The sequence below is a fragment of the Hyperoodon ampullatus genome (genome assembly GCF_949752795.1).
Source record: "Hyperoodon ampullatus genome assembly, chromosome: 11".
NCBI lineage: Eukaryota > Metazoa > Chordata > Mammalia > Artiodactyla > Ziphiidae > Hyperoodon > Hyperoodon ampullatus.
Window position 1 is genome coordinate 15,495,221 of NC_136924.1, and position 72,089 is coordinate 15,567,309.

Consider the following 72,089-nt stretch of genomic DNA (forward strand, 5'->3'; position numbering starts at 1 on the left):
AGTGGATGAATGGATAAACAAAATGTGGTGTATACATACAACAGAATATTATTCATCAGTAAAAGGGACGGAAATCCTGTCACATGCTACAACATGAATGAACCTTGAGGACATTTTGTTAAGTGAAATAAGCCAGTCACAAAAAGAAAAATACTGCATGATTTCACTAATATGTGGTATCTAAAGTAATCAAATTCATAGAAACAGAAAGTAGAATGGTGGTTACCAGGGTCTGGAAGGTTGAGGAAAGGGAAGCTATTTTTCAATGGATATAGAGTTTTGGATTTACAAGATAAAAAAATTCTGGAGCTCTGTTTCATAGCATATTAAGTTATGTTAATTTGTTAACATAATAAAACATTAATTAAATATATTTACTACTATTGAACTGTATACTTAAAATGATTAAGATGGTAAATTTTGTTATATGGTTGTTTATCACAATAAAAAAGGCAAAAATGTGCATAAAGAAAATTTTAAAATAATGATGAAAAGGACTAACAAGTCTATAGAAAAATGGGCTAAAGATATGAAAGGGAAGTTCACAAAAAAGAAATACAAATGTCCTTTAATTCTTAATCTTACTAATAAAAGAAAAATATAAAATACAACTCTAATAATTTAGCACTTCTTACCAATAAGTTTGTCAAAATCTCCTCCAAATTGACAATATACAATGTGGGCAGGACCATGTAAATACAAAACAGTCATTGTCATTCATTTCTGGTGAGCATGTAAAATCCTTTTTAGGGGAATTTGACAATATATAGTAAAATTATATATTCTTTTGCTCCTTCACCAAACAATCTACTTCTAACAATACATTCTAAAGATTACACTGGAAAAAACATGGAAAGATATTTTCTACACATGATTTATTACAGAACTGTAATAGCAAAAGCTTGGTAAAAATTCAAATGTTTATCAATAGAAGGCTAGTTGAATAAGCTATGATACATACATGCACTATAAATGGGAGTAAGGAATATCTCCAAGATACCACTAAGGATATTATTATTATTTTTTTTTCTTTTTTTATTAGTTTCTGCTTTATAACAAAGTGAATCAGTCATACATATACATCTGTTCCCACATCCCCTCCCTCATGCATCTCCCTCCCTCCCACCCTCCCCATCCCACCCCTCCAGGCGGTCACAAAGCACCGAGCTCATCTCCCTGTGCTCTGCGGCTGCTTCCCACTATCTATCTACCTTACGTTTGGTAGTGTATATATGTCCATGCCTCTCTTTCCCTTTGTCACAGCTTACCCTTCCCCTTCCCCATATCCTCAAGTCCATTCTCAAGTAGATCTGTGTCTTTATTCCCGTTTTACCCCTAGGTTCTTCATGACATTTTTTTTTTTAAATTCCATATATATGTGTTAGCATACGGTATTTGTCTTTCTCTTTCTGACTTACTTCACTCTGTATGACAGACTCTAGGTCTATCCACCTCATTACAAATAGCTCAGTTTCGTTTCTTTTTATGGCTGAGTAATATTCCATTGTATATATGTGCCACATCTTCTTTATCCATTCATCCGATGATGGACACTTAGGTTGTTTCCAGCTCCGGGCTATTGTGAATAGAGCTGCAATGAACATTTTGGTACATGTCTCTTTTTGAATTATGGTTTTCTCAGGGTATATGCCTAGTAGTGGGATTGCTGGGTCATATGGTAGTTCTATTTTTAGTTTTTTAAGGAACCTCCATACTGTTCTCCATAGTGGCTGTACCAATTCACATTCCCACCAGCAGTGCAAGAGTGTTCCCTTTTCTCCACACCCTCTCCAGCATTTATTGTTTCTAGATTTCTTGATGATGGCCATTCTGACTGGTGTGAGATGATATCTCATTGTAGTTTTGATTTGCATTTCTCTAATGATTAATGATGTTGAGCATTCTTTCATGTGTTTGTTGGCAGTCTGTATATCTTCTTTGGAGAAATGCCTATTTAAGTCTTCTGCCCATTTTTGGATTGGGTTGTTTGTTTTTTTGCTATTGAGCTGCATGAGCTGTTTATAAATTTTGGAGATTAATCCTTTGTCAGTTGCTTCATTTGCAAATATTTTCTCCCATTCTGAGGGTTGTCTTTTGGTCTTGTTTATGGTTTCCTTTGCTGTGCAAAAGCTTTGAAGTTTCATTAGGTCCCATTTGTTTATCTTTGTTTTTATTTCCATTTCTCTAGGAGGTGGGTCCAAAAGGATCTTGCTGTGATTTATGTCATAGAGTGTTCTACCTATGTTTTCCTCTAAGAGTTTGATAGTTTCTGGCCTTACATTTAGGTCTTTAATCCATTTTGAGCTTATTTTTGTGTATGGTGTTAGGGAATGATCTAATCTCATACTTTTACATGTCCCTGTCCAGTTTTCCCAGCACCACTTATTGAAGAGGCTGTCCTTTCTCCACTGTACATTCCTGCCTCCTTTATCAAAGATAAGTTGGCCATATGTGCGTGGGTTTATCTCTGGGCTTTCTATCCTGATCCACTGATCTATCTTTCTGTTTTTATGCCAGTACCACACTGTCTTAATTACTGTAGCTTTGTAGTATAGTCTGAAGTCAGGCAGCCTGATTCCTCCAGCTCCGTTTTTCGTTCTCAAGATTGCTTTGGCTATTCGGGGTCTTTTGTTTTTCCAAACAAATTTTGAAATTTTTTGTTCTACTTCTGTGAAAAATGCCAGTGGTAGTTTGATAGGGATTGCATTGAATCTGTAGATTGCTTTGGGTAGTAGAGTCATTTTCACAATATTGATTCTTCCAATCCAGGAGCATGGTATATCTCTCCATCTATTTATATCATCTTTAATTTCTTTCATCAGTGTCTTATAATTTTCTGCATACAGGTCTTTTGTCTCCTTAGGTAGGTTTATTCCTAGATATTTTATTCTTTTTGTTGCAATGGTAAATGGGAGTGTTTTCTTGATTTCATTTTCAGATTTTTCATCATTAGTGTACAGGAATGCCAGAGATTTCTGTGCATTAATTTTGTATCCTGCTACTTTACCAAATTCATTGATTAGCTCTAGTAGTTTTTCGGTAGCATCTTTAGGATTCTCTATGTATAGTATCATGTCATCTGCAAACAGTGACAGCTTTACTTCTTCTTTTCCAATTTGGATTCCTTTTATTTCCTTTTCTTCTCTGATTGCTGTGGCTAAAACTTCCAAAACTAGGTTGAATAAGAGTGGTGAGAGTGGGCAGCCTTGTCTTGTTCCTGATCTTAGTGGAAATGGTTTCAGTTTTTCACCATTGAGGACAATATTGGCTGTGGGTTTGTCATATATGGCCTTTATTATGTTGAGGAAAGTTCCCTCTATGCCTACTTTCTGCAGGGTTTTTATCATAAATGGGTGTTGAATTTTGTCGAAAGCTTTCTCTGCATCTATTGAGATGATCATATGGTTTTTCTCCTTCAACTTGTTAATATGGTGTATCACATTGATTGATTTGCATATATTGAAGAATCCTTGCATTCCTGGAATAAACCCCACTTGATCATGGTGTATGATCCTTTTAATGTGCTGTTGGATTCTGTTTGCTAGTATTTTGTTGAGGATTTTTGCATCTATGTTCATCAGTGATATTGGCCTGTAGTTTTCTTTCTTTGTGACATCCTTGCCTGGTTTTGGTATCAAGGTGATGGTGGCCTCGTAGAATGAGTTTGGGAGTGTTCCTTCCTCTGATATTGTTTGGAAGAGTTTGAGAAGGATGGGTGTTAGCTCTTCTCTAAATGTTTGATAGAATTCGCCTGTGAAGCCATCTGGTCCTGGGCTTTTGTTTGATGGAAGATTTTTAATCACAGTTTCAATTTCAGTGCTTGTGATTGGTCTATTCATATTTTCTATTTCTTCCTGAGTCAGTCTTGGTAGGTTGTGCATTTCTAAGAATTTGTCCATTTCTTCCAGGTTGTCCATTTTATTGGCATAGAGTTGCTTATAGTAATCTCTCATGATCTTTTGTATTTCTGCAGTGTCAGTTGTTACTTCTCCTTTTTCATTTCTAATTCTACTGATTTGAGTCTTCTCCCTTCTTTTCTTGATGAGTCTGGCTAATGGTTTGTCAATTTTGTTTATCTTCTCAAAGAACCAGCTTTTAGTTTTATTGATCTTTGCTATCGTTTCCTTCATTTCTTTTTCATTTATTTCTGATCTGATCTTTATGATTTCTTTCCTTCTGCTAACTTTGGGGGTTTTTTGTTCTTCTTTCTCTAATTGCTTTAGGTGCAGGGTCAGGTTGTTTACTCGAAATGTTTCCTGTTTCTTAAGGTGGGATTGTATTGCTATAAACTTCCCCCTTAGAACTGCTTTTGCTGCGTCCCATAGGTTTTGGGTCGTCGTGTCTCCATTGTCATTTGTTTCTAAGTATTTCTTAATTTCCTCTTTGATTTCTTCAGTGATCACTTCATTATTAAGTAGTGTATTGTTTAGCCTCCATGTGTTTGTATTTTTTACAGATCTTTTCCTGTAATTGATGTCTAGTCTCATAGCATTGTGGTCGGAAAAGATACTTGATACAATTTCAATTTTCTTAAATTTACCAAGGCTTGATTTGTGACCCAAGATATGATCTATCCTGGAGAATGTTCCATGAGCACTTGAGAAAAATGTGTATTCTGTTGTTTTTGGATGGAATGTCCTATAAATATCAATTAAGTCCATCTTGTTTAATGTATCATTTAAAGCTTGTGTTTCCTTATTTATTTTCATTTTGGATGATCTGTCCATTGGTGAAAGTGGGGTGTTAAAGTCCCCTACTATGATTGTGTTACTGTCGATTTCCCCTTTTATGGCTGTTAGTATTTGCCTTATGTATTGAGGTGCTCCTATGTTGGGTGCATAAATATTTACAATTGTTATATCTTCTTCTTGGATTGATCCCTTTATCGTTATGTAGTGTCCTTCTTTGTCTCTTCTAATAGTCTTTATTTTAAAGTCTATTTTGTCTGATATAAGAATTGCTACTCCAGCTTTCTTTTGATTTCCATTTGCATGGAATATCTTTTTCCATCCCCTTACTTTCAATCTGTATGTGTCTCTAGGTCTGAAGTGGGTCTCTTGTAGACAGCATATATATGGGTCTTGTTTTTGTATCCATTCAGCCACTCTGTGTCTTTTGGTGGGAGCATTTAGTCCATTTACATTTAAGGTAATTATTGATATGTATGTTCCTATTCCCATTTCCTTAATGGCTTTGGGTTCGTTATTGTAGGTATAGTCCTTCTGTTGTGTTTCTTGCCTAGAGAAGTTCCTTTAGCATTTGTTGTAAAGCTGGTTTGGTGGTGCTGAACTCTCTCAGCTTTTGCTTGTCTGTAAAGGTTTTAATTTCTCCATCAAATCTGAATGAGATCCTTGCTGGGTAGAGTAATCTTGGTTGCAGGTTTCTCTCCTTCATCACTTTAATTATGTCCTGCCACTCCCTTCTGGCTTGTAGAGTTTCTGCTGAGAGATCAGCTGTTAACCTGATGGGGATTCCCTTGTGTGTTATTTGTTGTTTTTCCCTTGCTGCTTTTAATATGATTTCTTTGTGTTTAATTTTTGACAGTTTGATTAATATGTGTCTTGGCGTATTTCTTCTTGGATTTATTCTGTATGGGACTCTCTGTGCCTCCTGGACTTGATTAACTATTTCCTTTCCCATATTTGGGAAGTTTTCAACTACAATCTCTTCAAATATTTTCTCAGTCCCTTTCTTTTTCTCTTCTTCTTCTGGAACCCCTATAATTCGAATGTTGGTGCGTTTAATGTTGTCCCAGAGGTCTCTGAGACTGTCCTCTGTTCTTTTCATTCTTTTTTCTTTATTTTTCTCTGCATCAGTTATTTCCACTATTTTATCTTCCACCTCACTTATCCGTTCTTCTGCCTCAGTTATTCTGCTATTGATCCCATCTAGAGTATTTTTCATTTCATTTATTGTGTTTTTAATCGATGCTTGATTCATCTTTAGTTCTTCTAGGTCCTTGTTAACTGTTTCTTGCATATTGTCTATTCTATTTCCAAGATTTTGGATCTGGGAAATAGAATCTTGGATCAGCTTTACTATCATTATTCTGAATTCTTTTTCAGGTAGACTGCCTATTACCTCTTCATTTGTTAGGTCTGGTAGGTTTTTATCTTGCTCCTTCACCTGCTGTGTGTTTTTCTGCTTTCTCATTTTGCTTATGTTACTGTGTTTGGGGTCTCCTTTTTGCAGGCTGCAGATTCGTAGTTCCCGTTGTTTTTGGTGTCTGTCCCCCGTGGCTAAGGTTGTTTCAGTAGGTTGTGTAGGCTTCCTGGTGGGGGGGACTAATGCCTGTGTTCTGGTGGTTGAAGCTCGATCTTGTCTTTCTGGTGGACAGGTCCACGTCTGGTGGTGTGTTTTGGGGTGCCTGTGGCCTTATTATGTTTTTAGGTATCCTCTCTGCTAATGGGTGGGGTTGTGTTCCTGCCTTGCTAGTTGCTTGGCATAGGGTGACCAGCACTGTAGCTTGCTGGTCGTTGACTGAAGCTGGGTGCTGGTGTTGAGATGGAGATCCCTGGGAGATTTTCGCTGCTTGATATTATGTGGAGCTGGGAGGTCTCTTGTGGACCCGTGTCCTGAAGTTGGCTCTCCCACTTCAGAGGCACAGCACTAACTCCTGGCTGCAGCACCAAGAGCCTTTCATCCACCCGGCTCAGAATAACAGTGAGAAAAAGTAGAAAGAAATAATTAGTAGAAGAAAGAAAGAGAGATTGAAAGAAAGGAAGAAGGGAAGTAAGGAAGGAAGGAAGAAAGAAAGAAAGGAGGGAGGGAGGAAGGATGGAAAGAAAGGAAAGAAAGGAGGGAGGGAGGGAGGAATGAAAGCAAAAGGAAGAGTGAATGGAAGAAGAGAGGGAGGGAGGGAGGAAGGAAAGAAAGAAAGAAAGACAGGAGGGAGGGAGGGAGGGAGGAAGGAAAGAAAAAGAAAGTGGAAAGAAGAAGGGTGGGAGGGAGGGAGGGATGGAGGAAAGAAAAAGAAAGAAGGAAAGGAGGAGCGGAGGGAGGGAGGGAGGAAGGGAAGGGAGGAAAAAAAGAAAGAGCAGGTAAAGTAAAATAGAATAAAGTATGAAATATAGTAGCGTTATTAAATTAAAAAGTAATTATTGAAAAAAAACACGGACCGAAAGAACCCTGGGACATATGGTGGAAGCAAAGCTATACAGAGAGAATCTTACACAGAAGATTACACATACACATTCACAAAAAGAGAGCAGGGGGAAAAATCAAAAATCTTGCTCTCCAAGTCCACCTCCTCGATTTGGGATAATTCGTTGTAAAAAGAGGAAAAGGGCGAAAAGTCTGAAATCTTGCTAAGTCCACCTCCTTAATTTGAGATAATTCGTTGTAAAAAGAGGAAAAAAAAGGGGGGGAAAGTCTTAAATCTTGTCCTCAAGGTCCACTTCCTCAATTTGGGATGATTCGCTGTCCATTCATGCACTCCACAGACGCAGGGCACATCAAATGGACCGTGGAGCTTTAATCCGCTGCCTCCGAGGCTGCACAGAGAGATTTCCCTGTCTCTGCTCTCACAGCTCCCGGGTCTCAGCCTTGGACCTGGCCCCGCCGCTGCGCGTAGGTCGCCGGAGGGCGTCCGTTCTTCGCTCAGACAGGACGGGTTTAAAGGAGCCGCTGATTCGGGGGCTCTGGCTCACTCAGGCAGAGGGGAGGGAGGGGAATGCCCTCTCCTCGCGCACCAGGCAACAAAAGGGAAAAAAGTCTCTTGCCTCTCCGGTAGCTCCAGACCCTTTCCCCGGACTCCCTCCGGGCTAGCACTAACCCCTTCAGGCTCTCTTCCTGCCGCCAGCCCCAGACCTCTCCCTGCGCTCCGACTGAAAGCCGATACCCGAGCCTCAGCTCCCAGCCCCGCCCGCCCTGGCGGCCGAGCAGACAAGTCTCTCGGGCTGGTGTGTGCCTGAGGGCACCGATCCTCTGTGCCAAAATCTCTCTGCTTTGCCCTCCACACCCCTGTTGCTGTGCTCTCCTCCGCTACTCCGAAGCTTTCCCCCTCCGCCACCTGCAGTCTCCGCCCTCGAAGGGGCTTGTAGTGTGTAGAAACCTTCCCTCCTTCATGGCTCCCTCCCACTGGTGCAGGTCCCGTCCATATCCTATTGTCTCTGTTTATTCTTTTTTTCTTTTGACCTACCCAGGTATGTGGGGAGTTTCTTGCCTTTTGGGGGGTCTGAGGTCTTCTGTCAGCGTTCAGTAGGTGTTCTGTTGGAGTTGTTCCACGTGTAGATGAATTTCTGATGTATCCGCCCGCAGCAACTGTGGGCCCGCCGTCCCTCGTCCTCCGCCTCCAGCCTTGTCGCCTCTGCGACCGCCGCCACCACCGCGGCAGAGCCACCTGCGCGTGACCCTCGATCCAGGATATTATTATTAAGTGAATTAAACAAGTTGGAGAAGTGTGTATATACTATGCTATTGCTTATCTAAGACACACAAACAGTATCTACACCTATCTATGTATCATCTATCATCTTACATTATATACTTATAATTTAAAAATGTAATCAACTATAAACTTTTTTAAATGCTTAGTTAATAATATATTAGTTAAACTTCACTAAATATACCTTGTTTTGTAGATTTGACGTTGGAACCATAAGTATTTTAAGTAATCATAAGGCGAAAGTAAATAACGAAAAGCAATTGCTAAAATCCAAAACCAAAATGAATGTATAAACCTAAATGGTTACTGGGTTGGTGGCACAGCCGCACAGAAATGATTATTCCAATTGATTTTAAAACATTGTAATCTTTTTTTTTTTTTTCGGTACGTGGGCCTCTCACTGTTGTGGCCTCTCCCACTGCGGAGCACAGGCTCCTGACGCACAGGCTCAGCGGCCATGGCTCACGGGCCCAGCCGCTCCAGGGCATGTGGGGATCCTCCCGGACCGGGGCACGAACCTGTGTCCCCTGCATCAGCAGGCGGACTCTCAACCACTGCGCCACCAGGGAAGCCCCATTGTAATCTTTATATATATCCTTCTGGTCTATATCCAGGAGAAAAAGTTAAAAAAAAAAACCATTTTAACACGTTTTCAGTAATTACATTGTGCTGGTATTATTATTCTGAAACTTTCTGTGTGTATTAAGTGACTCAACAAATGAGTAAATTATGATGATATTATTAAGCACGTGGATTTTCAGCATTGGAAAAAAGATAGAAGATGGAAAAGATTAAGTAAATTCTTGTAGTGCTGAATTTAATTTAAAATATCAGTATAAACTTATGATATTTTATCTCAAAAACAAATGCTAACAACAACAAAACAAACATGCAAAAAACCATATTTCCTAGCTATCTCTATTATAAAGACATAGAAGCAAGGTCTAATCCAATAGCTGTGTGATGGTCAATTTTATGTCAACTTGACTGGGCCAGGGGGTTCCTAGATTAAACATTATTTCTGGGTATGTCTGTGAGAATGTTTATGTCTGAGATTAGTATTTGAAGCAGTGGATTCAGTAAAGTAGATTTCCCTTTCTAGTGTGAGTGGGCATTATCCAATCTAAAAGGGCCTGAATAAAACAAAAGACAGGAAGGAGGACTTTGCCTCTTTTTTCTGTCTCACTTCTTGAGCTGAGATATTTCATCTCATCTCATCTTTTGCCCTCACACCTGGATTTATACCATCAGCGCCCCTGGTTCTCAGGCCTGTGGACTTGGACTGTATTACACCATCAGCTTTCCTGTACCTCCAACTTACAGACAGCAGATCATAGGACTTTTCAGGCTCCATAATTATGTGAGCCAATTCCTCATCATAAGTCTCTCTCTCTAGATCGATAGATAGATGCTGTAGATAAAGATATAGACATTCCTATTGGACTAATACAAGCAGTGAACAACTATAGTGCCCATTTGGGTTACCTTTAGCATCAGCAGTAAGGATAATAACTGCAATTAATTAAGGCACCTAAATAAAATTTAAATCCTTTCCTATAAAAAAAAGAAAAGGGAAGAAAATATCTCTTTATTCACCTTTGGAAGATTCAAAGGAATCAACTTATTATTCTGAAAATTAGTAAACAAAGAAAAAGGGTTTCTAAAATTTCTCTAATAAGATTAACATATAAAATTATAGAATTAAAAGGGAAACAATGAGTCACTTGATCTAATTTTAAATGTGCTTTCTAAATGTGTATCTCATAGGGATGTGATTAAACAATTTTTTTAAAGGGAGATACACCTGTAACCAGCATGGAATAGTGCCTACTGCAACAAATATTAGCCCATCATTTTCTCCAATTATTGTTTTGCCAGAAAATGCAATTTAGAAATTAAGATTAAATGTTATATAAGGGAAATATTCCTGAAGCAGTAGCCAAAGGCTATGTGTTCTGATTTTATTTTCATTCACTTGTGGGTTATATGACTTTGGAAAAGTCAAGTCACCACTTTTCTGAGCTTAGGTGATCCAGTGATAACAAAGATAATGATCTTTTCATTTGCCTCATAGTTTAGTTGTGAGAAATAATATGTTTGTGAAAGCTCATTGTGAACTGTATAGATGGCTTTCAAATGGCCATCACTTTTTGCTTTTTAGCATTTATTAAAGTATTTATTTAGGCTGGTCATAATTCTTATTATACCTTGTCTTTGCAAGAGAATAACACCACAGAATGAGGCATTGAAAGCCCACCATAAGACACTAATCTGTACCTTTCAAGGAATAACTCATTAAAAGTTATTATTGATGAATTAGGGTTGTGGAATTCACCAAAAGAGGGAGAATTGTGATGAAACAATATGAACCATGCATTTTAATTGACTTTATCATCATGGGATACTAAAATTTAAGTAGAATAGATCAGGGCTAATCTCCATTTATCTGTCCACTTGAGTAGAAAACAATATTTTACAGATTATTTTCTACCATTTATTTTCAATTGATTGTCTCCTCCCAATGTATCATTTGCAGGAGGTAAACAACTTATAAAATCAGATAAAAAGGGAAAGATTATTAAATGCTATAAATGAGAACATTCATATGGAAATGTAAAAATTAATTGAATCCTGCTTGGCAATTGCAGTGCTAAAGTGAGCAAAAGCATTATGACCCATCTGTCATCACCCAAAATGACTAATACCGTGTTTCAGGTACTGTATATAAAGCAATTATCATGCAGTTAGCTGTGTTCTCTCATTTAGTACATACCCTCCTGTGTTAAAGCAACTTTATTCCTAACATTATTGTCAAAGATCCGTTAGAGTTTCTGATTAAAATGTACCTCCAGGTTGAAACATAGTAGTTAAGCTTTCAGCTCAAGATAATTTTCTTTCTTTGATTCTTTTAAACCTCAGCAGTACAAATTGTGTGGCTTTAAAACCATGTATACAAGTTCAAAAACCTTTCAGAAGTCATTAATAAATTCCAAAATGAAAATAGCTTGTTTCTTAGCATAAAATTGGCAAACATACTGGACAATTTTGTACAGAGTCTTAACTCTTAGCACAGCAAGAGCAGGTTTTATCCTAATGCAAGGAGGGCACATCTTTAAAATCTTGAGTTTAAAGATAAATAAAAGTGTTAAGTTTCCTCTTTTCCTCTGAAATACCTTCTCTTTGCCTTTCTACCCAACAACACTGGCAAGCTTATCCCTGGCCTTGGATCAAAATACTTGGTATCAGACAGAGATGGATGATGCCAGAAAGCAAGTTTAAGGATAAAGAGCTTCTCAGCTTGTGCTGGGAGTATTGTGAGTGGGGTTGCATTGTGAGTAGAATCGCCCCTTTTCTCTCTCATCTTTTGGATCCTCCCTCTTCTCAGGTCCTCAGGGTTTTGTTTTGTTTTTTGTTTCTGTATTTGGTTTTTTTTTTTTTGATGAAGAGGTTTTTTTTTTGTGTGTGTGTGTATGTGTGTTTAACTGCTTCCTGTAGAAGCAGGAAAAATAGCTTGTTATGTAAGACTCTTGTCATACCTGAAATTTTTTTGAAGATATAAAGATAGCCTCACCCAAACCAGTGCCCAAATAGTGGCATCATGCAAAAGGCAATTTGTTATTAAATTTTACCTATTTGAATCATAATAGTAAGTAAGATTTAAAAGCATTATTTTAAATTTTAAGTAGAAAGTTTCTTACATTGTTTTTCCTCCAATGATCCTCTGTTACTTGAATCATAGGTAAACTTATGTTTACAATGGTGATGATACCTTCTTCCAAATGTGTTCACTCAAATTTTTAATATTTTCAAAGTATCTACATCATGAAGAGCTTATAGGATCCCCAAATTTAAAGTTTGTAGGCTTTTTGGTTGGGCGATTCAGAGAAAAATATATAAGAAATATAGTTCTAGTGGCAGGTCTATATTTTAAAATATACTTTCTCTAGCTATAAAAGATCTAAAATTTTAATTTGAAGTGAGCCACTACATTAGTAAAAATCCTAAAATTATATACATATATTTATATTAAAATGTTATTTTCAGTATGTTTCTAAATCACTCTACATATCTTATAGCTTTTACTTAATTTATACTATCATTGCCATCGGTTTATAAGCTCAGTTCTAAATATTTTTTGAGGACTTTGTATATGTCAGATATTCTTCTGGAGATGTTATGATCAATAAGATAGGAGCTCACAGTCAAGTGGGGAGATCAAAGTTTAGTGTTCTTAAACATTTCTTTAAAAAGATAGAAATCAATACATCAAAATGTTAAGTGACCAAGATAACAAAATGAGTCATGGTTGAAATTTAAAAATAAATCTTTATTCATTTGAAAATTTTAAAAGAATATTTATGATTAAAAAAATTACAGGACTTCCCTGGTGGCACAGTGGTTAAGAATCTGCCTGCTAATGCAGGGGACACGGGTTCGAGCCCTGGTCTGGGAGGATCCCGCATGCCGCGGAGCAACTAAGCCTGCGTGCTGCAACTACTGAAGCCTGCACGCCTAGAGCCTGTGCTCCGCAACAAGAGAATCCACCACAATGAGAAACCCACGCACCACAACGAAGAGTTGCCCCCGCTCGCCTCAAGCAGAGAAAAGCCTGCATGCAGCAATGAAGACCAACACAGCCAAAAATAAATAAATTAATTAATTTAAATAAATTTATTAAAAAATTTTTTTTAATTACAAATAACTCAGGATGGCTCTAACCTCATCACTTGCTTATGGAGTCATATCCAAAAACTCATTGCCATGATCAGTGTCAGGGAGATTTTCCCTGTTTTCTTCTAGGAGTTTTATGGTTTCATGTCTTACCATTTAAGTCTTTAATCCATTTTGAGTTTGTTTTTGTGAGTGGTGTTAGAGAGGAGGCCAGATTCATTCTTCGGCCTGTGAATATTGAATTTTCTCAGTGCCACTTAATGAAGAGACTGTCCTTTCCCCATTGTGTATTCTTGGTGCTTGTGTCAAAGATTAATAAATCATATATGTGTGGGTTTATTTCTGGGCTCTGTATTCTGTTCTACTGATCTATGTGGTTGTTTCTATGCCAGTACCATACTGTTCAGATTACTATAGCTTTACAATATAGTTTAAAATCTAGACGTGTGATGCCTCCAGCTTTGTTCTTCTTTGTCAAGATTGCTCTGACTATTCAAGATCTTTTGTGGTACCATACAAATTTTAGGATTGTGTTTTCTATTTCTGTGAAAAGTGCCATTGGAATTTTTGATAGGGAATTCTGTGAATCTGTAGGTTTACTTGGGTAGTATGGACATTTTAATAATATTAATTTGTCTAATCCATGAACATGAATATCTTTTATTTGTCTTCAGTTTCTTTCGTCAATGTCTTATAGTGTAGAGATTTTTTTACTTCCTTGGTTGAATCTATTTCTATATTTTTTTATGCTATTGTAAATGGAATTATTAATTTCATTTTAGATATTTAACTGTTAGTGTATAGAAATGCAGCTGATTTTTGTATGTTGACTTTGTATCCTGCAACTGTACTGAATTTACTTATTAGTTCTAATGGTATTTTGATGGTGCTTTTAGGTTTTTCTGCAAATAAATTGACATCATTGGCAAACAGAGACAATTTAACTTCTTTGTATAACTTTATTTCTTCATCTTCCTAATTGCTTTTGGTAGAATGTCCAGTACTGTGTTGAATCGGAGTAGTGAGAGTGGGCACCTTTGTCTTGTTGCTGATATTAGAGGAAGAGCTTTCAGCTCTTCACTGTTGAGTATGATGTTAGCTGTGGGCTTTTCATATGCCCTTTATTACGTGGTGGTACATTTCTTCAATACTTAATTTGTTGGAAGTTCTTATCACAAAAGAATGTTGTATTTTGTCAAATGCTTTTTCTGCATCTACTGAGCTTATCATATGTTTTTTATTCTTTTTTTAACATGGTGTACCACTTTTATTGATTTGTGTAAGTTACTAAATCCCATTTGATCATGGTGTATGATATGATACTTTCAATGTGCTGTTGAATTGAATTTGCTAGTATTTTGTTGAAAATTTTTGCATCTGTAGTCATCAGAGATATTAGCTTATAATTTTATTTTCTTGTAGTGTCTTTATCTGGCTTCATTAGAGGATAATGCTGATCTCATAAAATGAGTGTGGAAGTGTTTCTCTCTTTGATTTTTGGAAGAGTTTGTAAAGGATTGTCATTAATTCTTCTTTAAATGTTTGGTCACATTCACCTAGGAAGCCATCTGGTCCTGGGCTTTTCTTTTTTGAGAGATTTTGACTACTTCTTCAGTCTCCTTGTTATTAGTCTGTTCAGATTGTCTATTTATTCATGATTCAGTTTTGGTGGGTTGTAGGTTTCTAGGAATTTATCCATTTCTCAGTTATCAAGTTTGTTGTTACGTAATTGTTGATAGTAATCTCATGATTTTTTGTATTTCTGTATATCATTTGTAAGTTTTCTCTTTAATTCTAATTTTATTTATTTGAGTCTCCTCACATTTTGTCTTAGTCTAGCTAAAAGATTGTCTATTTTGTTTATCTTTTAAAAAAACCGTTAGCTTTATTGATCTTTTCTAGTGTTTTTCTGGGCTCTATTTCATTTATCTCTTCTCAGTCTTCATTATATATTTTTTCTGTTAACTTTGGGCTCAGTTTGTTCATTTTTTTCTAGTTCCTTGAGGTGTAAAACTAGGTTGTTTATTTGATATCTTTATTTTTTCTTAATTTAAGCATTTATCACCATAAACTTCTCTCTTAGAACTGCTTTAACTGCATCCTATAAGTTTTGGTATGTTGTGTTTCCATTTATGTTTGTCTTAAGATGCTTTTGAGTTTTCCTTTTGATTTCTTCTTTGACTCATTGGTTGTTCAGGAATGTCTTGTTTATTTTCCAAATATTTGTAAAGTTTCCACATATTCCAATTTTTTAATTTTAGGGTTAGTTAATAGATCTCTGCTGGTGTCCTTTGATGGTGTCACATTTGCTTGATTCTTCATGATACTTGTAGCCTTGTGTGGATGTGAGCACCTGAAGGAATAAACACCTCTTCCAGTGTTTACAGACTGGTTTTAGCAGGTAGATTTCTTCTGTCAAGTCCCAGGATGATGGTACTGCTTCCAATCATGGTAGAGTTGGGTTGTAGCCAGTCGTGTAACTGCTGCTGGGTCTGTAGTAGGGTCTGCATTTGGCAGGCCTGTTACCAGAGGTCTGGGCTAGCATGGATTTTGTCTGGTCCTTGGGTAAATAGCACTCCCTCTAAAACCTTGGTCAGTAGTGCTGGCACTGGGACAATGGTATGCTTTAGGGTTCACAGATGGTGGGCTTATTACCAGGTACATGGATGTGTGCAGCTCTTTCTGGGTCCCTGGGAGTGCTCTTAATAGGTCACTGGGCAGGACTGCCCCCAGACCATGGCTGATCAGGATTGCTGTTGGGCCACAGGGCTACTTCAGGATCCACAATCAGACTAATGTCAGTGAAGCTGCCTCTGGAGGCACATTAGGACATGTCTCCCTCTGGGTTCTGGGACATCAGAACCACTCCTGGAGGAGTGTGGCTGAGAGGAGTTGGAGCTGAAGGTTGTCAGGCTTCAAGGTCTGAGTCAGACTGAGATCGGTGGATTTGCCTCCAGCAGCATGGTAGGGCTGGTTGGGCGTTTTTCACTTCTGGTCTCAAGGCCTCTGCCCATTAGTTCTTAAACGTCTTTCCAATCCTGGAGGATTTTGTCTGGATATTATCAGACACCTCTGGATCCTCAATATCCCCGGAAAAAATAATGTTTTGATTCATTTTGTAAGCATATGGAGATCAATAGAGAGTACAGACTCCACTTCTGTTTCTATAACGTTATTTTGAAAAACTGGTTGAAGTCATGACATGGTGTTCAAAATGTCCAAGAATGTGTACTTTTACAGGAAGAGCCAATGCTAAGATGGAATCTGTTGGATAATATATGTCTGTGACTGTGTCTGATATAGATCCTTTCTTTCCAACATCTGAAAATAAAAACAACTTTAAATGTCACATCCTTTTTTTAACCAATCTGAGAAAATTTCAGAGAAGTATGGCTTATAGTGGTCTATAAAATCTTAGCAAGAACTGACAGCTATTTCAAAGTTTGTCACAAGTTTTTCTTTTTTCAGATTGGAATAGTGAATTCAGCATATTTCTTTGCTGAAAGCTTGCTGACAACAACCTGTGTGAATCTGGTCTAAGAGAAGATGTATACACACACCTTCCCCCAGTGAGGGTAGAGAGTGTCTTTTCTGGCCACTGTCAGTAAGAAAACAACTAACAAAAGATACAAAAGGATTTATGACATCAGGAAAGTTTGTGTCTAACCTACATATATATTTTGCTTCTGCCACCTATTTAACCAAAAATGGCACACTTTGAAAAATCAATATGCAATTATTAATATTAAAGGAAAACATTGAGAATGCTTGTTTGTGTTAAGAAAGATTTTCTGCTTATTTTTAAAAAACTAAAATAGGGGGCCTCCCTGGTGGCGCAGTGGTTGAGAGTCCGCCTGCCGATGCAGGGGATACGGGTTCGTGCCCCGGTCCGGGAGGATCCCATATGCCGCGGAGCGGCTGGGCCTGTGAGCCATGGCCGCTGAGCCTGTGCGTCCGGAGCCTGCACGTCCAGACCCTGTGCTCCGCAACGGGAGAGGCCACAACAGTGAGAGGCCCGCGTACCGCAAAAAAAAAAAAAAAAAACTAAAATAGGTACTCTCCTTAGGGATTTAGGCATTTGTTTAGGACCACTGATTGGGTAACTGCATGTCCCTGTTTGGCATAGTGGTCCTGGCATAAATATTAATAATGCCACAATTTCAACAATAAATTATATGTTATCTTTGTCACTGTTACCCTTGACTCTCCTGATTAAGGAGAGTCATGAGGTAAAATTTTTAAGTGCAAATACAGTGGGATACTAACAATAAAATTCCATCCTCAATGAGAAGAAAGGAATAGAGCATATTTGAAATGACATCATGAATCAACAGAAGTTTGATTAAATTGCAGTAAAATTAATTTACACCTTATTTAAAAATAATGCAACTATTACATTAAAAGCATACATAGAAAATAGAATATAATTTAAAATTATATGCTTCCTTAGAGTTCATTTTTTCATCTTTTTATATTTTGCAATTAAATCAGTGAGATTAGATTCAGTATTTAATATTCAGACCTTGTGGGTATATCATACCAGGCTAATTCTAGGCAGATATTAAAAGTCAACCAACTGCACAAAAGTTTATCAAAATCAAATTCTGTTTTAACATGGAATTTCATTCAGATACCCTCGTATCAGGTACAAGAAAGTTTTATGTAGGAACTTCTGTGGGGGGTTCATGGGAAAATGTCATTTAATGAAAATGTACATTCTTTATCATAAGCTAGACCAGTTATCCTCATCCTGGCTGCACATCTGAATCATTTCCAGTGTTGTTTTAAAAACTGAGCTGCTTGAGTCCAATTCTCAGATGACCTAATTCACTAGACCAAACTCAAGATTCTGGGTTTGTAAAAAAGGTCTATAGGCAATTCTGATAAATGGCTTTGTTTTTAGAACATTGCCCTATGGCTTTGGCTTTGACTCCCAAATTTCTGTGTGGTCTCTCACTTTGGTGAGCCAGGCTGGACTTCTTTTACAGCTGTCACCTAAAGCTGGGGTTAGACTCAGGCTGAGTAGACTGATACTTTCTTGTCTAAATCCATGCTCTAGTCTTCACCTTCAGGACATTATGTAATACAATAACTATTGGTGAAGGATGATAATTAATAGTACAAAAAAGAAAGTCCTCTCTTTTTTTTTTCTTTTTTTTTTTTGCGGTACACGGGCCTCTCACTGTGGTGGCCTCTCCCGTTGCGGAGCACAGGCTCCGGACGCGCAGGCTCAGCGGCCACGGCTCACGGGCCCAGCCGCTCTGCGGCATGTGGGATCTTCCCGGACCGGGGCACGAACCCATGTCCCCTGCATCGGCAGGCGGATTCCCAACCACTGCGCCACCAGGGAAGCCCAAGAAAGTCCTCTCTTTAATGAGAAAAAAGTTTCAATAACTTTCCTCTTTAACATTTTTTTTTCTTAAAACACTACTCTGGCCTGCCTTGTCTTCCTAGGATGGAGGCTGTCATCTTCATAACCTTCTAACAGTATATGAGAAAAGAGGAGGTCCAAGGGAACAGCCCTTAAAAAAGAATAGTCCACACAAAGGATACATAGTCTGATACAAGAGAACACCAAGAGAAGATCCTCTTTACTTCAGTATAGTTCTCTTTATAGCATCTGTTAATTTTCTAGCTTCTCATATTTTAGTGTTCTTTTATTGGAAATTATGTAGAAAATATGGTTACTAATAAAATCTTTCTGAATTTAGAGTGACATTGTATTGGTCCCATTTTTGAGAAGGGTATCAAACTAAATACTCAGCAGGTATTATGATTCAGATGAAGAAAAAAGGTGAAAAAGTATAGATAATCTGCTGCAGCTACAAAATAGTTCACCCAAATTTTAGTGAAACTTTATAGTCCATGACTTTAAAAATTTACTAATATAGAAGAGTATTTTCTGTTCTCCCAGAGCAGTTAGTCTAGTGGCTCTTTTTTTTTTTAAACAGTTAGACTTATTCTGTTGCTTTACATTATGATCAATCTAAGTAGAAAAATTTTAAAGTAGATGACCATTTAAGCAGAAATACAATGTAAAACCTTTGTTTACTCTGTGATACTTTTGAATCAAAGAGTAATTCTGACACCTAGGTTTAAAGAACATTGTAAAGTTCAGAAAGAATAGTTTTCTATTCATAAATGTACAGGCAAATTTAATTCTAAGAAACAGTAGGTGTATTGAATTCTGCCAGATAGTGGAAGCATTTGTAATAGTAAGTAAGTCTATTGTTGGCGCACTGTCAATATAAATTGACTGGGCAAAAGCAAGAAATATTCAATGATATGAAAAATCCAGGAAACTGGCAAAGAACCTTTAAGAACAGAGAGTTAGGAATGTTTGTTTTGTATTCTATTGAAAAGGAAATCGTTAGTATTTTTGACACTATTCAGAAATGTGTGTTTTCACCAAATGCAAAATGTATTGTCATAGATTTAAAATACTTTGCATGAAATTATTCTGAGATTATAGATTATCTATAAAAAATATGGCAAGATGCCTCAAAGCAGGATCACACATTAATAGACTGACTCTTGGACTTGAGTCTTTAAAATTTTTGTGTAAATGTACATACATACACATTATGTATATATAGGAATGTAAGGACTTTAGACTCTATTTTCTTCTACACTGATATAAGCCAAATGTAGTTCCTTAAAGTGCTATAGTCAACCTGTGGGTGGACAGTTGGTTAACACAGTGTACTGTTTTAGCTTTAGCTTTGTTTTCAATGGATCTAACGTCACACATTTCAATTAGGCTTATAAAAACTGAACATATTATTCAAAGACATCTTTACATCTTTGCATCTTTACAACTTAGACATGCAAAGGAAGATGACCGAGCACTCTCAGAAGTCAGCAACTATGAGGAGAAAATGGAGGTATTGTGAAGAGAAATAAAAGGATATGTTGAGTTCCATGACTGGGGAAACTGAGGCATGATTTGTTATACATGTTCAAGCTTTATACACAGGTTAGATGAATGCATTTTGAATCCGGTGATCACTCAGTGATTCTCTGTAAGAAATCTACCATTTAAAATTGAAAATAAGTATTTAAAAGTATTCTCTTAACTATATGGAATGTAATCTGTTTTGTACTTTAAATATTTCCAGTAATAATTGAAATCAGAAACTGTGCCCACCAATAATAATCCAGAATGCTTTTACATGGATTTAGGTGCAAAATATTTAATCAGCAAAAAAGTATTGAATATCTATGCCAACTGTATTGTTGGCTCAGTTAACAACCTCTGTTAACAGAGAGTAACAGGTATGTAAAGTGGTTGTCAACCAAAAAAAAACAGCAACAATTTAAAATGTCTACAGAAAGAGCTGTGGAAGGCCAGATAATGATTTTTTTTTTTTTTTACATCTTTATTGGAGTATAATTGCTTTACAATGGTGTGTTAGTTTCTGCTTTATAACAAAGTGAATCAGTTATATATATACATATATTCCCATAGAAATTAGTATTTAGTACATGATAAACAATGACAATCCAGGAAGAATATTTAATTTGGAAAATATTCAGCATTGTAATATTATTTTTCTCTTTTCTTCATTTAAGTTTATAAATGAAGTTTTTAATTTTTCTTTATCTAGGTCCCCTGAAAATTATATTAAATTTATTCTTAGGTCATTCATATTTTGGGCCTTTAATTTTTTTTGATATGTAATAGTTGGCACAAAGGATAACTAATAATTTAAAAATATATATTTATTATATACAGACATTTGTAACAAAGTACTCAGTATTTTGGGTATTTTTCAAGTGATTATCTTAGGTTTCCTAGTCATAAAATTATATCATTGAAAGTAGTGGTTATAAAGTAATCTTTAATTTCTAATTTACTAAAAGATTTTAAATATCAAAATGGATGTTGAATTTTATGATTTGTTTTTTTGGAATCCTTAGAAATGATCATAAGTTTTTTCCCTTCTTTAAATTTTTAATGTCAAGAAAAGCATTAATGGATTTCCTAATGTTGAACTGTCCCTCTATTCCTGGAATAAACTCTCCCTCATCAAGCTCTATTATTTTACCATACTACTGGGATTGATTTACTAATAATTTGTTTACAATAAATACATCTATATTTATAGGTCAATGTATACTATAGTTTACTCTTTTGTAAGTTATCTTAATCAGGTTTCAGTATAAGAGTCACACCAGCTTAGTAAATTGAATTAGGAAATTTCTACTATTTTATACTCTCTATAAATTTATATAGCATGATAGTAATCTGTTCTTTGGAAGTTTTAAAGACTATGCCCATCTATTTGGGCCGGTGTTTCTTGTTGCATATTTTATACCATTATTTTTACACTGTTCTATCATTTTAAAGTAAAATTTTATTATTCCTTTTGCCATATGGACTTTATTTTGTTTGCTTTTATTTTTCTAGTAACTTTTCAAACTATAATTTACTGAGCCTGTGTTATTTTCTAGGACTATTAGTTTGTATACTTCACCTACTTTTATCCTTAGAGCATCACGTGGAATAAGTATTAATATCCCTAGTTTGCATTTGTGGAAACTGCACCTTAGTAAGTCTCAATTACTGGCTGAATGTCCTAATGTCCCAGTTGTTCATTAGACTCTGTGCTTCTGAGGACACTGTGTCCTATGCATTATTATGTCTTGGATTTCTTGAATGATTCCAGGCAGATTGCAGACACCCAATAATTACTTGTAGGATTGAACAGAGCTATTTCTGCCTGACCCAAAGATCTTTCCATGAGCCACTAGGTAATGAAGTATGGTTGCTTGTGTTTCTTACAATCATAATTGTGTCAAGGTAAAATAAACCAAGTTATTATGTCTGAGTTCAGAAAATGGCAAAAAGCACAAGTTTTATATTTATTTTTGCTACTTAACTTTGTATAATTTACTTACAACGTAAGGCATACATTTTTAATATAGAGCTGGATTAGTTGTGACAAATGTATGACTTCATGTAATCACTACCTGAGTAAAGATATACAACATTTCCATCACTCAGGAAAATCCCCTCTGGACACTTTGCAACCAGCCTTCCCCTCATCCTTGTCACTAGGCAACCACAGAACTACTTTCTGTCACTATGGGTTAGCTTTAACTATTTCAGAATGTCATCTAAAGGAAATCATACAAAAATATGCTTTTCTTATATCTGCCTTTTTTCACTTAGCATAATGTTTTTGAGATTCACCCATGTTGTTATCAGAGTTAATTGCTCTTTATTGATGGGTATTATGCCACCTTATGAGTATACCACAATTTCTTTATCCATTTCCCTATTGTTGGGCATTTGAGTTGTTTCCAGATTTTGGCTAATATAGATAAATTGTCATAAACATTAATGCTCATGGGATTTCGTGGGCCTTTTTATTTTTCTTTAGTAAATACTGAGGAGTAAGGTTGCCTTGTTTCCTATCTTGGAGAGCATTCAATAGTTTCCATTAAGCATAAAGTTAGCTGTAGGTTCTTATTACATGCCTGTTATCAGTTTGCAGAGGTTCCCTTTCATTTCTAGTTTCCCATAAGTTTTTTCATGAGTAGATACTATTTTTTTTTAAATATATTTTTCTGCATCTACTGAGATGACAAAATGATTTTATCTTTTATTCTGTTAATTATAATAATTTTTAACATTATAATATTAAACCAACCTTGCTTTCCTGGGTAAACTCCACTTTATCTTGATGTATTACCCTACTTATATATTGTTCCCTTTTTTGCTGGTGCCCTTTCCCAAAGATTCCAGCTGCTTCAGCAGCACCAAATTCTAAAGTATGACTCCTCAGCTCAGCAGCTCATTGTCCTTTGCTTGGTCTCTGACTTCTTGTGCAATCATTAGGAAATTGTCCCTATGTAAAGGTCCAGGGTGTTTACCAAGCTAATCATCTTGAGTTTCCTTTCTCTCAGGAATTTAGTCTTTTGCTGCCCATTGTTCAAAGGCTGCTAACAGTTACCACATACCCATGCAGGTTTATAGTTATGTATGAAAGGAAGGCTAATTGTCCATAAGTAGTTACCTTGTCATGGCCAGTAATGGAGCCAGAGGCACATATAAATTTAATTTATTCAGCTTAGAGGGAGAGGATCAACAGAATAAAATGCTTCATCAACTATAGAAATTACATTTGGGTTATATATGGCTAGGGAACAAATACCCAGGGGAAGTCAGAAAGAAGGAAAAAGCTATAATTTTCCATACATTTATTATAAATTAAAAGAATACACGGAGTAATCTATGAGCTTTTATTTTACCTTCCATTACCTGCATTTTATGACTTCATGTATCATCAAAAACATATTTCACAACACTTGACATGCATATAAAGCCTATCCATATTTTATTTCAAAATGATAAAGATAAAATTTTTAATAAATATGAGAAAGATCTTATTTTTCTGCATCCTGTGTTTCAGGAAACAGAGAAAAGATATAATCCATGAAGAAAAAAAAAAAGAGCATGACAAAATGTATTCTGAATTGATCCCCTAATGTCCACCTTAATCTTCTGGGAGATGAGGCCCTGTAATTATATTTCATCTGAAAAAAATAAAGGTCCATAGATTACTATAATTTCTCATTAATCACAAGCTTTCTTCTTAAAGAGAAAATTTTCTCATGTTTTTGTTTTCATGTTTTTTATTCTTTGAGGGGAAAATTTTACTTTTCTGAACATACTTATTGAATTTTCACATCCAAGTATATTAGGTTACTCCTGTTTGAGTTGATAAAGTTGATGTTCCTTAATTTTCTCACTTCTTGAAGTATACCTTTCTCTTTCCCTCTACCTGTAACGCACACACACGAACACACAATGTAAATGTGCACACACCTGTACAAATACTCCGTTTTTATTTTATTGTAGTATTTAAAAGTTAAATATTCATTTTTAAATTATGACTTTACCCTAAAGCTCTTGTGGTCATAGATTATTTTGGATAGCCTTTGACTTTGTAACAATGTTTACACACATTTTGTTAGGCTTAACTCTCTATTTACCTGGTTTACTAATTCCTACACCACTAATCCTTCTTAATAAAACCTTCCTCTTCTTGAATTCCTAATGTGACACATCTATTAATTTGTTGGTGTGTCTCACACAGTAGTTTTTTCAAGATGAATTTGTAAATCTCAAAATTTATGAAAGTTATGTATTTTAGATATTTATTTGGATATTTATTTAGATTTGTATTGCCATTTCATATAAACTCCAGTTTGGCCAGGATTAAGATATAGGTTATTGAATTTTCACTTCTAAAACTTCTGTTAATGGTGGAAAAACTCTGATACCAATGAGTAAATTGTTTCTTTACAAGTATCCACTATTCTAGTTAGCAATATCCTTGGATTTTTCAACCAGAGGGATAGGTGTTAGGTAAGAAAGTAGGAAGTTTGGGGGCAGTTATGACTACACTATTTCAGGATAGTGTAGTGAAGCTTTAATAAACCACAGATTGATTTTATCTATACAGTATCACTGGCTTAGAGCTGATGAAAATTTCCTCAGCTCTTGTAATTCATTGTATTATAATCTTAACTGTTGGCATTGCAAGTTGTCCTCATTTTTCTGTGTATTCTTATATCTTTAAAAGAGTACCATAAAGAGTTTTAGGCTTTTAGTCATATGACATTTAGATTGGAACCATGATAGCTGTTGTAAAAATCTTTCCATGACCTGGGAAAGTTTCTTTGTGATCCATTCCCTTTCAATAGTCAGCTATGAAGGTTACACTTTATATTTCTATAACTTCAGTGAGTTTTCCTGATATTTGAACTCTGCATAAATAGAATCATTAATCATTTATTCTTTTATGTACTTTTTTGCCCTTATGTGTGTGTGAGATTCATCCGTCATTGCATATAGCAGTAGCTTATTTTTATATTTATTTTGATTCATAGAACTCCACTGGATAAAGGTATCATCATTTGTTAATGCATTCTCGTGTTGGTAGATATTTGAAATTTTTTCTAGTTTAGGAGAAATTATGAATGAATATTCTATTAAAATTATTGAAGAAGTCCTTTCCAAAATATATACAACCATTTTTCTTCCATTATTCCACCTAGGAGTTAAATTGCTGTTAATCATGGGATAGGCATATGTTTACCTATGTTAAAAGCTATTTAACAGTTTGGCAAGTTGGAGATATTATTGTACACTCCCACCAGCAATAAATGAAGATTCTAATCATTCCATATCCTCATCATCAATCAATAGTTAGTCTTTTTAAATTTTATACATTATAGCTGGTGCCTTGTGGTATTTAATCATGGTTTTAAATTTCATTTTCCTTATGGTTAATGACATTGAGCATCTTTTCATATGCTTGGTTGTCATCCATATATCCTCTTTTGAGGAAGAATATTTTGTTTATTAATTTTTTTATTATTGTGTTTTTAGTTTTCTTTATATATTGTGGATATAATTCTTTTATCAGTTATGTGATTTCTAAATATTTTTTCCCTGTCTGTATCTTTCAAAGAACAGAAGGTCTTAATTTGATGAAATCCAGTTCATCAAAATTTTCTTTTATAGATCATGCTTTTAATGTTATATCCTGTGTTTTCTCCTATTGTTATATAATTTTAGATTCCACATTTAGGTCAATTATCCATTTTAAGTTAATTCTTGTATAACATGCAAGGTATGGATCAAAGTTAAATTCTTTTTCATATTGATATCCAATTTGTTGAAAAGACAATTCTTCAATAAATTTCATTTACACCCTTTAAAAAATAAAGTGGCTATCTATGTGTAAGTATATTTCTATATTCTGTCTAGAAACAATCTTTCTATCTTTATGTGGCTATGGCATTTTTTAACTACTGTAGCTTTATAGTAAGTCTTGAAGTCAAGTCATATTAGTTCTCCATTTTATTCTTCTTTTACAAAGTTATTTGGCTATTCTAGTTTCTCTGCTTTTCCCCATGAATTTTAAAATAAACTTGCCAATATTTACCAAAACAAACAACTTTCTCAGGTTTTACTTGGGATCTCTTTGAATCTATAGCTCAATTAGCAGAGAACATCTAACATCTTAACAATATTCAATCTTCCAATCCATGAATATGTGTATTGCTCCATTTGTTTAGAACCTCTTTTATTCTTTCAGTAATGTTTTATATTATTTACTATTCAGGTCTTCCACATTTTTTCTAAATTGATCTATATTTCATATTTTTAACAGCTTCATTAGGATATAATGTATATAACATACAGTTCAGCCACTTAACGTGTAAAATTCTGTGGGTTGACTTTCACTGTCTTGATGGTGTTCTTTGAAGCATGAAAGTTTTTGCTATTGCTGAAGTTAAATTTGTCTTTTTTTTCTTTATTTGCTTATGCTCTTGGTGTCATATCAAAAAAAACCATTGCCTAATTCAGGATCATGAAGATGTATACTTGTGTTTTCTTCTAGGGGTCTTATAGTTTTAGCTCTTACTTTTAGGTCTTTGAATACATTTTAAGTTGATTTGTGTACTTGTCGTGAGGTCAAGGTCTAACTCATTCTTTTGTGTATAGATATCCAGTTGTCCCAGCACCATTTGTTGAAAACAATATGAGTATTAAGGATAAATGCTATATTGCTACAGATAAAAATAGCCCATGGTTTTACAATAGTGACAAAAACCAGTGAATTTCTACAACGGGTCGAGCACTGTACTAAGCCCTGGAATGGATTGATGAATAAGACAGACATGTCACTTTGGAGCTTATGGTGTAGTTCTAAAAAAGGGTGCTAGATGTCATTCCTAAATATTTTAAAAATATATACTAAAAGTTACAAATCAGATATGTTAGAAATATTGCATATGCATGCTTAGTATTCATTTCAGAATCCTTTCATCAGTTTCTGAGATGGTGTAAATTTTGCATAAATGTAGTCTCATAAAATGCATGCAATTGGACACAAATTTAATATTTATTTTTGTGATTCTGATTCCCTTAACTCACCAAAATGTTTCATAGGAGCAAAAAAAAAAAAAAAAAGTTCCCCAAGCCTTATGAGATTATTTTAGGTCTGTGCAAAGCTTGTTTTTCCCCCTGGAGAAATAGGAAGTCATGTCTGCCCAAGAGTAAACAAATTCTGCAAGGCAGTTTAAATTTGGTCGGAAACTGAGAATCCACAAGATTTGGTTTGGTTCTAAACATAGAGAAACATTATTGCTTCTTTCCTCATTACCATCCTGACTAGCCCCCTACTGTTACATGATTACTAACCACATCAAGTGCTTTGTTCAACCTAATTTTAAAGTATTCAACTTCTAAAGGATTGTTATTCATTAACAAAGATTAAATTGTATTATTTCCTAGTCTGTATCAATCAAATTATATTAACTCAGTCACAATTCTCTATATGAAGACTAGATGATATATGGAAGGAAAAGAATTTTTTTAACTTAATTGATACTCCAAGTTAAAAAAAAATTAAATAAACAAAACCCTCTCCAACTCAAAAGCAATATAAGGCTAAGTGAACATTGGAAAACTTGGAGAAGACTCAGAGGCCAGACATTAGAAAAGCGTCTATCTGGAATGGCTTAGCTATCCACATGCCGACACAGCAGGTCTGGGCCAAAGTGTTTCACGAGGTCTTTTGCAGCTCAGATAGGCAATGATTCTCTAAATCCATGTCGGAACATGTGATTGAGTGAAACTGCAAAAACCAGAATCCCATTATAATTCGATTTGAGATTGGCACCTGTCCCCACAGCAGGCCAACCCCATATTTTACCCATTTGATCTTTTGCTCTCCACTAAAAAATGATGGAAGGATATTAACTGTGCAGTAATATAAATACACTTTGAAACTGGTGCTTGTGCATGAACCTCCCAGAAACTGAGGTTATTCTTGCCCAAAAACATGAAAGTGAAACATGGCTCAGTAAAAACACCGATAATCTACACGCACACTGAGACCCAGAAGTCAGGGCTACCTAACACTGTTCCCCAGACACTCTATCTTGGTTAGTGGAACTATCAACTTGAGATCCTGAGCTGGAAAACTCTTTTTTGTTTCCCAAGTTAATGACCAAGTTGTGAAAATTTGATCTCCAAAGTATTTCTTACAGAGGAGTTCTCTCTTTGTCACTCCTAGGTCTATATCACAGTTCCAGCCCTTGGCATCTTTTACCTGTTCTAGTGCAATAGATTCTTACAGAAATTATACAACCTTAAATACGTAGCAAAGAATATAAGGAATAGTATAAAATGCATGTGATAAATAGTGCCTAGCTTAAGAAATAAAACAATATCCATACAGCTGAAGTAGCCTGTGTAGTACTATTCCCTGACCACCTGCCCCTGCTGCCCCAAGTTCTGCAGAGGTAGCTTCTATCTTGAACTGGAAGTCTGTCATTTCCATGCATGCTTTTATACTCTTTGTGTGTGTGTGTGTGTGTGTGTGTGTGTGTGCGCTCATATATATACCACACACACTTATACTTGCTATTTTATTTTCTGTTTCTTTCTGTAACTTATGTTTACCACTTAACACTTTTTGAAAACTATCCTTGACGATTTGCAAAGTTTTAATTTGCTTATTTTCATAGTTGTTTGCATTAAATTATGTGACTATATCACAGTTTATCCATTCTCTTGCTGATGGACAATTAGGCTGTTTCTAGTTTTTCATATTAGAAATAAGGCTGCTATGAACATTCTTTTATCTGCCTTTTTGGGTAATATGCCTGCGTTCTTTAAATTATGTAGCAGGGAGTGGTACATAAAGGGGTATCACATCTTTAGCCAGTATTCTCTCTCAAGGGGCTATAACATTTTTCACCTCTGCTGGCAGTTTATGCATGCCTTCTGCTCTATGTCCTCTGTAGTACATTTGACCCTTGAACAACATGGGTTTGAACTGTAGGGGTCCATTTATGAGGGTTTTTTCCAATAAATACATACTTCAGTACTGCACAGTCCTCTGCTGGTTGAATCCCTGGATGTGGAACCATGGATATGGAGGGTCAATTGTAAAGTTATATGTGGATTTTTGACTGCATAGGGATTAGTGCATTGTTCAAGGGTCTACTGTATTAGGTATTGCTGATTGTTGGAGGATCTAATCTAGAGGACTTGATCTCTAGTTGACTCAAGAGCTGGATCCAGGCAACTGGAGGCTCCTCACCCCGTTCTATCCTTGGAATGTACATTTTGCCCACTGTTCCCATGGTGGAGTTGTTTTCAGGGACTCAGCTTTGGGATAACAAGGTGTTGTTTAGACATATTCTGGACTGAATATGTGACTGAACCGTGTTAAGGTCTCTATGTAAACTTTTAAGATTCTGGTGGGTGGGTGTGGAGATCTACTTCTCTTGTGGTCGTCCAAGACAAGTGTAGTATGTAAGGCCCCTTGTTTATTAAATCTGCTACTTACTAATCAGCGTGATCTGCGTCTTTCTTCAGTCTCTCCTTGCCCTTTGTGCACAAGGGCCAGTTTCATATTATACCCAGGAAACTCTCAAGTTTGCAAACCAACACTGACTTATTAATTTTTACAAAATATTGAAGTATTGAATTATTCACCACCTTGGTTTTGATTTGTTTTCTCTTGAACTCAAGTGAGATACAGTATCTCTAAAGGTTTTTTGACTGCCTTGATTTCTTCTATAAATTGCCTCTTTATAGTATTTGCTGTTTTCTATCGGGTCATTTTTGTTTTTCTTATTGATTTGTAGATATTACTTATCTATTCTAAATACCAGTTCTTTATCTCCTTTGCCTTGTGGCTTGGCTTTTCTCACTTTTTAAATGGGGTCTTGTGATAACAATAGTATTTTATTTTAGTGTAATGGAATTAACATCTTCCTTTATAAATTATGTGTTTGTCTAAAAATGTTTTATCCTAATCTGAGGGAAACATTTTCTTCTTACATTTTAAAATGTTGATTTTCATATGTGGGACAGTAATTCACCAGAATTGATTTTTATGTAGGTCATGAAGTAGAGAACTGATTTTTATTATTATTATTATATGGAAGGCTATTATTGAAGGGTTTATCCTTTTCCACTGATCTATAGAGACCATTTTAAGTCAAGTTTTCATGATACATGGGACTGTCTGTTTTGTTCCATTAATCTGTTTTTCTATTTCTGTGAAATACCACATTGCCTTTATCAATTCAGCATTATAATCATTTTGATATCCAGTTCAGTAAATATCTCTCCTCATTCTCTTTTTCCTCTTCCTCTTCAAAAATGTCTTTAATCTCTTGGAAATTTTTATTTCCTTAAAACTTTTTAAATCCCTCTTTTAAGTTCGATGAAAAAACCTTTGGATTTTGTTCAGCATTTCAGGAATTTGTATATGAAATGAGGAGAGAATTGTCATATGTATGATTTTAATCATCTTATCCACTGACCTGCTTTTTTGCTCTCTTTATTTTGTTGCTCTCAGGAAGATTATATTTTTAAAGTTATACATTAGTGTTCCCAGTTGGTAAGATATAAAAATATGATTTTAAGAATAATTTATTTTATGTTTATTTATTTCTCTGCACTGTCATTAAATTTAATAATTTGGATTTAGATTCATTTGAGTTTTCTGAATAGACAACATTTTTTCTGAAAACAATGGTAATTTTATTGCTATCTTTGAATTTATTATTTTTCTATTTATTTTTCCTTATCTTATTTTGATAGGATCTCCAGTACATTGTTTAATATAAGGGGTGATAGTGAGTATGCTTGCTGATTTTATGGGGAATACTAAATTTTAGTACTAAGTATGGAAGTTTGCTGTATGTTTGTTCTTGTTGTGGTGGTTTTCTTTAAAGATATAAAGGAAGAAGTCAGCTGGCAAATGTGAGACAGTTGCCACATAAAGGGCTGTACTGGCATTTGGGTAATTGAGCCTTTGAACCACTTACTCCCACACCAGTGGCAGATGTCTGCTTCTTGCTCAGCCAAACCATTTTTCTGGCAGAGAAGACTGGACAATGGTGTGAGTTCCTTCAGTAGCAAATGTCCTGTCATGTTAATTCACTGCTGTTTTTGGAAAACTTTAAGTTTACTTTCATATTAGCTTATTTACTTATGGAATTCTGTATATAAATAGTATGAGTAAATAATTACATAACAGTGGGGAACTAGAAATTCCATGCACGCCTTCTATAATTCTTAACATTTTTCTTCTATCCAGTAAAAATTATTAAATTATATCAAAAGAAAAAATAGAACAAAGTCCTGATTTGAGGTTAGTAAGCTATTCATTATCTTCAGTCTCACTTTTAAAGACTCTTTATTTCCATAACTAAGCAGATATCTGGCTTTTTCCGCAGGAGTTCCTTTCCCCTGCGGCCCAATCAAACAGTGGCTTCCAATCTATTACTCCCTCTTGCATGTTTGTACCCTTTGTTTACTTTTTTTTTTTTTTTGGCTTTATAACAAATTTAATCAGTTATACATATACATATGTTCCCATATCCCCTCCCTTTTGCGTCTCCCTCCCACCCTCCCTATCCCACCCCTCCAGGCGGTCACAAAGCACTGAGCTGATCTCCCTGTGCTATGCAGCTGCTTCCCACTAGCTATCTACCTTACGTTTGGCAGTGTATATATGTCCATGCCGCTCTTTCACTTTGTCACAGCTTACCCTTCCCCCTCCCCATATCCTCAAGTCCATTCTCTAGTAGGTCTGTGTCTTTATTCCTGTCTTACCCCTATGTTCTTCATGACATTTTTTTTTTCTTAAATTCCATATATATGTGTCAGCATACAGTATTTGTCTTTCTCTTTCTGACTTACTTCACTCTGTATGACAGACTCTAGGTCCATCCACCTCATTACAAATAGCTCAATTTCATTTCTTTTTATGGCTGAGTAATATTCCATTGTATATATGTGCCACATCTTCTTTACCCATTCATCCGATGATGGACACTTAGGTTGTTTTCATCTCCGGGCTATTGTAAATAGGGCTGCTATGAACATTTTGGTACATGTCTCTTTTTGAATTATGGTTTTCTCAGGGTATATGCCCAGTAGTGGGATTGCTGGGTCATATGGTAGTTCTATTTGTAGTTTTTTAAGGAACCTCCGTACCGTTCTCCATAGTGGCTGTACCAATTCACATTCCCACCAGCAGTGCAAGAGTGTTCCCTTTTTTCCACACCCTCTCCAGCATTTATTGTTTCTAGATTTTTTGCTGATGGCCATTCTGACTGGTGTGAGATGATATCTCATTGTAGTTTTGATTTGCATTTCTCTAATGAGTAAAGATGTTGAGCATCCTTTCATGTGTTTGCTGGCAGTCTGTATATCTTCTGTGGAGAAATGTCTATTTAGGTCTTCTGCCCATTTTTGGATTGGGCTGTTTGTTTTTTTGTTATTGAGCTGCATGAGCTGCTTATAAATTTTGGAGATTAATCCTTTGTCAGTTGCTTCATTTGCAAATATTTTCTCCCATTCTGAGGGTTGTCTTTTGGTCTTGTTTATGGTTTCCTTTGCTGTGCAAAAGCTTTTAAGTTTCATTAGGTCCCATGTGTTTATTTTTGTCTTTATTTCCATTTCTCTAGGAGGTGGGTCCAAAAGGATCTTGCTGTGATTTATGTCATACAGTGTTCTGCCTATGTTTTCCTCAAAGAGTTTGATAGTGTCTGGCCTTACATTTAGGTCTTTAATCCATTTTGAGCTTATTTTTGTGTATGGTGTTAGGGAGTGATCTAATCGCATACTTTTACATGTCCCTATCCAGTTTTCCCAGCACCACTTATTGAAGAGACTGTCCTTTCTCCACTGTACATTCCTGCCTCCTTTATCAAAGATAAGGTGACCATATGTCCGTGGGTTTATCTCTGGGCTTTCTATCCTGTTCCATTGATCTATCTTTCTGTTTTTGTGCCAGTACCATACTGTCTTGATTACTGTAGCTTTGTAGTATAGTCTGAAGTCAGGGAGCCTGATTCCTCCAGCTCCATTTTTCGTTCTCAAGATTGCTTTGGCTATTCAGGGTCTTTTGTGTTTCCATACAAATTGTGAAATTTTTTGCTCTAGTTCTGTGAAAAATGCCAGTGGTAGTTTGATAGGGATTGCATTGAATCTGTAGATTGCTTTGGGTAGTAGAGTCATTTTCACAATGTTGATTCTTCCAATCCAAGAACATGGTACATCTCTCCATCTATTTGTGTCATCTTTAATTTCTTTCATCAGTGTCTTATAATTTTCTGCATACAGGTCTTTTGTCTCCTTAGGTAGGTTTATTCCTAGATATTTTATTCTTTTTGTTGCAATGGTAAATGGGAGTGTTTCCTTGATTTCACTTTCAGATTTTTCATCATTAGTATATAGGAATGCCAGAGATTTCTGTGCATTAATTTTGTATCCTGCAACTTTACCAAATTCATTGATTAGCTCTAGTAGTTTTCTGGTAGCATCTTTAGGATTCTCTATGTATAGTATCATGTCATCTGCAAACAGTGACAGCTTTACTTCTTCTTTTCTGATTTGGATTCCTTTTATTTCCTTTTCTTCTCTGATTGCTGTGGCTAAAACTTCCAAAACTAGGTTGAATAAGAGTGGTGAGAGTGGGCAACCTTGTCTTGTTCCTGATCTTAGTGGAAATGGTTTCAGTTTTTCACCATTGAGGACGATGCCGGCTGTGGGTTTGTCATATATGGCCTTTATTATGTTGAGGAAAGTTTCCTCTATGCCTACTTTCTGCAGTGTTTTTATCATAAATGGGTGTTTAATTTTGTCGAAAGCTTTCTCTGCATCTATTGAGATGATCATATGGTTTTTCTCCTTCAATTTGTTAATATGGTGTATCACGTTGATTGATTTGCGTATATTGAAGAATCCTTGCATTCCTGGAATAAACCCCACTTGATCATGGTGTATGATCCTTTTAATGTGCTGTTGGATTCTGTTTGCTAGTATTTTGTTGAGGATTTTTGCATCTATGTTCATCAGTGATATTGGCCTGTAGTTTTCTTTCTTTGTGACATCCTTGTCTGGTTTTGGTATCAAGGTGATGGTGGCCTCGTAGAATGAGTTTGGGAGTGTTCCTCCCTCTGCTATATTTTGGAAGAGTTTGAGAAGGATAGGTGTTAGCTCTTCTCTAAATGCTTGATAGAATTCACCTGTGAAGCCATCTGGTCCTGGGCTTTTGTTTGTTGGAAGATTTTTTATCACAGTTTCAATTTCAGTGCTTGTGATTGGTCTGTTCATATTTTCTATTTCTTCCTGATTCAGTCTTGGCAGGTTGTGCATTTCTAAGAATTTGTCCATTTCTTCCAGGTTGTCCATTTTATTGGCATAGGGTTGCTTATAGTAATATCTCATGATCTTTTGTATTTCTGCAGTGTCCGTTGTTACTTCTCCTTTTTCATTTCTAATTCTATTGATTTGAGTCTTCTCCCTTTTTTTCTTGATGAGTCTGGCTAATGGTGTATCAATTTTGTTTATCTTCTCAAAGAACCAGCTTTTAGTTTTATTGATCTTTGCTATCGTTTCCTTCATTTCTTTTTCATTTATTTCTGATCTGATTTTTATGATTTCTTTCCTTCTGCTAACTTTGGGATGTTTTTGTTCTTCTTTCTCTAATTGCTTTAGGTGCAAGGTTAGGTTGTTTATTCGAGATGTTTCCTGTTTCTTAAGGTGGGATTGTATTGCTATAAACTTCCCTCTTAGAACTGCTTTTGCTGCATCCCATAGGTTTTGGGTCGTCGTGTCTCCATTGTCATTTGTTTCTAGGTATTTTTTAATTTCCTCTTTGATTTCTTCAGTGATCACTTCGTTATTAAGTAGTGTATTGTTTAGCCTCCATGTGTTTGTATTTTTTACAGCTCTTTTCCTGTAATTGATATCTAGTCTCATAGCATTGTGGTCGGAAAAGATACTTGATACAATTTCAATTTTCTTAAATTTACCAAGGCTTGATTTGTGACCCAAGATATGATCTATCCTGGAGAATGTTCCATGAGCACTTGAGAAAAATGTGTATTCTGTTGTTTTTGGATGGAATGTCCTATAAATATCAATTAAGTCCATCTTGTTTAATGTATCATTTAAAGCTTGTGTTTCCTTATTTATTTTCATTTTGGATGATCTGTCCATTGGTGAAAGTGGGGTGTTAAAGTCCCCTACTATGATTGTGTTACTGTCGATTTCTCCTTTTATGGCTGTTAGTATTTGCCTTATGTATTGAGGTGCTCCTATGTTTGGTGCATAAATATTTACAATTGTTATATCTTCTTCTTGGATCGACCCCTTGATCATTATGTAGTGTCCTTCTTTGTCTCTTCTAGTAGTCTTTATTTTAAAGTCTATTTTGTCTGATATGAGAATTGCTACTCCAGCTTTCTTTTGCTTTCCATTTGCATGGAATATCTTCTTCCATCCCCTTACTTTCAGTCTGTATGTGTCTCTAGGTCTGAAGTGGGTCTCTTGTAGACAGCATATATATGGGTCTTGTTTTTGTATCCATTCAGCCAATCTGTGTCTTTTGGTGGGAGCATTTAGTCCATTTACATTTAAGGTAATTGTCAATATGTATGTTCCTATTCCCATTTTCTTAATTGTTTTGGGTTCGTTATTGTAGGTCTTTTCCTTCTGTTGTGTTTCTTGCCTAGAGAAGTTCCTTTAGCATTTGTTGTAAAGCTGGTTTGGTTGTGCTGAACTCTCTCAGCTCTTGCTTGTCTGTAAACGTTTTAATTTCTCCATCAAATCTGAATGAGATCCTTGCTGGGTAAAGTAGTCTTGGTTGCAGGTTTTTCTCCTTCATCACTTTAATTATGTCCTGCCACTCCCTTCTGGCTTGTAGAGTTTCTGCTGAGAGATCAGCTGTTATCCTGATGGGGATTCCCTTGTGTGTTACTTGTTGCTTTTGCCTTGCTGCTTTTAATATGATTTCTTTGTATTTAATTTTTGACAGTTTGATTAATATGTGTCTTGGCGTATTTCTCTTTGGATTTATTCTGTATGGGACTCTCTGTGCCTCCTGGACTTGATTAACTATTTCCTTTCCCATATTTGGGAAGTTTTCAACTACAATCTCTTCAAATATTTTCTCAGTCCCTTTCTTTTTCTCTTCTTCTTCTGGAACCCCTATAATTCGAATGTTGGTGCGTTTAATGTTGTCCCAGAGGTCTCTGAGACTGTCCTCTGTTCTTTTCAATCTTTTTTCTTTATTTTGCTCTGCAGCAGTTATTTCCACTATTTCATCTTCCACCTCACTTATCCGTTCTTCTGCCTCAGTTATTCTGCTATTGATCCCATCTAGAGTATTTTTCATTTCATTTATTGTGTTTTTAATCGATGCTTGATTCATCTTTAGTTCTTCTAGGTCCTTGTTAACTGTTTCTTGCATTTTGTCTATTCTATTTCCAAGATTATGGATCTGGGAGATAGAATCTTGGATCATCTTTACCATCATTATTCTGAATTCTTTTTCAGGTAGACTGCCTATTACCTCTTCATTTGTTAGGTCTGGTGGGTTTTTATCTTGCTCTTTCTCCTGCTGTGTGTTTTTCTGTCTTCTCATTTTGCTTATGTTACTGTGTTTGGGGTCTCCTTTTTGCAGGCTGCAGGTTCGTAGTTCCCGTTGTTTTTGGTGTCTGTCCCCAGTGGCTAAGGTTGGTTTAGTGGGTTGTGTAGGCTTCCTGGTGGAGGGGACTAGTGCCTGTGTTCTGGTGGATGAGGCTGGATCTTGTCTTTCTGGTGGGCAGGTCCACGTCTGGTGGTGTGTTTTGGGGTGTCTGTGGACTTTTTATGATTTTAGGCCACCTCTCTGCTAATGGGTGGCGTTGTGTTCCTGTCTTGCTAGTTGTTTGGCATAGGGTGTCCAGCACTGTAGCTTGCTGGTCGTTGAGTGAAGCTGGGTGCTGGTGTTGAGATGGAGATCTCTGGAAGATTTTCGCCGTTTGATATTATGTGGAGCTGGGAGGTCTCTTGTGGACCAGTGTCCTGAGGTTGGCTCTCCCACCTCAGAGGCACAGCACTGACTCCTGGCTCCTCAATTTGGGATGATTTGTTGTCTATTCATGTATTCCACAGATGCAGGGTACATCAAGTTGATTATGGAGCTTTAATCCGCTGCTTCTGAGGCTGCTGGGAGAGGTTTCCCTTTCTCTTCTTTGTTCTCACAGCTCCTGGGTCTCAGCTTTGGATTTGGCCCCGCCTCTGCGTGTAGGTCGCCGGAGGGCGTCTGTTCTTCGCTCAGACAGGACAGGGTTAAAGGAGCAGCCTCTTCGGGGACTCTGGCTCACTCAGGCCGGGCGGGAGGGAGGGGCACGGAGTGCGGGGCGAGCCTGCAGCGGCAGAGGTCGCCGTGACGTTGCACCAGCCCGAGGCGCGCCGTGCGTTCTCCCAGGGAAGCCGCCCCTGGATCCCGGGACCCCGGCAGTGGCGGGCTGTGCAGGCTCCCGGAAGGGCGGTGTGGACAGTGACCTGCGCTCACACACAGGCTTCTTGGCGGTGGCAGCAGCAGCCCCAGCGTCCCACGCCCGTCACTGGGCTCCGCGCTTTCAGTCGCGACTCGCGCCCGTCTGTGGAGCCCCTTTAAGCAACGCTCTTAATCCCCTCTCCTCGCGCACCAGGAAACCAAGAGGGAAGAAAAAGTCTCTTGCCTCTTCGGCAGCTCCAGAGTTTTCCTGGACTCCCTTCCGGCTAGCTGTGGCACATTAGCCCCCTTCAGGCTGAGTTCTCGCCGCCAGCCCCAGTCCTCTCCCTGCGCTCCGACTGAAGCCCGAGCCTCAGCTTCCAGCGCCGCCCGCCCCGGCGGGCGAGCAGACAAGCCTCTCGGGCTGGTGAGTGCCGCTCGGCACCAATCCTCTGTGCGGGAATCTCTCCGCTTTGCCCTACCCAGGTATGTGGGGAGTTTCTTGCCTTTTGGGAAGTCTGGGGTCTTCTGCCAGCTTTCAGTAGGTGTTCTGTAGGAGTTGTTCCACGTGTAGCTGTATTTCTGGTGTATCCGTGGGGAGGAAGGTGATCTCCACGTCTTACTCTTCCGCCATCTTCCCCTTTGTTTACTTTTGATTCACCCTCTTCACCAGCCTTTCCTCCTTTCTTCCTTCTTGTCGTAGTAATCTCCTGAACTCCTAAGTATTCTCTATTTAGCAAGGACATTACTATCTCTCCCACAGCATCCCTCTTCACCTCAACTTTGCCCTTTCCATTCAACCCTCTACTGTCATTGTGGCTGATTTCAACCTAACTAGCCACTCAATTCTCTGCTCTCTTAGTTCCTTAGTGGTTCGAGTACCTCTGTTTCAGGGTTCCTTATTCTCAGTAGACCTTCAGTCCAGCACGTTCTCTCTGTGTCGCCTCCTCTTATCTCCATTGTGTGCATAGGTGTACATGTGTGTGTGTCCACTTAGAGTTATCATCAATATGATAAATACGCTATTGCAAATATCGCTTTTCTTCCTTGATATGCTTTCATTCTGAAACACTGATCTGGAAAATGTCCAACCCTAGATGAACCCAAACACCTGAACTCTCTGTGCTGTTTCTGATTTCCTAAGCATCATCAAAGAAAAAAGTCTATTTGAATTTAAGTTGTTTTTCAATAAATATTTGAGAATACTTGAGAGCACTCAGTATATATTTGAGCAGCTAATTTCTACCAGGCATGGATACAGGTATTGGGGTACACATGGTAAATAAGAAAATAAAGTCTGTATCTCAAGTATAAATACACTGAATTTTATAGCCTATATGTGTGTGTGTACATATATATACACATATGTGTGTTTGTGTATATATACATACATATATATATATGAATATGAGAGAGAGAGAGAAAGCAGCAACAAGAGAGTGGGGCGGACTTCCCTGGTGGTGCAGTGGTTAAGAATCTGCCTGACAATGCAGGGGACACAGGTTCCATCCCTGGTCCGGGAAGATCCCACATGCCGCGGAGCAACTAATCCCATGTGCCACAACTACTGAGCCTGCACTCTAGAGCCCGCAAACCACAACTACTGAGCCCACGTGCCACAACTACTGAAGCCTGTGCACCTAGGACCCGAGCTCCACAACAAGAATAGCCACCGCAATGAGAAGCCCACATACCACAGTGAAGAGTATCCCCCACTCGCCGCAACTAGAGAAAGCCTGCACACAGCAACAAAGACCCAACGCAGCCAAAAAAAAAAAAAAAAAAAAAAAGAGTGGGGGCACTGGCACTACCAGATATTAGAATATCATAGAAAGCCAAGTTCATCTCATTTAAACCAACCCATCTCCTAGAGCCTCTAATTTCCTAAACATCTTGACATGGTATGAGCCCTTCCTTCCCAACATAACATGCAATGAATTTGTGCACATGCATCCGTTATTCTATTTGTATGTGTATGTTTGTGTGTGTGTATAAGGATAAAAGAAGTACAGAATAACATTAATTGTATTTTTTATAAATTTTGAAATTGTAAATTATTTTATTCTTTATATTCTTTTACAATTTTCTGTACTTTCTAAATTTTCTGTAGCGATTAAATACTACTTATTAAAAATAAATAGCTTTCAAGTGTGTGAAACTAACAGCTATAAGAAATAAAAAGTGTTTTGGTAATTTTAGACATAAGCATAATATAATAATAATGTGGGCCTTTGTCATTCCCTTGATGAAGATAACCCAAAAAAACAACAAAAAATACCCCCAAACAAATTAGGCAGGGAATTTGTAGTGATACAAACTCTTCAATATGCAAACTGAAGAATAGACCAATTCAAGATTGACCTAGTTCAATAATCATTATCTATGAGTAGTTAACCATCCTATGGTCATAGAGATTGAAAACTTAAGTATGTATATATTTAAAAAATAGTAACTCTATAGTTCACATAATTAGAGAGCCTATACCCAAATAGTACTGAACACTAGATAACACTATTAACATTTTTGTAAGCTATCTGCATATTGACATAGGATTATCATTCTTTGTTGCCCATCTTAATTTGCTAATTTGCTAAAAATTTACCTCTATTTCATATACAGTTGAAATACCTTAATGTTGGCTTTATGAAACTAAATAAAAAAATTGTAATCTACTTAGAAATCCTTAAAAAAGAGTGTGTATATATATATATATATATATATGTACACAAATATATACACACACACAATGCAAACTAGCTAATACTTCTTTTTGATACCCAATAGGCCCCTAGGAATTATTTTTCACAATGAACAACACTGTTTTGTCCTGCTCAGAGAAATCTATCATTATATCTATCCTGTTGTAGGCTAAAATAATCAAGCATATTATACAACAAAATCATAACAACAAAATTTGAACCACTGAGACATAAAACATGATTTTACAAACATAACTTTGACAGTTGATGATGCAGAGTTACAGAAGTTTTCCTGCAATTCTGTGGGCTGTGTATTGAAGTTTATCATTGTTTGACATCAGTTTTACCTTCTGTAGTTGCATCCTTCAAATATATCATGCTATCTTGTAGCAAAGTGGATAATTTTGAACTCATGTTTATAGATAGATACCATGTCCATTATTTAGAGAGGTAAAGTGAATTCTCTTGTATAATGTATTCTTCAAGCATTATCAGTTACTAACATCCAGCTCTTTGCTACCTCTACTTAAAAGAAATATACAGTACTTGCTGGCATCAGCAGTAAATGCAATGGAATTCCTGATTTCAGTTATGGATTATCTTTATCTCAAGAAAATAGGTGATTAGGCAGGAAAACAGTTTCTTGTGTGATAGATTGGATTGTGATATTACTAAATGCAGTTTGGCAAAGAGAGCATTAGAAATGCATAAAATGTCATTACAGGAGATTTGGCTGATACTGTCAGAACAGAGCTATGCTGAAGTGTCAATAACTTTAGTGTTTAAGTTTGGTAGAGGCAAGCACCTAGCACAAAGAAAAGACAGCAATTAAAAAGGAAACAAAAACTAAAAAGGAGAGGAAAAGAAGTCACATAACATAATGCTTATTATCCTCTGAGGAGGTTATTATACTTCCGAAAGACATGTTGCTGCTATTTACATTGAGACTAGTGTATATCCATCACAGGCTATGTAGCTACCACAGCTAACAGTATCATTAATAATTTCTTTTTTACAGATTTATTGAGGAATAAATGACAACTACAATTGTGTATATTTAAAGTGTATGTGATGATTTGATATACATGTACATTGTGAAATGATTACCACAATCAAGTTAATTATCACATCCATCACCTCATATAGTTCACACTCTCTCTCTCTCTGTCTCTGTCTCTTTTTCATTTTCTAGTAGTGAGAATGCTTAAAGTCTCCTCTCAACAAATTTCAAGTATATAATACCGAATTATTAACTATAGGCACCATGCTGTACATTAGATCCTCAGACCTTATTCATCTTATAACAGAAAGTTTATATTCTTTGACCTGTATCTACCCATTTTCCCCATCTCCCAGCTCCTGGCAACCATCATTCTACTCTCTGTTTCTATAAGATTGGCACTTTTCTTTTTATTCCACATATAAATGATACTGTACAGTATTTGTCTTTATCTGGCTTATTTCACTTAACATAATCTCCTCCAGGTTCATCCATATTATAGCAAATGGCAGGATCTCCTTCCTTTTTATGTCTGAATAATCTTTCTATCTATCTATCTATCTATCCACACACCATATTTTCCTTATCCATTCATCTGTCAATGGGAACTCTTAAGTTGATTGTGACCCATAGGACATAACAGAGAGCAGAGAAATAAACCCACGTTTACAGGGTGAACTAAACTTTGACAAGGGCATTAAGAATATACCATGGGAAAAGGACAGTTGCTTCAATAAATGGTGTTGGAAAAAAATGGACATCCACAAGACAAAGAATTTAACTGGACCCCCATCTTACACCACTAACAAAAATTAACTTGAAATGGATTAAAGACTTAAATGTAAGACCTGCAACCCTAAAACTCCTTGAGGAAAACATAGGGAAAAAGCTCCTTGACACTGGTTTTGTCAGTGAGTTTTTGGATACAACAGCAAAAGCACAGGTATCAAAAGCTAAAATAAACAAGTTGGATTACATCAAACTAAAAAGCTTCTTTACAGTAAAGGAAATCATCAACAAATTAGAAAGACAATTTACAGAATGAATGAAAATATTGGCAAATCACATATTTGATAAGGGGTTAATATCCAAAATGTATAAGGAATTCATACAACTCAGTAGCAAAAAAACCCCAAATCATCCAATTAAAAAATGGACAAAGGATCCAAATAGACATTTTTGCAAAGAAAGACATACCGATGGCCTACAGGAACATGAAAATATGCTCAGCATCACTAATCATGAGGGACAGGCACATCAAAACCACAGGGAGATATAATCTCACACCTGTTAGGGTAACTACTATGAAGACAAGATATAACAAGTCTTGACGAGGGTGTGAAGAAAAGGGAATTCTTTCTCACTATAGGTGGGAATGTAAATTTGTACAGTTATTATGGAAAACAGTATGGAGTTTTCTCAAAAAATCAAAAATCAAATTATCATGAATAGCATCTATTTCAAGAAATCCAGTCTTTTCAATACTTTCTTGCAAATTTACCTAGTAATGCAAAGTTTAAAGTTCCTTAGGATGGGTCCTGGGTATAATTTAGTTTAGGGCTATTTTAGCTGCACTGCTAAGGCTGTTTTGAGGACTCTATCTGAGACGTTTGAGACAGTTCCACTCTGCCTCTTGGGAGTACAAACTCTACTGAGCCCTCTGTGAGCCCTGGAAATATTTCAACTGCTTCTGTCAGGTGGTTCTTTTTCTGGCCTTAGATATTTTCTTCTCAAACGTATACAGATGAGTACTCTGCCAATGACTTGTTAGGATTCCTCTGCCTATTTCTGTAAGTCTCTCTCTGAAGCCCCCTCCTTTTAGACACATTGGCCCCTCTGAATTGTAATTACTCTCTCATCAGCAAGAATACCTGGCTGTTTGTCCTCCTCCTTCCTGTGTTACATCCTGAAAATGTCATGCAAGCAATAAGCTGGTGCAATCATTTGGATCACCTTATTTGTTTCTGTTTTCTCAGGAATCACAGGCCTGAGCTGCCTGTCGTCAAATGTATGGAAACTAGTGTTTTATAGATATAACCCTTTTTTCAAATTAATTTTTTTCAAATTGTTAAATGGGGGAGTGTTTCTCCGTCTTGGCTGGAAACAAACATTTTTTATTTCGGGTATTTTACAATTTTGATTTTCAATTGAAGAATTATTTTTTCTGAAGCTCATATACTCTATGAATGCAGTTCCATATGATTTTTATTTTATTTATTTATTTATTTATTTATTTATTTATTTATTTATTTATTTATTGCGGTATGCGGGCCTCTCACTGTTGTGGCCTCTCCCGTTGTGGATCACAGGCTCCGGACGCGCAGGCCCAGCGCCCATGGCTCACGGCCCCAGCCGCTCCGCGGCATGTGGGCTCTTCCCGGACTGGGGCACGAACCCGTGTCCCCTGCATCGGCAGGTGGACTCTCAACCACTGCGCCACCAGTGAAGCCCTCATATGATTTTTAATCTGAAACCTATGTGTTTGATTTAAAGAGAAAAAAATATCTGAAGAGTAGAATTTGGAAGAATACAATTTTAATACTTTTTTTCAAATTTGCATACTTTTTGGTCTTTTATGTGCTTCTGACACCAGTAAGAATAAACTATTTTTATGACCTGAATGTTTTTGTCCCTCCAAAATTCATATGTTGAAGCACTAACCCCAAGTGTGATGGTATTTGGAGATGTGGCCTTTGGAGGATAATTAGAGTCAGATGAGGTCATGAGAGTGGTGTTCTCATGATGAGATAAGCATCCTCGTAAGCAGAGACACCAGAGAGCTTGCTCACTTTCTCTCCCCGTGTGCACAGAAAGAAGAGTTCATAGGAACACACAGTGATATGGTGGCTACCTTATAAGCCAAGAGAAGAGGCCTCAGAATGAAATCTACCCTGCCCATACCTTGATCTCGGACTTCATAGCCTCTACAACTGTGAAACATACTTTTTTGTTTGTTTGTTTTGTTTTGTTTTGTTTTTTCTATTTAAGCTACCCAGTCTATGGTATTTTGTTAAGGCAGCCCAAGCTAACTAAGACAACTATTAATACCAAAATTTATATAAAGAAGATTGAATTTTTTTCTATCATGAGCATATTAGAATGAGATTAACAGATTTAAAGCACAGAAATTATTCCCACTGAATGTGTATTTAGATGAGGTGTGTGTGTGTGTGTGTTTGTGTGTATTTAGATGGGAATTAATCCTTCCCTGGGTGAGGAGAAGTTGAAATCTGGATCTTTCATTTTTTAGCAAAAAATGTCAATCAAATGAGTAAGCTTTAGAATTTGGCTCTCTCAATTTAATCCTGACACTAGCACACATCAGTTGCAAGATCATGTACAAGTTAAAGTCTCTCATCTGTTAAAATGGAAAAATAATAATAGTTTTTATCATGTAAGTTTTTTTTGAGTATTTAAATTGAAGAAAATAATCTAAAACACTTACTATAGACATGTTAATTTATCAGTAATTTTAGTGATTATTTTTATCACTACTAACTATGCTACTTTGGACAAGTAAGTTACATAACCTCTCTAAATTTGTTTTCTTATCTCTAAAATTGATAAGGATTCTTGTCTTTAAGAACTCAAAGAAAAAAGAATAATGTAGAACTACTGAACACAATTTGATTCAGAGTATATGTTAATAAGTAGTATTTTAATTTTTAAAAATACTTATAGTTAGTTCTATTTTTGATATTTTAGAATTAACTTTATTGTTCCAAAAGTGTTCTCACCGAAAGTTCTTTAGTGTGTGTGTGTGTGTGTGTGTGTGTGTGTGTGTAGTATTTTTCCTTAGGAACATACCATTTCTTGTTTTCTTAGAGATGCAATAGAAAAATGAACTGTATTTCAATACGTTAATTTTTCATCCTGGTGAGAAAACTGGCAATAAATAACAATCTTATTTAAAGATCACAGGAGTAGGCCATTTGGAGTTTTTGTGTAGTGTCAATGCATCAGAAATCTTTGTTGAACCACTACATGAGTCCACACTAGACCAAAAAGCATTAAGATCACATTGAAGTTGTATTCCTTCTAGCATCAGAATCATTGGGATAGAATGTTAAAAAAAAAAAAAAGAAAGACTATTTCAAATAGCACTGATTCTTGTTTAAATTAAAATAAGTGGGAATTTCCCCAGTATCAATCTTAGTTAACAGAAGACCTTTTTCCAAAAATGGTGAACTACCATTATTTCTAATGACAGAAATAATCAAAATTTCAGGTTCAACAAACAGGACAGAATAACAGCCATATATTGGTTTTCTAAATTTTAACAGTCTATTAAATTTGTAGTTTGAAGCTGTTTAGAATAGCTCTCTTAAACTAATGTACTGCTAAGCCAGGACATGTGTTGGATATGGCAATTCTAGAAGCATCATTTATAGTATATTAAACTTTATTTTGAGATAATTTTAGTGCAGTGGAAAGGAATAATACAGAAACATCCCATGTGCTCTTTACCCAGTTTCCCCCAATGATACCTTGCAAAACAATTGTACACTATTAGAATCAGTATATTGACAGTAATGTAGTCATGATTCAGAATATTTTCATTAGCAAGAGGATCCTTCACATTGCTTTTGTAGAGCCTCACTTCTCTCCCACCTCCACCCTTGTTTCATCCCTGGCAACCAGTAATATGTTCTCTATTTCTATAATTTTGTCTTTTCAAGAGTTTTATATAAATGGCCTATATAGTATGTAACATACAGAAATTAACTCAGCATAGTTCTATGGAGATTTGTCCAGATTCATTCCTTTATTTTAAAATTTTTAAATTTAATATTATTTATTTTTTTATACAGCAGGTTCTTATTAGTCATCAATTTTATACACATCAGTGTATACATGTCAATCCCAATCTCCCAATTCATCACACCACCGTCCCCACACCACTGTGGCTTTCCCCCTTTGGTGTCCATACGATTGTTCTCTACATCTGTGTCTCAATTTCTGCCCTGCAAACTGGTTCATCTGTACCATTTTTCTAGGTTCCACATATATGCGTTAATATACGATATTTGTTTTTCTCTTTCTGACTTACTTCACTCTGTATGACAGTCTCTAGATCCATCCACATCTCAACAACTGACCCAATTTTGTTCCTTTTTATGGCTGAGTAATATTCCATTGTATATATGTGCCACATCTTCTTTATCCATTCATCTGTCGATGGACACTTAGGTTGCTTCCATGTCATGGCTGTTGTAAATAGAGCTTCAATGAACATTGTGGTGCATGACTCTTTTTGAATTATGGTTTTCTCAGGGTACATGCCCAGTAGTGGGATTGCTGGGTCATATGGTAGTTCTATTTTTAGTTTTTTAAGGAACCTCCATACTGTTTTCCATAGTGACTGTATCAATTTACATTCCCACCAACAGTGCAAGAGGGTTCCTTTTCTCCACACTCTCTCCAGCATGTACTGTTTGTAGATTTTTTGATGATGGCCATTCTGGCTGGTGTGAGGTGATATCTCATTGTAGTTTTGATTTGCATTTCTCTAATGATTAGTGATGTTGAGCATCCTTTCATTTGTTTGTTGGCAAACTGTATATCTTTTTTAGAGAAAAGTCTATTGAGGTCTGCCCATTTTGGGGTTAGGTTGATTGTTTTTCTGATATTGAGCTGCATGATCTGCTTGTAAATTTTAGAGATTAATCCTTTGTCAGTTGCTTCATTTGCAAATATTTTCTCCCATTCTGAGGGTGGTCTTTTCATCTTGTTTCTGTTTTCCTTTGCTGTGCAAGAGCTTTTAAGTTTCATTAGGTCCCATTTGTTTATTTTTGTTTTTATTTCCATTTCTCTAAGAGGTGGGTCCAAAAGGATCTTGCTGTGATTTATGTCATAGAGTGTTCTGCCTATGTTTTCCTCTAAGAGTTTTATAATGTCTGGCCTTATATTTAGATCTTTAATCCATTTTGAGTTTATTTTTGTGTATGGTGTTAGGGAGTATTCTAATTTCATTGTTTTCCATGTAGCTGTCCAGTTTTCCCAGCACCACTTATTGAAGGGGCTACTTTCTCCATTGTATATCCTTGCCTCTTTTATCAAAAATAAGGTGACTATATGTGTGTGGGTTTATCTCTGGGCTTTCTATCCAGTTCCATTGATCTATATTTCTGTTTTCATGCCATTACCATACTGTCTTGATTACTATAGCTTTGTACTATAGTATGAAGTCCATGAGCCTGATTCCTCCAGCTCCATTTTTCTTTCTCAAGATTGCTTTGGCTATTCAGAGTCTTATGTGTTTCCATACAAATTGTGAACTTTTTTGTTCTAGTTCTGTGAGAAATGCCATAGGTAGTTTGATAGGGATTGCATTGAATCTGTACATTGCTTTGGATAGTATAGTCATTTTCACAATGTTGATTCTTCCAATCCAAGAACATGGTATATCTCTCCATCTGTCTTGTATCATTTTTAATGTCTTTCATCAGTGTCATAGTTTTCTGCATACAGGTCTTTTGTCTCCTTAGGTAGGTTTCTTCCTAGGTATTTTATTCTTTTTGTTGCAGTTATAAATGGGAGTGTTTCCTTAATTTCTCTTTCAGGCTTTTCATCATTAGTGTATAGGAATGCAAGAGATTTCTGTACATTAATTTTGTATCCTGCTACTTTACCAAATTCATTGATTAGCTCGAGGAGTTTTCTGGTAGCATCTTCAGGATTCTCTATGTATAGTATCATGGCATCTGCAAACAGTGACAGCTTTACTTCTTTTCCGGTTTGGATTCCTTTCATTTCTTTTTCTTTTCTGATTGCTGTGTCTAAAACTTCCAAAATTATTTTGAATAATAGTTCTGAGAGTGGACAACCCTGTCTTGTTCCTGATCTTAGTGGAAATGGTTTCAGTTTTTCACCATTGAGAACGATGTTGGCTGTGGGTTTGTCATATATGGCCTTTATTATGTTGAGGTCAGTTCCCTCTATGCCTACTTTCTGGAGGGTTTTTATCATAAATGGGTGTTGAATTTTGTCAAAAGATTTTTCTGCATCTATTGAGATTATCATATTGTTTCTATCCTTCCATTTCTTAATATTGATTTGCGTATATTGAAGAATCCTTGAAATTCAGGGATAAACCCCACTTGATCATGGTGTACAATCCTTTTAATGTCCTGTTGGATTCTGTTTTATTAGTACTTTTTTGAGGATTTTTCCATCTACGCTCATCAGTGATATTGGCCTGTAGTTTTCTTTCTATATGCCATCTTTGTCTGGTTTTGGTATCAGGGTGATGGTGGCCTCATAGAATTAGTTTGGGAGTGTTCCCCCCATGCTATATTTTGGAGGAGTTGAGGAGGATAGGTGTTAGCTCTTTTCTAAATGTTTGATTGAATTCGCCTGTGAAGCCATCTGGTCCCGGACTTTTGTTTTTTGGAAGATTTTAATCACAGTCTTATTTTCAGTGCTTGTGATTGGTCTGTTTATATTTTCTATTTCTTCCTGGTTCAGTCTCAGAAGGTTGTGCTCTTCTGTGAATATGTCCACTTCTTCCAGGTTGTCCATTTTATTTGCATATAGTTGCTTGTATTAGTGTCTCATGATCCTTTGTATTTCAAGTTAGGTTTTGGGTCATTGTGTTTTCATTGTCATTTGTCTCTAGGTATTTTGTTATTTCCTCTTTGATTTCTTCAGTGATCTCTTGGTTATTTAGTAATGTATTGTTTAGCCTCCATGTGTTTGTATTTTTAAAAATTTTTTCCTGTAATTGATATCTAGTCTCATAGTGTTGTGGTCAGAAAACATACTTGATACGATTTCAGTTTTCTTAACTTTACCAAAGCTTGATTTGTGACCCAAGATATGATCTATCCTGGAGAACGTTCCATGAGCACTTGAGAAGAAAGTGTATTCTGTTGTTTTTGGATGGAATGTCCTATAAGTATCAATTAAGCCCATCTTGTTTAATGTATCATTTCAAGCTTGTGTTTCCTTATTTATTTTATTTTCATTTTGGATGATCTGTCCATTCGTGAAAGCAGGATGTTAAAGTCCCATACTATGATTGTGTTACTGTCGATTTCCCCTTTTATGGCTGTTAGCCTTTGCCTTATGTACTGAGGTGCTCCTATGTTGGGGGCATAAATATTTACAATTGTTATATCTTCTTCTTGGATTGATCCTTTGATCATTATGTAGTGTCCTTCTTTGTCTCTTGCAATAGTCTTTATTTTAAAGTCTATTTTGTGTGATATAAGAATTGCTACTCCAGCTCTCTTTTGATTTCCATTTGCATGGATTATATTTTTCCTTCCCCTCACGTTCAATCTGTATGTGTCCCTAGGTATAAACTGTGTCTCTTGTAGACAGCATATAAATGAGTCTTGTTTTGGTATCCATTCAGGCAGTGTATGTCTTTTGGTTGGAGCATTTAATCCATTTACATTTAAGGTAATTATCCATATGTATGTTCCTATTACCATTTTCTTAATTGTTTTGGGTTTGTTATTGTAGGTCTTTTTCTTCTCTTGTGTTTCCTGCCTAGAGAAGTTCCTTTAGCATTTGTTGTAAAGCTGGTTTGGTGGTGCTGAATTCTTTTAGCTTTTGCTTGTCTGTAAAGGTTTTAATTTCTCTGTCAAATCTGAATAAGATCTTTGCTGGATAGAGTAATCTTGGTTGTAGGTTTTTCCCTTTCATCACTTTTAATATGTCCTGCTACTCCCATCTGGCTTGCAGAGTTTCTGCTGAAAGATCAGCTGTTAACATTATGGGGATTCCCTTGTATGTTATTTGTTGCTTTTCCTTTTCTGCTTTTAATATTTTTCTTTGTGTTTAATTTTTGATAGTTTGATTAATATGTGTCTTGGCGTGTTTCTCCTTGGATTTATCCTGTATGGGACTGTCTGTGCTTCCTGGCCTTGATTGACTATTTCCTTTCCCATATTAGGCACGTTTTCAACTATATCTCTTCAAATGTTTTCTCAGTCCCTTTCTTTTTCTGTTCTTCTTCTGCGACCCCTATAATTTGAATGTTGGTGCGTTTAATGTTGTCCCAGAGGTCTCTGAGACTGTCCTCAATTCTTTTTTTTTTTTTTTTTTTTTTTTTTTGCGGTACGCGGGCCTCACACTGTTGTGGCCTCTCCTGTTCCGGAGCACAGGCTCCGGACGCGCAGGCCCAGCGGCCATGGCCCACGGGCCCAGTCGCTCCGCGGCATGTGGGATCCTCCCGGACCAGGGCACGAACCCGCGTCCCCTGCATCGGCAGGCGGACTCTCAACCACTGCGCCACCAGGGAAGCCCTGTCCTCAATTCTTTTCATTCTTTTTTCTTTATTCTGCTCTGCAGTAGTTATTTCCACTATTTTATCTTCCAGGTCACTTGTCCATTCTTCTGCCTCTGTTATTCTGCTATTGATTCCTTATAGAGAATTTTTAATTTCATTTATTGTGTTGGTCGTCATTGTTTGTTTGCTCTTTAGCTCTTCTAGGTCCTTGTTAAATGTTTCTTGTATTTTTTGCATTCTATTTCCAAGATTTTGGATCATCTTTACTGTCATTACTCTGAATTCTTTTTCAGGTAGACTGCCTATTTCCTCTTCATTTGTTTGGTTGGTGGGTTTTTACCTTGCTCTTTCATATGCTATGTGTTCTCTGTATTTTCATTTTGCTTAACTTACTGTGTTTGGGGACTTCTTTTTGTGAGCTGCAGTTCGTAGTTCCCATTGTTTTTGGTGTCTGCCCCCAGTGGGTAAGGTTGTTTCAGTGGATTGTGTTGGCTTCCTGGTGGAGGGGACTCGTTCCTGTCTTCTTGTGAATGAGGCTTTATTTTGTCTTTCTGGTGGGCAAGACTGCGTCCTGTGGTGTGTTTTGGGGTGTCTGTGACCTTATTATGATTTTAGGCAGCCTCTCTGCTAATGGGTGGGGTTGTGTTCCTGTCTTGCTAGTTGTTTGACATAGGGTGTCCAGCACTGTAGCTTGCTGGTCATTGAATGGAGCTGTGTCTTAGCATTGAGATGGAGATCTCTGGGAGAGCTTTCACTGTTTGATATTACATGGAGCCAGGAGGTCTCTGTTGGGCCAGTGTACTGAATTTGGCTCTCCCACCTCAGAGGCACAGGCCTGACCCAAGGCTGGAGCACCAAGACCATGTCAGCCACACGGCTCCCAAATCTACAGTTGCTCCAAAGTCCACTTCCTCAATTTTGGGATGATTCATTGTCTATTTAGGTATTCCAGAGATGCACGGTACATCAAGTTGATTGTGGAGATTTAATCCACTGCTGAGGCTGCTGGGAGAAATTTCCCTTTCTCTTCTTTGTTTCCACAGCTTCTGGAATTCAGCTTTAGATTTGGCCCTGCCTCTGTGTGTAGGTCGCCTGAGGGCGTCTGTTCTTTGCTCAGACAGGATGGTGTTAAAGTAGCATCTGGTAAGGGGGCTCTGGCTCACTCAGGCCATGGTGGGGTGGGTGGGTAGGGAGGGATATGGAATGAGGGGCAAGCCTGCTGAGGTAGAGTTCCTCATGACGTTGCAACAGCCTCAGGCATGCTGTGTGTTATCCCGGTGAAATTGTCCCTGGATCACGGGACCCTGGCAGTGGCGGACTGCACAGGCTGCTGGGGGGGGCGGTGTGGATAGTGACCTGTGCTTGCACACAGACTTTTTGGTGGCTGCAGCAGCAGGCTTAGTATTTCATGGCCATCCTTGGTGTCCACACTGATAGCCACGGCTCACGCCTGTTTCTGGAGCTCGTTTAGGCGCTGCTCTGAATCCCCTCTCTTCGTGCACCCCAAAACAATGGTCTCTTGCTTCTTAGGCAGGTCCAGAGTTTTTTCAGGACTCCCTCCCAGCTAGCTGTGGTGTACTAGCCCCCTTCCGGCTGTGTTCATGCAGCCAACCCCAGTCCTCTGCCTGGATTCTGACCTCCAAAGCCTGAGCCTCAGCTCCCATCCCCCACCTGTCCCAGCAGGTGAGCAGACAAGTCTCTTGGGCTGGTGAGTGCTGGTTGGCACCGATATTCTGTGCAGGAATCTCTCCGCTTTGCCCTCTGCACCTGTGTTTCTGTGCTCTCCTCCACGGCTCCGAAGCTTCCCCCCCACCATCCCCCTGTCTCCACCAGTGAAGGGGCTTCTTAGCGTGTGGAAACTTTTCCTCCTTCATGGCTCCCACCCTAAGGTGCAGGTCCTGTCTCTGTTCTTTTGTCTCTGTTTTCTCTTTTTTCTTTTGCCCTACCCAGGTACGTGGGGGAGTTTCTTGCCTTTTGGGAAGTCTGAGGTCTTCTGCCAGCGTTCAGTAGGTGTTCTGTAGGAGGTGTTCCACACGTAGATGTATTTCTGATGTATTTGTGGGGAAGAAGGCGATCTCCATGTCTTACTCCTCCGCCATGTTGAAGGTCTCCTGTCAATTAAATTTTAAGGTGTTAAAACTCAGATCAGCAGACATTGAATGCTAAATCCACCTTGTTTCAAGAAAGTTTTTTTTTTAAACACTCTTTCCCCGTATGATGATCATTTACAGATATTACAAACCAAACCATATGAGTGGAACACATTCAAATGCAAAGAATGAAGCTAAGTAATCTAAACCCTGATAATAATTTTAAAAGCAGGCTTGAGGTTTTTTAAAATGTTTTTGTATTTCAGTAGGAGAATAATAAGCTCTAACAAAAATTAATCTAAAAAAAAGGAGCACTGTGCTTTTCTTCTCCCCAAAATAATCTTAAATTATCATAGAAAATTAATCAAACAGGATTAACTTTAAGATTATAATTATCTGCTTCCCTTTCTGTTTTCCCACCATAATAGTTTGAGAACAGCCATTATTATTTCATAAATTACTTCTCAGCCAAGATACTCAGTGTTAATATCAATTTTTTTCTTCTCTGGGATCAAATATTCACTTATTGTTTTTTATTTTATATAGATTCTTGTTGAATTTGATAATAAATATTTGAGAAAAGGAAAATATACTTCTTAATTTATACCAAGGAAATAAGCCTTTTGTGACAAATAAATCTGCATTACTGAACACTTAGACATTTCAAGGCACCCATCCTATTAGAACCATCCAACATTTCACCTGAGAGTATAAAAACAGTTTAAAAAACAAAGTGCTTTAAAAAATTGCTATAATCTTAATATAGATTTTTTAAATTGAGGTTTCAAATTCAATTGGACTTTAAAGTTTCTTCCTTTCATCTCCCATTTTGATGGGAAAAAAATCAAATATTTTTCTATTAATATTGAATTGGTTAAATCAGTTATGGGACATCCATAAAATAGGATACTATGCAAACTTTATTAATTGGAAAGAGAATGTCTATGTCAGTGGTATTAAGGTGAAAATAAAGAAACAGTAGTAGGAGGTGATGCAATTTTAATTTACAGACATCAACCTATTGTTTCATCAATCTACTGACCTGTTTATCATCTACCTGTATGTAATGTATGCAAAGAAAAAAAACCACATATCCTTGAAGGAGATATACCAACATGTTAATAGTAGTTATCTAGACGTGAGGGGTGGGGTTGTAGGAGTCTATGAAGAGAAAGAAACTTAAGGGGACTTTCATTTTCTACTTCCTATAGTTAAGTGCAATTTTAATACTTTATGATTTAGCAAGCATTTCTTTTATAGTTAAATTTTTTATTTTAGAAAAGAAAACAGAATAAAGGATATTTATTGTAGCTTTGTGGGAATTAGCTTTATTTCTAGTGTCTGTAATCCTGGTGTTTGAATCAACTTCGTTTTTAAATGTTACTAACATCTGGAAATCATCAAAATGCTCTTTTTATTGTTATAAATGATATTAAACAATAAGTTATTCTGAATGCAACATGAGGTAGTAAGAAGAATCAGAGCCACATGGAATTGATATATTTATTGTTTGTTTTCAAAGGTGTATTGGGAGTATTAAGTCAGTGAAGATAGGGAACTCTTCAGGAAGAGGATAAATTACTCTAAATAGAATAGAATCAAGTATGGTTTTCTCTAAGGGAATTATGGAGGCAAGATAAGATTAAGTAAACTTCAGGGTTTTCTGTCTCCTCAAAGGCAGCATGCCAAGCTGACTTAATCTAATTGGCAAATTACCCAGCATAATGATACATTTCCATAAATGTGCATTAGGTTGGGATGGGGGAATCCCAATCAATGCAATTAGTGTTGCTTTTCTCTATTTAGTGATACTGCCTGACACAATTTTATGTACAATCCAGAAGACTTTTCTAATCTCTGGATTTGTAGAAAATTATGGAAGTTTAATATTGAAGATGACTAATGTTCTTTACTTTGTTTTGTCCCAGATATTAAAGATAGCATTTTACTCATTGCCTTTGGAGGCTTTCTCAATGGCTATATAGGCTTTCTCCCCAAACACCTGACCCTACATTTCTAGGTCTACTCTAGGCTGTTCTCTTGACTCCTTCACTTGTCTCTTCTCCTGATAATATTGACATGATCCTCCTCCAAGTCTCAGGACACTCCAAACCCTAAACTGAAGTTTGAGATATACAGAATTTCTCTTTGTGCCCAGTCCCCCAATTCTGCATCTTAGAAGTGTCATCTTTCCTTTGCTTCCTCAAAACTCATTAACTGTAGAATTTTACCCCAAGATTCTATACCATATGTCACTAAATGGCAGAAGAAGTCCCATCCTTGGCTGGTAGGTGTGCTTTTTAATGGCATGGAGAGTATTTTTGTTTGTTTGTTTGTTTAGTTGAGCCAACAAAAGATCAGGATATTTAACATAAAAAGTTTGCTGAATTCTTTGGAATATTGAGGAAAAACAAATAAGCAATCAAACAGAAAATGTGTCATCACTGGGTCCCAATCTTGGACCTAACAATAATTGTGTGATGCTGAGTAGCACCAAATCCCTTTACATAGTCCCATTCCACATAATGTCCATCAGTCCCTTTTGTCTAACATCTATTCATTGTGCTCATTTGTGTGCCTATTTGGTACCTAAAAGCACTTGATTGAATTTGTGACCCATTTGCCATATACCGAAACCCTTTTCAAAACACTCATTCTTATGGAGGAGTAAGAAACAGAAAAAAGACATCGTCTTAGTTTTGCTATTTGTATTCTTCTCCTAGATCACAGGTTTAAGGTAAAGGAAGAAACACTAAGCTCTGGGCATGGCAGATTCAGTGAAGGTTATTGAGTTATAATCCTTTATGAAGGTTACTGAGTTCTGAAAGTCAGTCACATAAGAGACAGTCTTCTCTTAAAAATAAATTTTGACAACAATAAAGTTGTCAAAAATCAGTTTCCTATTTACAAAGTCAAATTGTCTCATAGGAAACCAGAGGCAAACCTTTAGGAGATCACTAAAGGCAAACTTTCAGAAAGGTTTCTTGGCTCTCAAGTTCTTTGTTTATACATTCACCCTTTCTGTTTACTCAGCTTTCTGTACTGAAAGGTCTATCTCATACATTTGAGCCCTTAATTATATGCTCATATCCTTCTCTACCAAATTCACAGGAGTAGCTATACTTTCAAGTCATGTTAAAGAAAACCTAAGATCCACCTCTTTGTCATATTTGATAAATTTATACTTTTATTTTCTTTAATTGGATTAGGTACCTTTGCAGACAGTTCCTCTTTGAAGTCAGCTTTTGGCAGATAGATATTCAGTGCATCAGTAGTAGCTTTTCATGATGCATGCCAGTCGCTTCTTTGATTTGAACTTCTATAATCTACTCATAGTTTTGGAAATTTCTGTTGTCTTTAATTGCTTTTCCTGGAGTGTGGCAGGCAATCTTTGTGAACCCAGTAACTTCTCATTTTAAAGCTGCATCTTAATGCAATCTTTTGAAAGACATTTTAATTGCTAGTTAAATTACAATTTTAAGTTAAATTACAATCTTATGTCATTCCATAGTGCAAATAATTTAACTGAATTGATAGACATGACACATAGCCAATTTCATGCACAGGCAATGACCTGAAAGTCCTAAGTTACCTCTCAACTTGGTGACTGTGAAATTTCTTTTGAAATCAATAATAAAATGCATCTTAATTTTAAAACTGTTCAATAGTTTCAAAACTGTGAAAGTGTAGAAAAGCATGTTAGAAATGAATACACGTGGACAATTTTTGACTCCCTCATCTTATAGTATAATCATACAGGAAATGGTTTCATAGACAGTTTGGGCACTGCTTTTGATTTCTAGTTCCATCTCTTTCTATCTGTGTACTAGATACTTGGCTTTTCTTGAGCTTTAATTCTTTCATTATTAAAATTAAAGAATAATAATATATTCTGAGGATTAACTGTTACAGTATATTTCAATCACTTTTATATTTAAATGCTTTTATATTAAAAACACTTGGCACCTAGTAGGTTACAAAGTAACAAGTGCTATTACATTTTTCAAAACAGATTTTAAAAGAAGTTTTGTAAAATTTTTATTTGTTGATGAAAAAGGGGTAAGAATTTCCTGTGGAAACTCAGACTTTGCATTGGAAAAATGGCTAATTTTTCATTCACAAAGATACATTCATAGCTCTCTGTATGGTGATCCTCAGTCACATATTTCTTTTGTATAATACAGGTTTTTCTTCTTGAATCAGAACATTTATTTTTGACAATGATAAAAACAGGACATTGCCACTTCCTGGAGGATAAATGTGTGGTCATGCTGAAAAAAGAAAGTTTATTTTTTTCCTCTAACCTAAAGCTTAAGAATATCAAAGAAGAAGGAGGAGGAAGAGGAATTGGAAGAGGGGGAGGGAGAAAGAGAAGAAGAGGAAATGAATCCTCCAAAATACTTTTATAATTCAAATCCTAAATCAAGATATCAATTTTTTTCCTGTCCTAGATTTTATAGGTTTTATTTATAGTTCTCAATAGAGAGTTTATCAAAGGCAGATAAGGAGTCCCTTGCCTTTTGTTTATCATACAGTACCTTCCACTAAACATGCAGATTGATATATACCGACCAGACCTAAGGTACACAGAGAGAATAATGTAGAATATTGTCTGATGCTCAGCAAATGCAATTTGAAACTGTTACTACAAAGCTGTCATTGAAGATTTGAGCTCATTGAAGTTTACAATTTTTTTTAAATGTCAGGGAAACTAGGAGAACCAAAGTGACTTGAATTGAATTGCTTGATGTAGACTAATGACAGTAAATCCATATGTAAGAAGTTTATCTAGACTAGAAAATACACGGTTTTTATTCTGTCATATTCATTAGGCCTCACACAGAGCTTGGGTAAATCTACTTTCTCCTTTGACATCAATACGTTCTTTTAGAATAGAATGCCTTGTTTCACTGGAAGAATGGTGCTCATCTACGTCCGCAGTTGACGTCAGTCATCGACAGTGGGGATAAATGATTCTGAAAATGAGGTTACTGTACAGAGACAATGTATGTGGTGGTTCAGAGAACTTACTCTGGAGCTGACTTCTTGATTTCAAATTCCAGCTCCATCTCTTATTAACTGCGTGTCCTTGAGCAAGTTATTCAAATTTCTAAACCTCAGTTTCTTCATTTGTAAAATGGGCATAATAGTACCAACTCTATAAAATGGTTGGTAGAACTAAAGGAATAATAAAGCTTTTGGATTAGTGCTTACACATAGTAAGAACTATATGAACATTAGCTACTACTGTGCTTTGCCCAGCTAGTTTGATTCCTCTCAGAAATACATATATGCGGCTGAAGGGCCGTATTCATCTAATCACTTCTATCTACTATCTACAAGGTAGCAAAAACCCTCAGATTTACTTTTGGTACCTCCTTATTTCTCACTTACATATCCAGTGCATTACCAAGTCATATCAACAATAATTTTTTTAAAAATTAGCAAAATCTTAAATATGTTCTCTTTTCTTATTTTTTTACTGTATACACTTTATTTTTTTAAATCTATTTATTTATTTATTTTTAACATCTTTATTGGAGTATAATTGCTCTACAATGGTGTGTTAGTTTCTGCTTTATAACAAAGTGAATCACCCATACATATACATATATCCCCGTATCTCCTCCCTCTTGCGTCTCCCTCCCACCCTCCCTATCCCACACCTCTAGGTGGTCACAAAGCACCAAGGTGATTTTCCTGTGCTATGTGGCTGCTTCCCACTAGCTATCTATTTTACATTTGGTAGTGTATATATGTCCATGTCACTCTCTCACTTCGTCCCAGCTTACCCTTCCCCCTCCCCGTGTCCTCAAGTCCATTCTCTACGTCTGCGTCTTTATTCCTGTCCCGCACCTAGGTTCTTCAGAACCTTCTTCTTTTTTTTTAGATTCCGTATATATGTATTAGCATACAGTATTTGTTTTTCTTTTTCTGACTTACTTCACTCTGTATGACAGACTCTAGGTCCATCCACCTCACTACAAATAACTCAGTTTCGTTTCTTTTTATGGCTCAGAAATATTCCATTGTATATGTGCCACATCTTCTTTATCCATTCATCTGTCGATGGACACTTAGGTTGCTTCTATGTCCTGGCTATTGTAAATAGAGCTGCAATGAACACTGTGGTACGTGACTCTTTTTGAATTATGGTTTTCTCAGGGTATATGCCCAGTAGTGGGATTGCGGGGTCGTATGATAGTTCTATTTTTGGTTTTTTAAGGAAGCTTCATACTGTTTTCCATAGTGGCTATATCAATTTACATTCCCAACAACAGTGCAAGAGGGTTCCCTTTTCTCCACACCCTCTCCAGCATGTATTCTTTGTAGATTTTTTGACGATGGCCATTCTGACTGGTGTGAGGTGATACCTCATTGTAGTTTACATTTGCATTTCTCTAATGATTAGTGATGTTGAACATGCTTTCGTGTGTTTGTTGGCAATCTGTATATCTTCTTTGGAGAAATGTCTATTTAATCTTCTGCCCATTTTTTGATTCGGTTGTTTGTTTTTTTGATATTGAGCTGCATGAGCTGCTTGTCAATTTTTGAGATTAATCCTTGTCAGTTCCTTCATTTGAAAATATTTTCTCCCATTCTGAGGGAGCTCCTTAGGTCTTCTTTATGGTTTCCTTTGCTATGCAAAAGCTTTGAAGTTTCATTAGGTCCCATTTGTTTATTTTTGTTTTTATTTCCATTTCTCTAAGAGGTGGGTCAAAAAGGATCTTGCTGTGATTTATGTCATAAAGTGTTGTACCTGTTTTCCTCTAAGAGTTTTATAGTATCTGGCCTTACATTTAGGTCTTAATCCATTTTGAGTTTATTTTTGTGTATGGTGTTAGGGAGTATTCTAATTTCATTCTTTTCCATGTAGCTGTCCACTTTTCCCAGCACCACTTATTGAAGAGGCTGTCTTTTCTCCATTGTATATTCTTGCCTACTTTATCAAAAATAAGGTGACCATATGTGTGGGTTTATCTCTGGGCTTTCTATCCTGTTCCATTGATCTATGTTTCTGTTTTTATGCCAGTACCACATTGTCTTGATTACTGTAGCTTTTTACTATAGTCTGGATTCTGGGAGCCTGATTCCTCCAGCTCCGTTTTTCTTTCTCAAGATTGCTTTGGCTATTGAGGGTCTTTTGTGTTTCCATAAAAATTGTGAGATGTTTTGTTCTAGTTCTGTGAAAAATGCCATTCGTAGTTTGATAGGGATTGCATTGAATCTGTAGATTGCTTTGAGTAGTAGACTCATTTTCACAATGTTGATTCTTCCTATCCAAGAACATGGTATATTTCTCCATCTGTTTGTATCATCTTTAATTTCTTACATCAGTGTCTTATAGTTTTCTGCATACAGGTCTTCTGTCTCCTTAGGTAGGTTTAGTCCTAGGTATTTTCTTTTTCTTGTAGTTGTAAATTGGATTGTTCCCTTAATTTCTCTTTCAGATTTTTCATCATTAGTATATAAGAATGTAAGAGATTTCTGTGCCTTAATTTTATTTTAACGTCTTTATTGGAGTATAATTCCTTTACAGTGGTGTTAGTTTCTGCTTTATAACAAAGTGAATCAGCTATACATATATCCCCATGTCTCCTCCCTCCTGCGTCTCCCTCTCACCCTCCCTATGCTACCCCTCTAGGTGGTCACAAAGCACCGAGCTGATCTTCCTGTGCTATGTGGCTGCTTCCCACTAGCTATCTATTTTACGTTTGGTAGTGTATATATGTCCATACCACTCTCTCACTTTGTCCCAGCTTATTCTTCCCCCACCCCGCCTTCTCAAGTCTATTCTCTATGTCTCAGTCTTTATTTCTGTCCTGCCCCTAGGTTCTTCATAACTTTTTTTTTTTTTTTTTAGAATTAACGTATGTAACATATATATGTGTTAGCTTATGGTATTTACTTACTTACTTCACCCTGTATGACAGACAGTAGGTCCATCCACCTCACTACAAATAACCCAATTTCATTTCTTTTTAAGGCTGAGTAATATTCCATTGTATATATGTGCCACATCTTTATCCATTCCTCTGTCTATGGACACTTAGGTTGTTTCCATGTCCTGACTATTGTAAATAGAGCTGCAGTGAACACTGTGGTACATGAGTCTTTTTGAATTTTGGTTGTCTCAGTGTATATGCTCAGTAGTGGGATTGCTGGGTTGTGTGGTAGTTCTATTTGTAGTTTTCTCAGGAACCTCCATACTGTTCTCCATAGTGGCTGTATCAATTTATATTCCTACCAACAGTGCAAGAGGGTTCCTTTTCTCCACACCCTCTCCAGCATGTTTTGTTTGTAGAATTTTTCATTATGGCCATTCTGACTGTTGTGAGGTGATACCTCATGTGCATTAATTTTGTATCTGCTAATTTACCAAATTCATTGATTAGCTCTAGTAGTTTTCTGGAGCAACTTTAGGATTCTCTATGTATAGTATCATGTCATCTGCAAACAGTGACAGTTTTACTTCCTCTTTTCTGATTTGGATTCCTTTTATTTCTTTTTCTTCTCTGATTGTGGTGGCTAAAATTCCAAAACTATGCTGAATAATAGTGGTGAGAGTGAACAACCCTGTCCTGTTCCTGATCTTAGTGGAAGTGGTTTCAGTTTTTCACCATTGAGAATGATGTTGGCTGTGGGTTTGTCATATATGACCTTTATTATGTTGAGGTAAGTTCCCTCTATGCCCACTTTCTGGATGGCTTTTATCATAAATGGGTGTTGAATTTTGTCAAAAGCTTTTTCTGCATCTATTGAGAATATCTTATGATTTTTATCCTTCAATTTTTTAATATGGTTTATCACATTGATTGATTTGCATATACTGAGAATCCTTGCATTCCTGGGATGAACACACTTGATCATGGTATATGATCCTTTTAATGTGCTGTCGGATTCTGTTTGCTAGTATTTTGTTGAGGATTTTTGCACCTATATTCATCAGTGATATTGGCCTGTAGTTTTCTTTCTTTGTGACAGCTTTGTCTGGTTTTGGTGTCAGGGTGATGGTAACCTCGTAGAATGAGTTTGGGAGTGTTCCTCCCTCTGCTATATTTTGGAAGAGTTTGAGAAGGATAGGTGTTAGCTCTTCTCATTTATGTTTGATAGAATTCACCTGTGAAGCCATCTGGTCCTGGACTTTAGTTTGTTGAAAGATGTTTAATCACAGTTTCAATTTCAGTGCTTGTGACTGGTCTGTTTATATTTTCTCTTCCTGGTTCTGTCTCAGAAGGTTGTGCTTTTCTAAGAATTTGTCCATTTCTTCCATGTTGTACATTTTATTGGCATATAGTTGCTTGTAGTAATGTCTCATGATCCTTTGTATTTCTGTAGTGTCAGTTGTTACTTCTTTTTCACATCTAATTCTGTTGATTTGAGTCTTCTCCCTTTTTTTCTTGATGAATCTGGCTAATGGTTTATCAATTTTCTTTATCGTTTCAAAGAACCAGATTTTAGTTTATTGATCTTTACTTCATTTCTTTTTCATTTATTTCTGATCTGATCTTTATGATTTGTTTCCTTCTGCTAACTTTCGTGTTTTTTGTTCTTCTTTCTCTAGTTGATTTAGGTGTAAGCTTAGGTTGTTTATTTGAAATGTTTCTTGTTTCTTAAGGTACGATTGAATTGCTATAAACTTCCCTCTTAGAACTGCTTTTGCTGCATCCTGTAGGTTTTGGTTTGTCGTGTTTTCATTTGTTTGTAGGTATTTTTTGATTTCCTCTTTGATTTCTTCAGTGATCTCTTAGTTATTTAGTAGTGTATTGTTTAGCCTTCATGTGTTTGTGTTTTATATGTTCTTTTCCCTGTAATTGATTTCTAATCTCATAGAATTTTGGTCAGAAAAGATGCTTGATATGATTTCAATTTTCTTAAATTTACCGAGGCTTGGTTTGTGACCCAGGATGTAATCTATCCTGCAGAATGTTCCATGCACACTTGAGAAGAAAGTGTATTCTGTTGTGTTTGGATGGAATGTCCTGTAAATATCAATTAAGTCCATCTTGTTTAGTGTATCATTTAAAGCTTGTGTTTCCTTATTTATTTTCATTTTGGATGATCTGTCCATTGGTGAAAGTGGGGCGTTAAAGTCCCCTACTATTACCATGTTACTGTCGATTTCCCTTTTTATGGTTGTTAGCATTTGCCTTCTGTATTGAGGTGCTCCTATGTTGGGTGCATAAATATTTACAATTGTTGTATCTTCTTCTTGGATTGATCCCTTGATCATTACATAGTGTCCTACTTTGTCTCTTGTAATACTCTTTGTTTTAAAGTCTATTTTGTCTGATAGGAGAATTGTTACTCCAGCTTTCTTTTGATTTCCATTTGCATGGAATATCTTTTTCCATCCCCTCACTTTCAGTCTGTATGTGTCCCTAGGTTGGAAGTGGGTCTCTTGTGGACAGCATATATATGGGTCTTGTTTTGGTATTCATTCAGCCAGTCTATGTGTTTTGGTTGGAGCACTTAATCCATTTACATTTAAGGTAGTTATCAATATATGTGTTCCTATTACCATTTTCTTAATTGTGTTGAGTTTGTTATTGTAGGTCTTTTCCTTCTCTTGTGTTTCCTGCCTAGAGAAGTTCCTTTAGCATTTGCTGTAAAGCTGCTTTTGTGGTGCTAAATTCTCTTAGATTTGTTTGTCTGTAAAGATTTTAATTTCTCTGTCAAATTTGAATGAGTTCCTTGCTGGGTAGAGTAATCTTGGTTTTAGGTTTTTCCCTTTCATCACTTTAAATATGTCCTGCCACTCCCTTCAGGCTTGCAGAGTTTCTGCTGAAGGATCAGCTGTTTAACCTTATGGGGATTCCCTTGTATATTATTTGTTTTTTTTCCTTTGCTGCTTTTAATATTTCCTTTTCTATTTAATATTTGATAATTTAATTACTATGTGTCTTGGCATGTTTCTCCTTGGATTTATCCTGTAGGGGACTCTGTGCACTTCCTCGACTTCAGTGACTATTTCCTTTCCCATATTAGGGAAATTTTCTACTATAATCTCTTCAAATATTTTCTCAGTCCCTTTCTTTTTCTGTTCTTCTTCTGGGACCCCTGTAATTCAAATGTTGGTGCCTTTAATGTCCCAGAGGTCTCTGAGACTGTCCTCAATGCTTTTTATTCTTTTTTCTTTATTCTGCTCTGCAGTAGTTATTTCCACTATTTTAGCTTCCAGGTCACTTATCCGTTCTTCTGCCTTATTTATTCTGCTATTGATTCCTTCTGGAGAATTTTTAATTTCATTTATTGTGTTTTTATTCGTTGTTTGTTTTCACTTTAGTTCTTCTAGGTCCTTGTTAAACGTTTCTTATATTTTCTCCATTCTATTTCCAGGAATTTGGCTCATCTTTACTCTCATTGCTCTGAATTCTTTTTCAGGTAGACTGCCTATTTCTTCTTCATTTGTTTGTTCTGGTGGGGTTTTTTGCCTTGCTCCTTCATCTTCTCTGTGTTTCTCTGTCTTCTCGTTTTGCTTAACTTGCTGTGTTTGTGGTCTCCTTTTTGCAGTCTGTAGGGTGGTAGTTCCTGTTGTTTTTGGTGTTTGCCCCCAGTGGGTAAGGTTGGTTCAGTAGGTTGTGTAGGCTTCCTGGTGGAAGGGACTAGTGCCTGTGTTCAGGTGAATGAGGTTGGATCTTGTCTTTCTGGTGGGCAGGACAGCATCTGATGGTCTCTTTTGTGGTGTCTGTGACCTTATTTTGATTTTAGGCAGGCTCTCTGCTAATGGGTGAGGTTGTGTTCCTGTCTTACTAGTTGTTTGGCATGGGTTGTCCAGCACTGTTGCTTGCTGGTCATTGAGTGGAGCTGGGTCTTAGTGTTTATATGGAGATCTCTGGGAGAGCTTTCACCGTTTGATATTACATTGAGCCGGGAGGTCTCTGGTGGACCAATGTCCTGAACTCAACTCTCCCACTTCAGAGACACAGGCCTGACACCTGGCCAGAGCACCAAGACCCTCTCAGCCACACGGCTCAGAAGAAATGGAGAAAAAAAGAAAGAAAGAAAGAAAAATAAATAAATAAATAAAATAATGTTATTCAAAGAAAAAAATTACTAAAAATTTAAAAATTGAAAAGTAATTAAAAAAAGAAAGTAAGAAAGAAGAAAGCAACCAAACCAAAAAACAAGTCCACCAATGATAACAAGCACTAAAAACTATACTAAAAAAATTAAAGAAACAAGGATAGAAAAAAAAATGGACAGACAACGCTAAGGCAAATGGTAAAACAAAGCTATACAAACTCACACAAAGAAGCATACTCATACACACTCACAAAAAGAGAAAATGAAAAAAATATATGTATATCTATTTATATATAAAAAAATAAAGGAAGAGAGCAACCAAATCAATAAAAATATCTACCAATGTTAAAAGCTCTGTATACTAAACTAGGATAAACATAAAACTAGAAACAAATTAGATGCAGAAAGCAAACCCCAAGTGTACAGTTGCTCCCAAAGTCCACCGCCTCAATTTTGGGATGATTTGTTATCTATTCAGGTATTCCAGAGATGCAGGGTACATCAAGTTGATTATGGTGCTTCAATCTTCTGCTCCTGAGGCTGCTGGGAGAAATTTCCCTTTCTCTTCTTTGTTCGCATGGCTCCTGGGGTTCAGCTTTGGATTTGGCCCCGCCTCTGCATGTAGGTCGCCTGAGGGCATCTGTTCTTCTCTCAGACAGGATAGGGTTAAAGTAGCAGCTGATAAGGGGGCTCTGGCTCACTCAGGCCAGGCGGGAGGAGGGAGGAGTACAGAATGCGGAATGCGGGGTGAGCCTGCTGCAGCAGAGGCTGTTGTGATGTTGCAACAGCCTGAGGCATGCCATGTGTTCTCCCAGCGAAGTTGTCCCTGGATCACAGGACCCTGGCAGTGGCAGGCTGCACAGGCTCCCAGGAGGGGAGATGTGGATAGTGACCTGTGCTTGCACACAGGCTTCTTGGTGGCTGCATAAGCAGCCTTAGCATTTCATGCCTGTCTCTGGTGTCTGCGCTTATAGCTGTGGCTCTTGCCCATCTCCGGAGCTGGTTTAGGCGGTGCTCTGGATCCCCTCTCCTCATGCACCCTGAAACAATTGTCTCTTGCCTCTTAGGCAGTTCCAGACTTTTTCCCGGACTCCCTCCTAGCTAGCTGTGGTGCACTAGCCCTCTTCAGGCTGTGTTCATGCAGCCAACCCCAGTCCTCTCCCTGGGATCTCACCTCCGAAGCCAGAGCCTCAGCTCCCAGCCTCCACTCACCATGATGGGTGAGCCGACAAGCCTCTCAGGCTGGTGAGTGCTGGTTGGCACCAATCCTCTGTGCGGGAAACTCTCTGCTTTTCCCTCTGCAACCCTGTTCCTGGCTCTCTTCCGTGGTTCCGAAGCTTCCTCACCACTGCCCCCCATCTCCACCAATGAAGGGGCTTCCTCGTGTGTGGAAATGTTTCCTTCTTCACAGTTCCTTCCCCGAGGTGCAGGTTCTGTCCCTATTCTTTTTCTTTTTCTCTGTTTTGTCTTTTTTCTTTTGCTCTACCCAGGTACATGGGGAGTTTCTTGCCTTCTGGGAAGTCTGAGATCTTCTGCCAGCGTTCAGTAGGTGTTCGGTAGGAGTTGTTCCACATATTCATGTATTTCTGATATATTTGTGGGGAGGAGGATGATCTCCACATCTTACTCCTCCACCATCTTGAAAGTCTCTCCTCCACTTTTCTTTATTGCCATCAAAGCCATCTCTGTCTCAGTCTCTATCATATCTCACATAGATAACTAGACTAGCCTGTTAAATGATCTCCCAAATCCATGCTAGGTCTTGTTATGTTTATTCTCTACACTACAGCCCGAGTTACCTTTATAAAATGCACATCATTTCATACATCCATTGGCCAATTTTTACTAGTCCACAGTGGCTTCATGTTACCCCATGGAGAAAGATTTAAATTTTTCACATTGCCATCAAGACTCTGCATGTGTGGGCTGTACTTATTCAGATTCATCTCAAGTCTTTCTTCCTCTTTTTCCTGTACTTCAGCCATCCTGGACTTTCAGTTCCTCAAATCATCTATGTTCTTTCCTTTCCCGGGGCATTCACACATATTATTTCCCCTCTGGAATAAATTCTTCTGCCTACCATCCATCTCACCTTCATTTTGGTGGTCTGTTGTACAGGTATCAGGATAAGTCGTCCTCAGTAGCTTCCCTGCCTCTATCAATGCAGAAGCCTTCTTTACATTTCTCAAAGAATCCTATTCCTTTCCTTCTTAACACTTGGATCAGGTTGTAAATTGAAATGTGTTAATGTAATTATTTAATTAATTCTGTCTCTTCTGGTGCAAATTTTGTTTTCATCACTATTTTACCTCCAAACTTTATTACACATTGTGAACTATAGTGACAAGCTCAGTGAATGTTGAACTGTAATCTCTTGTCTTAGATCATACATTATACCTGGGGTCAGGGGACCTGTGTTCTCATTTGATATCTCTTATTATTTGGTGCATGATCTTTTCAGGGTACTTGGCTTCCAAGTATTCATTTACTGCTTAACTTTGGGCAAGTTACTTTATGTGCCTTGAGGACTTTTTTTTATCTCCTAAAGAAGACTAACATTGCCATCTTATTTCACAGTTTTCATGGATATAAAATGAGATGATGTATATGAAAGTGCTGGATAAAAAACATTGTGGTTTTATAGAGTATAAGTTATTAACACAATTAACGTCTGGCTATGCCCTAAACTGTTCCAACCAGAGATCACTCAATACTCATTAAAGCTTGATGACATTCTCTTCCCTAAGAGTTTTTAAAAATATTTGTAACATTTCTCTAAAACAGATTTTTGAAAATAGTCCAAGGCCTCTGATAGTTGTAACCTAGAGTAATAACACTGTTATACTACAAAATTTGAGAGTTTGGAAGATATTATAGACATAAAATAATCAAAAATCTTTAATAATATACACCAACTGGGCATTTTCCTTAGCGAGTAGTGCCAGAATTGTCAGTTTATAGCTAATACTAGATAAAGTGAAATGATCAATATGTAACTAACAGTATCTTTACTTATATCTTTACTTATAAGCCCATAGGTATGCAATTTTTGGGCTTGCCACATGTATGTGATCACAGTCCATCAGCAGTTGGCTAATGAGTGAACTGTTCTAATATCACCATTTTTGTTTTGAATTTTAAATACTCTGTTTAATTTAGCTGTTTTCTAAGCCTTTGCCAAAATTTTATCGTGTTGGAATTTTACTCTCAAGTGTAATTATTTTTAGTAACATGCTGATGTTCCAAAGGCATCTAAAGATAATAGTTAAATAAACAAAACAACCATTAGGTAGTAGGAAAGTGTCAATGTGAGCATAATGTATTATTTTATTAATCATTGATGGATGTCAGTTCACTTGATGACATTAACTACAATGTTCGTTTCTCAAGATTTCTTAATCAGGAAGCAATTATAATTTATGTACGAAAAATCTGTAAAAATGATATTGGTCTAAATAGATGATTTTCCTGACATATTATTCACTTATGATTGCCAAGTTCTGAATCATATAGATTAAAAGGACAGAAACTGGAAATCTGAAGGAAAAAAAATCTGAGTAGCATTATCCAAGAGATAAACCCCAGATTGATGACATTAAGGATGATCACCCAGAGGGATGAGAGAGAGGCATTTTCCTGTAATATCTTCAGAATGACAAATCACTGGAGCCTCACAATTGAGTTTATTTGGCACCTGGAAAAGCTCTCTTTCACATAAAAAGGCAAAAAAAAGAAAAAATAGACCCATTAAACCAGAAGACCAAGTAAAGTAGTTTCCTTTGGTTTTGCTAATTCAGTGGAGGATAATTATAGAGAGTTACTTGGAAAAAGCACAAAACATATTTGCAACAAAACTGAACTCCACATAAGGACGCTTCAGAGAAAAGCAATCATTACTTTGATTAGATACTTGCTAAAAGAAGTTATAATAGACCTTAGAAAACATATTTTTATGACAGAACTACATATTCTAATTTCTCTTCTCTCTGCTATATCACATATATTATATACTTATTAAAGTTGTTCTTGATGAGGATTTGGATGATGGTGACAAGTATGAGGCAGCTCTCTTACATTTGGGATTCAAAGAGATGGTTTTATCCAAGCAAATTGTAAGAAAAAAATAGATGATTTCTACTTAACACTTTTTAAAATATCATTTCAGTTGCAAAGATGAGCTGTATCCAGGTTGTGAGTTCTATTAGGTAAAGTTTAAAAAGCAAAATGGTATGATAACAGTCTCTACTTTTTTACCCCCACATTTTTTTTTTTTTAATAAATAAATTTATTTATTTATTTTTGGCTGCGTCAGGTCTTCGTTGCTGCGTGTGGGCTTTCTCTAGTTGTGGTGAGCGAGGGCTACTCTTTGTTGCAGTGAATACGTATGATTCTCATTGCGGTGCCTTCTGTTTGTTGTGGAGCATGGGCTCTAGGCACGCAGGCCTCAGTAGTTGTGGCTCACAGGCTTAGTTGCTCCACGGCATGGGGGATCTTCCTGGACCAGGACTCAAACCCGTGTCTCCTTCATTCGCAAGCAGATTCTTAACCACTGTTCCCCCAGGGAAGTCCCCCTCCACATTGGTTTTTATTAATTTATATTATTCGTTATTTTTACTGTTAACCTTCATACATCATTTCTTCAACTGCAGAAGTATACATTCACAATAATCAAATTCAGCTGGCACTTCAATTCTTTCATCTAACTTTGGCATCTACTTTCCCCATCATAAGGCTGCAATACTTTCTTCAAGCCCCCTGCTTAATACCTGCTTACTCACTTGAAGACGAATATCTGCTTCCTATTTCAATCAAGAGATGATTAGATTCCTTTAAATTTCAAACCTCCCTCCATATATCAATACATTAATTTACAATGGTATACATGCTCACATTTTGTTCTCCAAGTTCATAGACTAATATATTCTGTTCAAGGTCAAATCCTATACTTCTCTACTCCTCTCCCTGTAATGCCTTTCCTAAATTTGTGGCTAATTCCTACTTAGAGTCGTCATTTTGTTCGGTTGACATCTCCTCTGGAAGCTCTTCTTGGATCCCTTTTTTTTTTTTTTTTGACACCGAGTTGTCTCCTTTTGGGTTTTATGTTATCTCGTGTATATTTGTATTGATTTGACAAAATTTTTTTTACACTTAAGATATCCATAATTAAACTTCAAGTCATCTCTCCAATGCATATGTGCACTTCCCAAAACTTTAGATGTTCAGACCAAAAACACAGAAGCCATCCTTTCATCTATTCTTTTTTCCTAACCCCATATCTAATTCATCAGTAAATTCCAACAACTCTACCTTATATTATATCAAGGATATGACCTCATCTCTCTCTTCCTGGCTAGGATCTTGGTTCAAGGCACTAACATAGTCTGATAAATATTGATTCATTTTCTTCTTAAACAGTTTCCCTGTTTCTGTCCTTGCCTCTTATATTCTCACAGGGGTCAGAGTAATCCTTTTAAATCCTAACTCAGATGATGCCATGATTTCACTCAAAATCTTCCAATGTTTTCACATATCACTTAGAGGAAAACTCAAAGTCTTTTCATTGGCCTATAAGGCCTTGACTATGTTGTGGTCCTGACTACCCATCCAACTCATCTACCCTTCTTCACTTACACTCTTTGCTTCAGCCACAATGGCCTAGTTGGTGACCCATCAACATTCCCATAATCCTCTTGCTTCTACTGCTTTGAACTTACTGTTCTCTGAAATCCTCTTCCTCCAGATATCTACATAGCCCACTCCTAGAGTCCTTCAGATTTCTACTCAATGTCACCTTATCAATGATGTCTACCCTAACTAGCCGAGTTAAAATAGCTAACTCCTCTCACCTCTGGCACTTCCTATTTCTCTTAATTAGCCTTAATTTTTTCTTCATAGCACTTACCACTGTTTCACACAATGCATATTTACTTATATATTTGTTTAATGACTGTGCTTCCAACTGGAAACTTCTGATATGGAAGAAACTCTTTTGTTCACTACTGTATCCCTAAAAACTATAACGGTACCTGAGAAATAGCAAAAACTCAAAAAAATACATGTTGCCTGAAAACATTTAGATGCAATTGTGTTCTTATATATTAATTTCTCCTCTACTGGGAGCTCCTTGAAGATAATAATTATTGATCATCTTTTTTCCCCCAGCACTGAGTATAGTAGATGTTCAATAAATATTTATTAAGTGGAATAAATTAGAAAATATTTCTCAAACTCTTATGTGCTCTTGTGTCTACAAATGAGGACCATGTTCCAAGAGATCTGACATTTCTGCTGGCATTGATTGTAGGACTAGATTTGGAGTTCATGCTTAAAGCTCATATATGGAAAGTAGAAATTCTGAAAACAATGAGCTCCTGATACAAATCATTTTACTCCCAAATGATATACATTTATTTAAAAAAAAATTTATTGGGCATCTGTACTGTTCTGGAACTTTGGGATTCATCAGGAAATACAATAGGCTAAAATCCCTGACCTTCTAGGGCTATATTTTAATGGGAAGGCACAGAGAACAACAATCAAAATAATAAAGAAGTAAATTTTATGTTATTATAAAGGTAATACATACTACAAAAAAATAAACCAGGAAAAGTAGGGATTGGTCAAGAAGGTGAGGAGTGGTGGTTTTGGTACTGATATACTTAACTTTAACAGTACTGGATATGGTGAGGTTTTGTGTATGATTATTACCTTTGGCTCTTTTGAGTTAAGAGCCAAAGGAAATAATCATGTGCAAAAAGGAGTGTGAAAGAATACTATCTAGAAGGTTATCTTTTCCCTTCTAAAATTGGGAAAGGTTATGAAATCTCTTCACAGTGCAACCATATAAGGCTTGCCTCAGAAACCTTATTGGATCACACTCAAATTTGGGAAAAGTAACCCATCCAGCTCATGACACATTTCATGCATCTCTGGAACAGTACATAGAGTGTTTTAGATAATGACGTTTACATCATTGCCAACACAGTTTCCATATTTGGATGCTTAATGCAGAACTGTTTCAAAACAGAAACACCGAGAACTCTCTATAACAAATATTTGTTAATATACAATGGAGACGAATAGAGTATGGACTAGTTTCAGTTGTGGGACAATTTGGGAACAAACTCTAATTGGAGGTACAATTAAGCAACTAATCACTAAGACAGTCTGAAATAAGACAGAAGATGCCACACTTTCTTCAGGCTACAAGTTTGTTTCGTTTTTAAAAAATAACAAAGATTAAGTTTTTAGTTAAGCATTAGTATTTGTTAATGACAGTTTAAATCATATATTTTGTTTAATAGAGAAATTGGTCTTTGCCTCAATTTGCCATATTATACATGTGTAAATTGACTATAAGTGCTTTTGTTTAAGATAATAAATTACATGCAATTCATTTCAAAGTGTGGGTTTAGCTTCTCACAACTAACTATATTATTTGGGGGGTTAAAAGGATTCCTTCTGTTGCTTTTAAGTAGAAACATCTTGACTATGGAATGTCCTAATCTCTATTTGGAGCCACCCTTGTGTTATTCTGAAGAAGACATCTAAAAAGCAAATTGTGAACTGAACTGTGCCTATGAGCTGAATTTCTGTAGGAATAAGCCCATTTCTAAACACAGAGTCCTTTTTGTTTCTCTACTCTCTAGTAATTA